The 72,089-nt window shown below is 35.8% G+C and overlaps 1 protein-coding gene across 1 annotated transcript; it reads right to left on the bottom strand.

Annotated features, from left to right (window-relative positions):
* Positions 1–13,235: 13,235 nt before the first annotated feature.
* On the bottom strand, positions 13,236–69,767 carry LOC308495067 (fibronectin type III domain containing protein 3C1-like; the record flags this gene model as incomplete). Its single annotated transcript, XM_081043031.1, has 26 exons — positions 13,236–13,574; positions 14,072–14,193; positions 15,444–15,610; positions 16,180–16,392; positions 16,738–17,012; positions 46,627–46,776; positions 47,773–47,886; positions 48,051–48,154; positions 48,498–48,603; positions 48,727–48,845; positions 49,273–49,341; positions 51,007–51,145; positions 51,380–51,466; positions 52,202–52,376; positions 52,457–52,578; positions 52,687–52,740; positions 53,264–53,402; positions 53,766–53,825; positions 55,784–55,926; positions 56,496–56,548; positions 57,060–57,857; positions 58,454–58,775; positions 63,815–63,891; positions 68,492–68,567; positions 68,891–69,013; positions 69,687–69,767. The coding sequence occupies 26 exons, from the start codon at positions 69,765–69,767 to the stop codon at positions 13,236–13,238; spliced, it is 4,227 nt and encodes a 1,408-aa protein (XP_080899157.1).
* Between the last annotated feature and the right edge of the window lie 2,322 nt (positions 69,768–72,089).

The raw sequence follows: 72,089 nt of genomic DNA, 5'->3' as shown, positions 1-72,089 counted from the left end.
TGGCTGTGCCCTGAGAGCCCTGGCTGAGCCCAGGAAGTCTGGCTGTGCCCAGAGAGAGTGGCAGTGCCCTCAGAGCCCTGGCTGAGCCCAGGAAGTCTGGCTGTGCCCAGAGAGAGTGGCAGTGCCCTGAGAGCCCTGGCTGAGTCCAGGAAGTCTGGCTGTGCCCAGAGAGAGTGGCAGTGCCCTGAGAGGCCCTGGCTATGCCTGGGGAGACAGGTAGTACCCTAAGAAGCCCAGGAAGTCTGGCTGTGCCCAGAATTACTGGTGGTGCCCTGAGAAACCCTGGCTGTGCTCAGACAGCCTGGCTGTGTCCAGGATGTTGCATTCACCTCCAGCCTCCTCGCACAGGGACCCTTGTGGAAGTCGCTTGTCACGTAGATTGTGAGGCAAGATCCTGTAGTGGTGGAGTGTGGGGACAAAGCCCCAGACAGCAGTTTCCAGGCTCTCGGCCACACATGGAAAGGTGATGGCTCAGGTAGTAAATGGCCATCAACTGTGATTGGATGGCCATCAGCTGTGGCTAGTTGGCCGTCAGCTGTAACCAGTGAGCCATTGGCCACTAATATAACTGCCATGGCTACGCTAGCAGGAAAAAAAATGGGGTATAGCAAAAGCAGAGAGGCGGATGCCACCGGAGAGAATATAGTGATATGACTCCGGACTTATGGCTCCGTGGGTGTTCCTTTTTGGCCTCACCATGTCCTGCGTTCTTATGTGGGGAGCGGGACAGGAGGCCCTGCAGGCCGTCCCGCATGACAACTAATCATCAGAGAAATGCAAATAAAAACCACTATGAGATATCACCTCACCCCAGTCAGAATGGCTATCATCAACAAGACAAATAGTAACAAGTGTTGGAGAGGCTGTGGAGAAAAAGGAAGCCTCATACACTGTTGGGGGGCATGCAGACTGGTGCAGCCGTTATGGAACGCAGTGTGGAGGTTCCTCAAAAAAATAAGAATAGAATTACCATATGACCCAGCAATCACTCTCCTGGGTATCTACCCAGAAAATCTGAAAACGTTTATCCATAAAGATATATGTGCTCCAATGTTCATTGCAGGTTTATTTATGCTGTCCAAGACATGAAAACAACCATAGTGTCCTTTGATAGATGATGAAATAGATGATGATGAGATAGATGATGAGATAGATGATGATAGATGATAAAGAATTTGTGGTACATATACACAATGGAATACTATTCTACCATAAGGGAAGTTGAAATAGTACTATTTGTGAGAACATGGATGGATCTTGAGATTATTATGCTGAGCAAAATAAGTCTGACAGAAAAAGTTGAGAACCATATGATTTCACTGAAACGTGGTACTTAAAACTGACAACAAGAAAAGAACAAGACAAATAAATGAAGAAACAAAAACTCATTGACATCAACAATACTTTAGTGGTTACCAGAGGGAAAGGCGGGAGTGGGGTTGCAGAAGAGGGTAAATGGGATCTAATATATGGCGATGGAAGGAGAAATGACTGGGTGGTGAACACATAATGTGAGATACAGAGGATGTATTGCAGAATTGTACACCTGAAGTCCATGTAACTTTACTTACAATTGTCACCCGAATAAAATTTGATTAAAAAAAAAAGAAGATGATGGTCCAGGTTTATTTATTTTTTTTTGCATTCATTTGTCCTTTTTCCCCAGTATCATTTATTGAATAAGACCGTCTTTATCTCACTGTATGTTCTTGCCTCATTTGTCATAGATTAAATGACCATATATGCATGGATTTATTTTTGGGCTCTCTATTCTGTTCCAGTAATCTGTGTTTTTTTTTTAATGCTAATATTGTGCTGTTTTGATTAGTATGGCGTTGTAGTATAGTTTGATATCAGGTAATATGATACCAGTAACTTTTTTTTTTCAAGATTGCCATTACTATTTGGGGTCTTTTATGGTTCCACACATATTTTAGAATTATTTGTTCTAGTTCTGTGAAAAATGCCATTGATATTTTGATAAGGATTGCATTGATTCTATAGATTACTTTGGGTAGTATGTACATTTTAACAATGTTAATTCTTCCTATTAATGAGCATGGTATGTGTTTTCATTTATTTTTGGCTTCTTCAATTTCTTTCTTCAGTGTCATATCCTTTTTGAGTACTGGTCTTTTACCTTTTTGGATAAATTTATTACTATGTATTTTATTATTTTTGATGCAATTTTCAATGGGATTGGTTTCTTAACTTACTTTTCTGATGGTTCTTTATTGGTGTATAAAAATGCACTTATTTCTGAATGTTATACTTTGAATCCTGCTACTTTATTGAATTCATTTTTTAGTTCTAATAGTTTTTTGTTGGAATTTTAGGGTTCTTTTTATAGTGGTATGTCATTTGCAAATAATAACAGTTTTCTTCTTCCTTTCCAATTGGGTGCCTTTTTTTGTTTTTCCTGTCTGATTGCTGTAGGTAGGACTTCCAATACTATGTTGAATAGAAGTAGTGAAAGTGGACTTCTTTTTTTTGTTCCTGTTCTTAAAGTAAAAGTTTTCAGCTTTTCCCTGTTGAGCATAATATTAGCTGTGGTTTTGTCACATGTGGCCTTTATTATGTTAAGTATGCTCTCTCTGTCCACACTTGGGTGAATGTTTTTATCATAGTTGGATGTTGGTTTTGTCAAATGCTTTCTCACATCTGTTGATACGATCATATGATTTGATCCCTTCATTTTGTTTATGTGGTCTATCATATTAACAATTTGCATACATTGAACCAGCCTTGTATCCTAGTGATAAATCCCACTTGTTCATGGTGTATGATCTTTTGAACATATTGCTGAATTTAGTTTGGTAATACTTTGTTGAGAATTTTTGATTCTGTGTTCATCAGGGATATTGTCTTATATTTTTCTTTTTTGCACTGTCTTAGCTTTTGGTATCAGCACAAACTTGTAAAGTGGGTTTGGGAGCCTTCTCTCCTTTTCATTTAAAAAAAATTGTTTGAGAAGGGTAGGTATTTATTTTTCTTTGAATGTTTGGTAAAATTCACCTGTGAAGTCATCTTGTCCTGGATTTTTGTTTTTTGGGAGTTTTTCCATTGCTGATTCAATTTTGTTAGTAGCTATTGGTCTGTTCAGATTTTCTGTTTCTTCCTGACTCAGTCTTGGAAGATTGTATGTCTCTAGGAATTTATCCATTTCTTCCAGGTTGTCCAATATGTTGGCATATAATTGTTCATAGTATTTTCTCATAATCCTTTGTATTTCTGTGGTGTTGATAGTTACTTCTGCCTTTCATTTCTGATTTTATGTATTTGGGCCCTTTCTCTTCTTTTTTTTTTTAATTAATTTTATTGGGGTGACAATTGTTAGTAAATTTACATAGATTTCAGGTGTACAATTCTGTATTACATCGTCTATAAATCCCATTGTGTGATCACCACCCAGAGTCAGTTCTCCTTCCATCACCATGTATTTGATCCCCTTTACCCTCATCACCCACCCCCCACCCCCTTACCCTCTGGTAACCACTAAATTGTCTGTGTCTATGAGTTTTTGTTTCTCATTTGTTTGTCTTGTTCTTTTTGGTTTATATACCACATATCAGTGAAATCATAGGGTTCTCTGCTTTTTCTGTCTGACTTATTTCACTTAGCATTATTCTCTCGAGATCCATCCATGCTGTCACAAATGCTCCTATATCATCTTTCCTTAACGCTGAATAGTATTCCATTGTGTATATGTACCACAACTTCTTTATCCATTCATCTATCGAAGGACATTTTGGTTGTTTCCATGTCTTGGCCAACGTAAACAAAGCTGCAATGAACATTGGCGTACACGTGTCTCTATAGAGAAATGCTTTTATATTTTTGGGGTAGATACCCAGGAGAGCGATTGCTGGGTCATATGGTAATTCTATTCGTAATTTCTTGAGGAACCTCCACACTGCCTTCCATAGCGGCTGCACCAGTCTGCATTCCCACCAACAGTGTATGAGGGTTCCTTTTTCTCCACAGCCTCTCCAACACTTGTTACTATTTGTTTTGTTGATGAAAGCCATTCTGACTGGGGTGAGGTGATATCTCATTGTGGTTTTCATTTGCATTTCTCTGATGATTAGCGATGTTGAGCATTTTTTCATATGTCTATTTGCCATTTGTATATCCTCTTTGGAGAAATGTCTCTTCAGGTCCTCTGTCCATTTTACAATTGGGTTGTTTGTTTTTTTGTTGTTGAGTTTCATGAGTTCCTTGTATATTTTGGATATTAGCCCCTTATCAGAGGAACTGTTTGCGAAAATCTTCTCCCATTCAGTTGGTTGCCTCATTATTTTGTCAATAGTTTCTTTTGCTGTGCAGAAGCTTTTCAGTTTCATATAATCCCATTTGTTTATTTTAGTTTTAACTTCCATTGCCTTTGGAGTCAAATTCATAAAATGCTCTTTGAACCCAAGGTCCATAAGTTTAGTACCTATGTTTTCTTCAATGCAGTTTATTGTGTCAGGTCTTATGCTTAAGTCTTTGATCCATTTTGAATTAATTTTGGTACATGGTGACAGATAGCAGTCCAGTTTTATTCTTTTGCACGTAGCTATCCAATTCTGCCAGCACCATTTATTGAAGAGGCTGTCTTTCCTCCATTGTATGTTTTTAGCTTCTTTGTCAAAAATTATCTGTCCATATTTATGTGGTTTTATTTCTGGGTTCTCAATTCTATTCCATTGGTCTATGTGTCTGTTTTTCCGCCAATACCAAGCTGTTTTGATTATTGTAGCCCTGTAGTACAAGGAAGAATCAGGGAGTGTGATACCTCCAGTATTGTTCTTTTTTTTTAATATTGCTTTGGCTATTCGGGGTCTTTTGTGGTTCCAAACAAATCTGATGATTTTTTGTTCTATTTCTTTAAAAAATGCCATTGGGATTTTAATGGGGATTGCATTAAATCTGTATATGGCTTTGGGTAATATAGCCATTTTAACTATGTTGATTCTTCCAATCCATGAGCACGGAATGTCTTTCCATTTCTTTGTGTCTTCTTCGATTTTTTTCAAAAATGTCTTATAGTTTTCAGCATATAAATTCTTCACATCCTTGGTTAAGTTTATTCCTAGGTATTTTATTCTTTTTGCTGCAATTGCAAAAGGAATTGTTTTTTCTATCTCTTTTTCTGAGATTTCATTGTTGGTATATAGGAAAGCAATGGACTTTTGTACGTTGATTTTGTAGCCAGCAACTTTACTGTATTCATTGATTGTTTCTAATAGCTTTTTGGTGGAGTCTTTAGGGTTTTCTATATATAGCATCATGTCATCTGCAAAGAGTGACAATTTAACTTCTTCATTCCCAATTTGGATGCCTTTTATTTCTTTCTCTTGCCTGATAGCTCTGGCGAGGACTTCCAACACTATGTTGAAAAGCAGAGGTGATAGGGGACAACCTTGTCGTGTTCCTGAACGTAGAGCAAAGGGCTTCAGCTTTTCACCATTAATTATGAGATTAGCTGAGGGCTTGTCGTATATGGCCTTTATTATGTTGAGGTATTTTCCTTCTATACCAATTTTAGTAAGTGTTTTAATCATAAATGGATGTTGTATCTTATCAAATGCTTTTTCTGCATCAATTGATAGAATCATATGATTTTTGTCCTTTATTTTGTTTATGTGATGTATCACATTGATGGATTTGCGAATGTTGAACCATCCTTGTGCCCCGGGGATGAACCCCACTTGGTCGTGATGAATAATCTTTTTAATGCATTGTTGTATTCGATTTGCTAGAATTTTGTTTAGGATTTTAGCATCTGTATTCATCAGAGATATAGGTCTGTAGTTTTCTTTTTTTGTGTTGTCCTTACCAGGTTTTGGTATCAGGGTAATGTTGGCCTCATAAAATGAGTTAGGGCCCTTTCTCTTCTTTTCGTGATGAATTTGACAAAATATTTATCAATTTTGTTTATCTTTTCAAAGCAACAATGCTTGGTTTCATTCATATTTCCTATTGCCTTGCAAGTCTCTATTTCATTTATTTCCACTCTGACCTTCATTATTTTCTTCCTTTTACTTGTTTTGGGCTTTGTTTGTTTTTCTTTTTGTACAACCTTTAAGTGTAAAGTTAGATTGTTTATTTGAGATTTTTCTTGTTTCTTGAGATCTGCCTGTATTGCTATGAATTTCCTTCTTAAAACTGCTTTGGCTGTGTCACATAGATTTTGGGTTGTTGTGTTTTACTTTTCATTGGTCTCATGTTATGCTTTGACCTCCTCGTTAACCCATTCATTGTTTAATAGAATCTTATGTAGCCTCCATGTGTTTCTGTGTTTTTCAGTTTTCTTATTTGTAATTGATTTCTAGTTCATATCATTGTGATTAGAGTAGATGCTTGATATGATATGATTTCAATCTTTTAAAATTTATTGAGGCTTGTTTTGTCACCTAACATGTGGTCTATCCTGGAAAATATTCCATATGCACTTGAAAAGAATTTATGTTCTGCTGCTTTTTAGTGAAATGTTTTAAAATTATCTATTAAATCTATCTGCTCTAATGTGTCATTTAAGGCTGCTATTTCTTTGTTGATTTTCTGCCTGAGTTATCTATCCATTGATATCAGTGGGTTGTTAAATTTCCCTACTAATATTGTATTGCCATCAATCTTTCCCTTCATGTCTGTCAATATTTGCTTTATATATTTATGTGCTCCTATGTTAGATGCATAGATGTTTATAAGACTCATATCTTCTTGTTGGATTGATCTCTTTATCATTATAAACTTCCCTTCTTTGTCTCTTTTTACAGTCTTTGTTTTAAAGTTTCTTTAGTCTAAGTATTGCTACCCCAGATTTTTTTTAAATTTCCATTTGCATGAAATGTCTTTTGTTTTCATCCCTTTACTTTCAGTCTGTGTGTTTCTTTTATAAGCAGCACATGTATAGGTTTTGTATTTTTATTCATTCCACCATCCTATGTCTTTTGATTGGAGAATTTAGTGTATTTACATTTAATTATGATAGGTGTGTAGTTATTCCCATTTTATTTATTGTTTTTCTGGATGTTTTTGTACTTCTTCTTTGTTCCTTTCTTCTTTTATTCTTTACTCTTGTACATTGATAACTTTCTATAGTAATTTGTTTCAATTACTTTCTCTCTCTATCTCTCTCTGTGTGTATCTATTATAGGTTTTTGTTTGGTGGTTAGCATGAGATTCATGTAGGACAAGCTATGTTTATAGCAGTCTATTTTAGTTGATGGTCACTTAAATTTGAATGCATTCTAAAAGGATTATATTTTTTACACACCTCTCCATGTTTTTTTGTGATTATATTTTACATCTTTTGTGTGTGTATCCCTTAATTCATTATTGTATTTACACATAGTCTCATTATGTTTGTCTTTTAATCTTCATACTAGCTTTAAAATTGTCTGATCTACTACTTTTACTAAATGTTTGCCTTTATCAGTGAGATATTTTCCTATATTTTATCATATTTAGTTTTGGCTTTTTGTTTTCCACTTAAAGAAGTCTCTGACATTTCTTGTAGTGCCAGGTAGTGGTGATGAACTCCTTTAGCTTTTGCTTATTTGAGAAACTCTTCATCTTTCCTTCAATTCTGAATAATCTTTCTGGGTAGAGTAATTTTGGCTATAGGTTTTCTCCTTTCATCACTTGTTTGCTGGCAATTTGACTTATAGTTTAATGGGCTAATCCCTTGTACATGACAAGCTGCCTTTTTCTTGGTGCTTTTAAGGTTCTTTTTAACTTTTGTCACTTGGTGTGGGCCTCTTTGAGTTTGTTTTGTTTGGGACTGTCTGTTCTTCCTGGATTTGGATGTCTATTTCCTTCACCAGGTTAGGGATGTTTTCAGTCATTACTTCTTCAAGAGGTTTTTTTGTCCCTTTGTCTATCTCTTCTCCTTGTGGAACCCCTATGTTGTGAATGTTGGTATGCTTGATGTTGTCCCAGAGACCCCTTAAACTATCCTCATTTTAAAAAATTCTTCTGTTGTTTTTCTCATTGGGTGGTTTCCAGTACCTTGTTTTCCAGATCACTGAATTGTTCCTCTGCATCATGTCCTCTGCTGTTAATTTCCTCTAGTTTTTTTTTTTTAATTTCAATTATTGTATTCTATTCTTGTTGGTTTATTTTATATTTTCTGTCCTTTTGTTAAAGTTCTCACTGAGTTCATTGATTCTTCTTCCAAGTTCATTGAACATTTTTGTAAAACCATTGTTTTGAACTTTTCATCTGCTACGTTGCTTGTCTCCATTTTGTTTTTTTCCCCTGTAGTATTGTCTTGTTCTTTTGTTTAGAACATATTCCTCTGTCCCCTCATGTTGGCTGTCTCTCTTGCTTGTTTCTATGTATTAGGTAGATTCAGTATGTCTCTTGGTCTTTAAAGAGTGGCCTTATGTATAAGGTATCCTATGGGGCCCAGTAGCACCAATCCTTCCTAGTCATTAGAACCAGGTGCTGCAGGTGTGGCTCCTGTGTGGTTGTGTGTGCCCTCCTGTTGTAGTTGGGCTGTGATTGCTGTGGGCACATCAGTGGGTTGTTTGACCCTCAGGATGGCTGTGTGGACTGACCATGACTACTGCTGACAAGCTGATCTGAGTGATGGACCCAGAGAGTGAGAGTAGATTTGGGAGGGCCCCAGTGCCACCTGAGGCCACCTATTGCGTGTGTTGTTTGTGGAGCTTCTTGGGTGGGGCTCTGGTATAGGCCAAGGCTGGCTTCTAGAAGTCTTGGGTCCGGAGTCTTTTAGGGGTGTTGGGGATCCAGTGTGGGCCACGGATGGCTGCTGCTTATGCAAGGCTTGGGACCACTTGGTTTGAACTATGATACAAACTGAGGCCAGTCATCGCTGGGCTAGACTTGTCCGTTTGGTAGGACCCCTGATTTGAGCTGAGATAGCCACCACTTGTGTCAGGCTTGGGGCTGTTTCGGAAAGGCTGCAACATGAGCCAAGGGCAGTGGCCACTTGTGCCAAGATTGAGGATTCTTGGAAAAGACTGCGATGTAAACCAAAGCTAGCTGCTGCCTGTGTGGATGGTCTAGAGCTGTTTGGAGGAGGCTCTGACTTGGACAAGCAGGTTCGGTGGAGTAGGATCTCAGGCCAGTGAAGTGTTAACCAGATTAATGGAGAACGACAAATTTGGCACACCCCTGCATGGGCCAGCCAGGTGGAAGGAGAGCAAAACAAAAGAAATATAATGGCACCTGCCAACACTTCCATTTCCATATTTCCCACTGATCTCTGCCCCTCTGGCCCTTGTCCTGAAGTTAGTTATTGTAATTCCTCCCTATATGACCCAGGTGCTTCTTGAACTACTGCCTCTGTGCTGGAGCTTGGAGCTAGTGAGTTTGTGTATGAGCCCTTTAAGAACAGCATCTCGTTTTCCACTGCCAGTCTCCCACATAATCCCCACTGCTTTTGAAAGCCAGATATTTTAGGGGCTCCTCTTTCTGGCACAGGTCCCCTGGGCTGGGGCACCCTGTGTAGGGCTTGAACCCCTAGCTTATTAAGGAGACCTCTGTGGCTGAAATACACCTCTCATTTGTGAATCATACTGGATGTGGGACCTGACCAGACCATGTCTCAACCCCCCTCCCCATCTCACATGGTTTCTTCTTTATATCCTTAGTTATAGGAATTCTGTTTAGCTGGTCTTCAGGCGGTTCTCAGTGATCGTTGTTCTCTATTTAGTTGTAATTTTGATGTGTTCCTGGGAGGAGTTGAGTTCAGTATCTACCTACTCCACCATTTGACCCCATCTCCTCTTTTTTTTAATAGTTTCTATTTCTTTGTTGAAGTTCTCATTTTGTTCACTCATTAATTTCCTAATTCCGTTCATTTATCTTTTTGTGTTTTCTTGTAATTCACTGAATTTCTTTAAGATTATTCTGAATTCTATGTCAGGAATTTCTTCGATCTCCATTTCCTTAGGGTCAGTTAGTAGAGCTTTATTAGTTTATGTTGGTGGTGTCATGTTTTCTTAATTGTTCATGATCCTTGTGGCTTTGTGTTGGTGCCTGTGCATTTGAAGAAGTAGGGACCTCTTCCATCTTTGTATGTTTTCTTTGGTAGGTAAATCCCTTCACTAGTCACTCCATCTAGATTCTGTATGGGCCTTCTGATGGTTTCCATGTGAGCTTGCTGCTGGGATTCTTAGGCAGGTAGATCTTGTGCCTCGGTCAGCAGTTGGGCAGACCTGGTGCTTGGGTTCACAGGGTCCTTCCTCGTGCCTGAGACTGTGGTGGTGGGTTGTAGTCCTGGATCCACATGAGCAGGCTGGATTCCTGGGTTTATAGGGATTGTTCATGCACTGGGGCCACTAGAGTTGGGCTGGTAACTTAGTGTGGGCAGTCCTGACATCCAAGGACAAACTTGCAGCTTCAGAATGTGGGACTTGACTTGGTACTGTGATAGACCAGGAGCCTGGGTCCATGGAAGCAGCTTGGTGCTAGAGGAAACTTTGGTCCACAGGAATTGGCCAGTATCTTGGAGCCACGGGAGATGGTCTGAAGGTTGGGTTTGTGGGCACCCTCCTGCATTGGCATGGGCTAGGAGCTTGGACCTGTGGGAACTCCCCTGGATCCTGGGGCTGTGAGGGCCAGCCTGGTGTTATAGAAATGTTTTTATAAACATTTTTTGAGGTATAATTTACATACTATAAAATTTACTCATTTATATGTGCAGTTCAATGATTTTAAATAAACTTACTAAGTTATGCAACTGTCACCTCAATCCCATTTTAGAACATTTCCATCACCCCACTAAGATCTCTTGTGCCTATTTACACTTAATTCAGAAAGGGGGTTTTAATCTCAACTAGGCACATATATTAAAGGGGAAGCAGTGTACATCTGTGGGACAAATGTGTGTCAAAATGGGAACTCTCCTCAAGGCGCATGAAACTGCATATTGGTCATTGACATCATCTCATGTCCACAAAGAGTTCCTTTTTATGAGCTTCTCTCTGCTCAAATCTTGTGCGAGTATGTTTTAAGAAGAGAGGCCATTCTCTGATAGGTCCTTTTCACCTCCATAGTTGCTCATGTAGATAGCAGTAAATAATTCTTAGACAATCACAAAGCAGTTATGGGTTTGCTATATGGATAAGACAGTAGCTGAGATGTTATGGAGATTTTTGTTTTCCAATGTTCTAGAGAAAAAAGCCACCGGTGGTAGCATTGGAGAAGGAAAAAGGCAAGGTAAATCTGGGTCCAAGCATAGGAACTCCAGTGAATTGGACCCAAGGTGGTACCTAGTGTGAAATGGGTGAAAAAGGTGAAGGGATTAAGAAGTACAAATTTGTTATTTACAAAAAAGTCATGGGGATGTAGGGTATATCATAAGGGATCTAGTAAATAATATTGTAATAACTATGTGTTGTGCCAGGTGTGTACTAGATTTATTGGGGTGATCACTTTTTAAGTTATATAAATGTTTAATTACTGTGTTGTATACCTGAAACTAATATAAAATTGTATGTCAACTGTAATTGAAAAAAAATTTAAATTAGGTAAAAAAAACAGGGACAAAAAGCGAGCTATAATATATGTGCTGGTAGAGGGCTTGCCTTCAATTGGTAAGAAATGCAACATCTGTTAAGCATAATATAGCAAAATGTAAAAGATTAAAAAAAAATAAAAACACCATGAACTGGTTTTTATTTTTCAAGTTTCTTTGGGAAGAGATAAACATGCAATATTAAAAAGATAATTATTCCAAAAAAATAAGCTTGCACAAATCCCATTTCAAAAATAGTAGGTGAATAATTTTAATTTTTATTGGTATTTAAAAATATTTCCTATGATAGTTATACTTAATATATGTAAATAGTAGTCTTTACATTTGATGAATGTAGGTATGTGAAATATACAAGCTGCAAAAGATTACCTTTAGCAGATTAAAATGTATTCAGTTTAATTACCAATCTCAAAAGATATTTTAAATCAAGAGAATTTCCCATTTTCCTTTAAAAGCAAATTACTGTAGAGGTGGTATTTTCAACAAACCTTTAAACTGTTTGCTGCTAAGTAATATGTTAATTAGATACTTGATGCAGGCAAAGAAAAAGTGACAAGACATAATTCTTTAGCAGGTTTTAAAATATTATTTGTGTGGTAGAAATGTCTTGACAGATAACAATTTATTACATTAAAACTTCCATAATCAGTAATCTCTAATTAAAATAAAAGTATGAAGGAGATATAATTTGTAGACTGTGGATTAATATTACATCACAATTTACTTTTGAAGAAAACTAATTTGTTTTCCATATTTTAAACCATACCTCAATCTCTAAATTGAACAACAACCACCTTACTAAATATTCTTTAACATGCCACATAGTACAATATCCAATGAAAGATAATGTCATTGGATATACCAGAATTATTAGCACACATAAAAATCGACACTTTTATGTTGAATTGGATTTTTAGTTTTGAAACAGAAAGAGTAAACTCTGAAAAAGGAGATAATATTTAAACATTTTCAATGAAGATAAGAAATAGTGTTTTGGAATGAGTCATGTCTCCCTTGCAATATTGCTAAAACAGCTCCTGGAGGATGGGTTGTGGGAATAAAGAAGAGATACTTCATTTGTAACTAGAAATGGATGTGAACCCATCAATTTTGATAAGAAATCATTTTAATATGCCATGTAAAAATGAGTCATCATATGTGTAACATTTAATCATTCTGACTAGAGGGTAACCAACACTGGGTATATTTTAAAGAGTTTAGAATGGTATAAAATGGCTCCCCCCATCCCTATTTCTACTTCCAAAATGCCATAAATTACTATTTCCTCACTATCAAAGTAATCAGGGCACAAGCCAAACAGCTGAATATGTTACTTTGAAAACAATTACAGTACAGAAGGTTGGTAGGTACTTTTTTATTATTTCACATAAGTTGACATATAGAATTGATTTTTCCCACTTCGTTCTAAATAAAATTCCAAAGTACTGTTATTCTCTGAAAATTCTAAAAAGTTTAAAAAGTAATCATTTGAAAAATTAAGGCAGGGAATAGTTATCACGAGAGGTTTTAGATAGTTTTACGTAACAGTAGAAGTGTTCTGTTGCTAAAATTCTCAAATTTAAAATAGACCTATTTTCTAAAAAAAATCTTTTCTAAATGTAAGGATTTCTACAAAATGATATTTGCTTTTAAGTAAGAACTGAGATGTATCTAGCAATTTCTATATTTGATGTAATTTGTTTTAGAACTTCCTAAAAACATGAAAATGCATAAAAATAGATTAGTTGATTAGGAAGTATTGAATTGTGACAGCACACAGAATGGCAATTAGTACAAATCCTATCATAAGGATTAGAATAAATGTATCAACGCTCATTTCTATCCTGGGCTTCTCATTTTTACCTTCACTAGCGCGGCTTACCCCTTTTATTCCACTGCTTTTGCTAGTCCCTGGCTGTTGCCTATGAGTTGAGAAAAGAGCCTTGGGACTATATTGTCCCCAGACCTCTTGTAACCCAGCAGAATTCTGATATTGGCGTCCAGCGCAGACCTTGAAGTGATAATGTGCATTTGTGAGAAAGTTGGAAAAGGAGAACGAAGTGTCTGGTCCTTTGTAAATCTAAAGGAAAAGGAATCAAAATAAAAATTATATTTTCTTGCCAAATAAAATAACATGGTATGGTTTTCAATAATAGGAAAAATATGAAATAATCCCTTCATTTCATGAATATCTTCATACAAAAAACAAAAGTTTACTCTTATAGTCTCTAATGTCTTGAGAGGACCCAGCACTGCTTAGGTAATTTTGTTCAATGTAGGAAATGATAAAGACTTATGATTGTTAAATTTTAATTGTGTTTGGAATGAGTTGTGCATGTGATCAGTGGAACCTAAGAATACCAAGTCAATCAATAGCAATAAGTTAATTAAATGAATAAGCTAACTGTCTCAAAATAAGTATTACATACATAAAATTCTAAGGACCAGATAGGACTTTTGGATAAGATTTAGTTACTTTAAACATCCTAAAAGAATATTTTAATCCTTGACAAGACCTCAATCCCAAGCAGGATATGAAACTATAAAATTTTAAAGACCAAATTTGCAAAAATTTACCAGGTCAGTTCGTTTTTGACTGATGAGCTGAAGATTATAAACAATGGGATCTCCTTTTATTGGCTCCAAAGACTCCCATTTGACCTCACAAATATTGTTATTCGCCTGATGTAATTTAGGTGCTAGAAAAAGAAAAAGAGAATTTCAGTTTAGAGGGTTCTATTTTTCCTAGATCATCTTGAATACATTGAAATCTCTCATAATTTTCCATGGTCATTAAAAGGCCGCCCATGTATACTTAATTTAAGAAATGTACAGTTATAGTTCTTATTGTAAAGCATTTTGCCATACCATCTTAATGATTGTAATAAAGACTTTAAGTACTTAAAACTATCAATTAATAATGCATTTTTTTCTTTTTCCAGTAAGACTTTATTACAATTTTTATTATTGTTCTTTAATCCCTGCTGGTATAATCTCTTGCATTATATTTATATGGTGCATCATATATTTGGAAGCATTTTTACACTCATTAATAATTTTATTTTGGGATGAAAGCAACTGTGCAAGTAAAGTAGGCCAGGATCTTTATTTCATGTTATTAATCTCTCTACATTTCAGGAAAATGGGCCTTAAATCTATAAAAAAAGAGAAAGACATTATTGTGGTCTATGCCATGTTTAATTCCAATATGTTCCACTTAGCTTTATACTAAACACAAATGATTTCAAAATAGTGATTGGATTCATGTGGATGGACTGGAACAACTGAATTTGATAACTGGAAAAAAATTCTCAAAAATCAAGCTTTCATGACCGTAAATAGGCCTTGTTGTGTATTACATACAGCACTTTATTTCATTATTGAAATGAGAGAAATTCAGAGTTTCAGAAATTACCAATTAGGTACTAATTACCAAATATGAAACTACAAGTTTGTACTAAATATGTACCAAATACTAAGTTTACATAGTCTTATTTTTCAGCTTTAATCAGTATAATCACACCTATCAGTTGGTGAATTTTTTGTACTAATCTATTTGAGAAAATATAAGACATAGCAAGGAATGAATATCATGGCAAAGTGGAAGAATTACAATGGGAATAAGAAGCCTACAGTTCTAATCTTGGCTCTGCACTGGCTCATGGTGTCCTTAGCTAAGTTTCTTACCATTTTGGAGACTTCTTCCTCTTAAAAAAATGGTGATAGAGTGATTGGCTGAATTAGTTAATCTCAAAGATATGTTTTAAAATATTATGGTTCTGGAAGTCTCATTAATTCTACACTGCCCTTTGAATCCATAATTAAGTACTAGTTTCTTTTGGTATCATATTGTTGACTATTGAAAATAAACTTTATTGTGGAGTTTTATATATGAGCTATTGGAACACAAATTAATGCAACCTTTATTGTAATGGCTTATAACACTTACCTTTAAGTGTGGCTGGTGGGGTTTTTGTTGTAGTGAAAGTATAGATAACAGACAGTGGTCCCTTACCAGCTTCATTACATGCCTGGATTTTAAATTCATACTGAGTATATTCACTCAATCTTTGCACTTTGTGAGTCTGACAAGGTCCATGGTAAATGACAGAAAATCTGGGAGTTGGAATCAAGATGGGAGAAGCATTATTATTATTATTATTGTTATTATTATTTAAGGAAGGTGCAGCTCACAGTGGCCCATGCAGGGATTGAACCGGCAACCTTGGTGCTGCCAGCACCACACTCTAACCAACAGAGCTAACCAGCCACCCTGAGAAGCAATATTAATCAACAGTCATACAGATAAAAATAACTATATAACTGACTTAAAACTGGTTTTAAAACCTCAATAAGGCCTAAGTAAATCAACTTGAAGCCACATAGGTAAAATCAAAAGAAAAATTTTGTGTAAATATCATAACGGCAAGGTGCTGGCTTTCATATTTCTTTGGTAACTTCTATCCTCTGGTATTAATAATATGTTGCATAAAGGAGGAAGTGTTTTGGAAGAGGCAGAACAGACAGTTAAATTATCAGTAGGAACTGAAGAAAGTATATCTAACACAATAATGAGCTGCTTTCATATCTATTAGTTCATTGAAACCACTGGGATTGAAGGAGTAAGGTAGGAAATTTTAAAACATTTGTATTATAATATATGTTAAATAGTAAAAATAATTTACCTGCCAGATTGATCTCCCATTAGCAAATTATAGCTTCTAATGTTGGAAAGCGACCCTTTTCTTGAAGAGTTACCCCACTTCAGTTTGAGGCTCTGGTGTCCATAGACCACACAGTCAAGATATGGAGGCTCAGGTGGTGGTGGCTTGGTTTTGATTCTTATTGATTGGCTAAAAGGGCTTAGTCCATAATGATTGATAGCTTGAATTCTGATTCTAGTGGTGAGAAAAAAAATTAAACTATATTAATTTAGATTTAGGAAAGAAAATAAATTTCTACATTTAAGCTACCCCTTAGTAAGCCTATGTAGGATATTGACCATCATATTATACCAATTATTAGAGACACCTTTTTGAAACAAAAATCTTGAATTTTCATAATTACTATTGATAATTCTTGATGAGGAGAAACTGGCTCTTAGTAATGCAAAATTTTTCTAAAACAGTAAAACTATCTTCCAAAAGAAATATTATATGGGCTATATAAAACATACAAATGTCAATTTGCTCAAATTCTCAAAAAGCTTTCCGTCTACTCAAAGGAAGATATAAGTGACTTACTTGTATGTGGTATCAGGGTGTAGATTTTTCAGAAGACACTCTGTTACTCTATCAACAGTCAAAATTTTTCTGTCTCCATATTCAATGCGATATCCAGTGATTGGAGAGCCATGGCAGTTTGGCTCCTTCCATTGAACAGCAATGCAAGATGATGCCAATTTGGCAGGAACTTTGTTTTCAACTTCATGTAGTATTGGTACTACTGCTGGTACAGTTCCTGGTGTGGTTACTGTGCCAGTTCCTCCAAACATTCCAACTCCAACTATATTTACAGCCTGGAAAAGTATACTGTGTTAGAGATTCATTACTTTGTTTTTGTGCATAAACAATTTTGCTGCAAAAAAACAAACACATTTTCTTAAACTCAAATTCTAACATTATCCTTTAAAAATATTGAGACATGGCTAGCCTGGTGGCTCAGGCGGTTGGAGCTCCGTGCTCCTAACGCCAAAGGCTGCCGGTTCGATTCCCACATGGGTCAGTGGGCTCTCAACTATAAGGTTATCAGTTCGATTCCTGGACTCCCACAAGGGATGATGGGCTCTGCACCCTGTAATTAAGATTGAACACAGCACCTTGAGCTGAGCTGCCGCTGAGCTCCCAGATGGCTCAGTTAGTTGGAGCACGTCCTCTCAACCACAAGGTTGTCGGTTCAACTCCCGCAGGGGATGGTGCAACTAACAACAGCAACTGGACCTGGAGCTGAGCTGCACCCTCCACAACTAAGATTGTAAAGGACAACAACTTGACTTGGAAAAAGTCCTGGAAGTACACACTGTTCCCCAATAAAGTCTGTTCTCCTTCCCCAATAAAATCTTTAAAAAAAAAGAATGCTTAAAAAAATGTTGAGATATAATCAACACATAGCATTATATAAATTTAAGGTGTAAAACAGGTTGAATGGCTACATGTATACTTTGCTATGTGAAACAATATGGTTCTAAGATGCTGACATACACACTGAATCTTTAGGTTGCATATTTAGGAAGATGAAGAGTCCAAATATGGGAAAGTAAGTGAAGAGTGCTAGTATGGACATTTAAACTAGTTCATTATTGACCCCACCAAATTTTCTGCCTTTTCTTCATGTTGTAGTTTCTATCTCTGTTGGTGGTAGCCCAAAGATCACATCCACTCACCAAGTTTCACTGTTTTATAAAAAAACTTTTTCTTTTGAGATCAGTCATGTCACATGTACTCTTCACCCACTTTCCCCCAAAGGTAGCATTTTGCATAACTACGTTAAAATATTGCAATTGGGAAATTGACATTGATAAAAATCTGTTGACATTCATGTTTCACCAGTTTTACATGCATTCACTTGTGTATTAAGTTCTACACAGTTTTATAACATGTGTAGTAGCTTCATGTGACCAACATAGTTAAGATACAGAAGTTCCATTAAAACAATTCCTTGTGCTACCATTTTATAGTCATAGCACCTTCTCCCTCCCCCCCTTTTCTAATTCCTGGCAATCAGTAATTTGTTTTTCATCACTATAATTTTTTCATATCAAGAATGTTATATAAATGGAATAATGCAGTATGTAAATTTTCCAGTTAGGGTGTTTTTAGTCAGCCTATATATCCTTAATTCTCCTGAGACCCATCAAAGTTGTGCCTTTGGATAGTTTGTTTCTTTTTATTGCTGTATAGTGTGCCATGGTATGGATATACATTTTTTTTTTTAACCATTGCACTGTTGAAGGATATCTGAACTGTTTCTAGTTTTTGGCTCTTACAAATAAAGGTGATATGAACATCCACATACAGGTTTTTATTGTGGACATAAATTTTCATTTCTTTGGGATAAGTGCCCAAGAGTGCTGGGCTTATATTAAGTACATGTTTAATTTTGTAAGAAAATGCCACTCTTTTCCAGAGTGAATGTAATTCTCACCAGAAATGTATGCGTAATAGTTTCTGCCCATCTTTGCCAGCATTTACTGTTATCACTGTCTTTTATTTTAGCCATTCTGATCGGTGTGTAATGGTATCTTATCACTTGTTTCCTTAATGGCTAATGATGCTGAAGATCTTTTTCATGTGCTTATTTGCCATCTGTATGCCCTCTTTTGTGAATTGTCTGTTCATGTATTTTGCCTATCTTCTTAACTGGGTTGTTTGGATTTTTAACTGTTGAGATTTGAGAGTCCTTTATACATTCTAAATATTAGTCCTTTGTCAGATATGTGTTTTGTAAAGATTCTTTCCCAGTCTGTAGCTTGTCTTTTCATCTTCTCCACAGGGTCTTATGCATAGTGAAAGTTTCTAAATTTGAGGTCCAATTTATTAATTTTTCATTTCATGGCTTGTGTTTTGGTATCAAGTTTAAGAACTCTGCCTAGTCTTGATCCTGAAGAATTTCTACAGTAATTTTTTCCTAAAAGCTTTATAGTTTTGTTTTACTTTTCAGTTTTCTATAGTCCATTTTTAGTTAATTTTTATATGAAGTGTAAAGCTTTTCGATTTTAAATTCGTTGCCTATAGATATCCAGTTTCTCCATCATAATTTGCATGTTGTCAAAAATTAGTTGAACATATTTGTGTGGGTTGATTTCTGGGTTCTTTATTCTGTTCCATTGACTTACGTGCTTGTCCCTCCATTAATACTGCACTGTCTTGATTTCTCTAGTTACTATAGTAAGATCTAACATTAGATAGAGTGATTTCCTCCACTTTACTTTTCTCTTTCGAGATTGATTTATCTATTCTAGAACCTGTGACTTTTCACTATAAATTTTAGAACGAGATAGCATGTATCTGTGGTCAACTGATATGATCATATGATTTTTCTTCTCCAGCCTGTTTATATAGATTACATTGGTTGATTTTCCAATTTTGAACCAGGATTGCATACCTGGAATAAATTCCACTTGGTCATTTTGGTCATGGTGTATAATTCTTTTTATATACAATGCTGGAATGGGTATACCAACATTTTGCTGATTTTTTTTTTTTTTTGCATCTAAATCAATCAGTTACTGCACTGCAGTTTTCTTTTTCTTTCTTCTGTTATCTTATTTTTTTGTTCTGTTTTTTTACTGTCTTTGATTTTGGTTTTAGGGTAATATTGGTCTCATAAAATGAATTGGGAGCTCTCTCATCTATTTTCTGGAAGAGATTATTTCAAATTGGTGTTAATTTTCTTTACATGCCTTGTGGAACACTCCAGTGAAATCATTCTGAGGCTGGAGACTTTTTTTTAAAATTTATTAATTCAATTTATTTGATGACTATAGGACTATTCAGATGGTCCATTTCATCTTGGCTGAGTCTTAGTAGTTTGTGGTTTCCAAGGAATTGGTCCATTTCTTTTATCTTATTGCATTTATGAGTACAAAGTTGTTCATTATATTCTTTTTTTTCGTGTATTTTATTTTATTTTGTTTTTTTAATTTATTTATTGGGGTGACAATTGTTAATGAAATTACATAATTTCAGGTGTACAACTCTGTATTACATCATCTGTAAATCTGATTGTGTGTTCACCACCCAGAGTCAGTTCTCCTTCCATCACCATATATTTGATCCCCCTTACCCTCATCTCCCTCCCCCCACCCCCCTTACCCTCTGGTAACCACTGAACTATTGTCTGTGTCTATGAGTTTTTGTTTCTCATTTGTTTGTCTTGTTTTTGGTTTATATACCACATATCAGTGAAATCATAGGGTTCTCTGCTTTTTCTGTCTGACTTATTTCACTTAGCATTATAGTCTCAAGATCCATAAATGTTGTCACAAATGTTCCTATATCATCTTTTCTTAACGCCGAATAGTATTCCATTATATATATATACCACAACTTCTTTATCCATTCGTCTGTCGAACGAGATTTTAGTTGTTTCCATGTCTTGGCCACGATAAACAAAGCTGCAATGAACATTGGAGCACACGTGTCTTTAAGTATAAATGATTTAAAATTCTTTGGGTAGATACCCAGGAGAGGGATTGCTGGGTCATATGGTAATTCTATTTGTAATTTTTTGAGGAACCTCCAAACTGCCTTCCATAGCGGTTGCACCAGTCTGCATTCCCACCAACAGTGTATCAGGGTTCCTTTTTCTCCACAGCCTCTCCAACACTTGTTGCTATTTGTATTGTTGATGATAGTCATTCTGACTGGGGTGAGGTGATATCTCATTGTTTTTTATTTGCATTTCTCTGATGATTAGTGATGTTGAGCATTTTTTCATATGTCTATTTGCCATTTGTAAGTTCTCTTTGGAGAAATGTCTCTTCAGGTCCTCTGCCCATTTTTCAATTGGGTTGTTTGTTTTTTTGTTGTTGAGTTTCATGAGTTCCTTGTATATTTTGGATATTAGACCCTTATAGGAGGAACTGTTTGCAAAAAACTTCTCCCATTCAGTCGGTTGCCTCTTTATTTTGTCGATGGTTTCTTTTGCTGTGCAGAAACTTTTAAGTTTCATATACTCCCATTTGTTTATTTTAGCTTTTACTTCCATTGCTTTTGGAGTCAAATTCATAAAATGCTCTTTGAACCCAAGGTCCATAAGTTTAGTACCTATGTTTTCTTCGATGCAGTTTATCGTGTCACGCCTTATGCTTAAGTCTTTGATCCATTTTGAATTAATTTTGGTACATGGTGACAGATAGCATTCCAGTTTAATTCTTTTGCACGTGGCTATCCAATTCTGCCAGCACCATTTATTGAAGAGGCTGTCTTTCCTCCATTGTATGTTTTTAGCTTCTTTGTCAAAAATTATCTGTCCATATTTATGTGGTTTTATTTCTGGGTTCTCAATTCTATTCCATTGGTCTATGTGTCTGTTTTTCTGCCAATACCATGCTGTTTTGATTATTGTAGCCCTGTAGTACAAGCTAAAGTCAGGCAGTGTGATACCTCCAGCATTGTTCTTTTTTAAGATTGCTTTGGTTATTCGTGGTCTTTTGTGGTTCCTAACAAATCTGATGATTTTTTCTTCTATTTCTTAAAAAAATACCATTGGGATTTTGATGGGGATTGCATTAAATCTGTATATGGCTTTGGGTAATATGGCCATTTTAACTATGTTGATTCTTCCAATCCATGAGCACGAAAGGTCTTTCCATTTCTTTGTGTCTTCTTCAATTTCTTTCTAAAATGTCTTATAGTTTTCAGCATATAGGTCCTTCACATCCTTGGTTAAGTTTATTCCTAGGTATTTTATTCTTTTTGCTGCAATTGCAAAAGGAATTGTTTTTTCTATCTCTTTTTGTGAGATTTCATTGTTGGTATATAGGAAAGCAATGGATTTTTGTACGTTGATTTTGTAGCCAGCAACTTTACTGTATTCATTGATTGTTTCTAATAGCTTTTTGGTGGAGTCTTTAGGGTTTACTATATATAGCATCATGTCATCTGCAAAGAGTGACAATTTAACTTCTTCATTCCCAATTTGGATGCCTTTTATTTCTTTCTCTGGCCTGATGGCTCTGGCAAGGACTTCCAACACTATGTTGAAAAGCAGAGGTGATAGGGGACAGCCCTGTCGTGTTCCTTAACGTAGAGCAAAGGGCTTCAGTTTTTCACCATTAATTATGAGATTAGCTGAGGGCTTGTCACAGATGGCCTTTATTATGTTAACGTATTTTCCTTCTATACCTATTTTATTAAGTGTCTTAATCATAAATGGATGTTGTATCTTGTCAAATGCTTTTTCTGCATCAATTGACAGAATCATATGATTTTTGTCCTTCATTTTGTTTATGTGATGTATCACATTGATGGATTTGCGGATGTTGAACCATCCTTGTGCCCCAGGGATGAACCCGACTTGGACATGATGAATAATCTTTTTAATGCATTGTTGTATTCGATTTGCTAAAATTTTGTTTAGGATTTTTGCATCAGTATTCATCAGAGATAGAGATCTGTAGTTTTCTTTTTTTGTGTTGTCCTTACCAGGTTTTGGTTATCAGGGTAATGTTGGCCTCATGAAATGAGTTAGGGTAATGTTGGCCTCATGAAATGAGTTAGGGAGTACTGACCCTTCTTCAATTTTTTGGAAGAGTTTGAGCAGGATTGGTATTAGATCCTGTTTGAAGGTTTGGTAGAATTCACTAGTGAAGCCATCTGGTCCTGGACTTTTGCTTTTGGGAAGGTTTCGGGTGACAGATTCAATTTTTTACTGGTGATCGGTCTGTTTAGATTTTTCAGTTCTTCATGGTTCAGCCTCGGAAGGCAATATGTTTCTAAGAATTTGTCCATTTCTTCTAGGTTATTGAATTTGGTGGCATATAGTCCTTCATAGTATTCTTGAATAATCCTTTGTATTTCTGTGGTGTCCGTGATAACTTCTTCTTTCTCATTTCTGATTTTGTTAATTAGTGTCTTCTCTCTTTTTATCTTAGTGAGTTTAGCCAAGGGTTTGTCGATTTTATTAATTTTATCAAAGAACCAGCTCTTTGTCACATTAATTTTTCTATTGTCTTTCTGTTCTCTATTTCATTAAGCTCTGCTCTGATTTTTGTTATTTCCTTTCTTCTGCTGACCTTAGGTTTCACTTGTTCTTCTTTTTCTAGTTCTTTGAGGTGTAACATGAGGTTATTTATTTGGGATTTTTCTTGTTTCTTGAGGTAGGCCTGTAATGATATAAATTTCCTTCTTCAAACTGCTTTTGCTGCATCCCAAAAATTTCGGTAGGATGTATTTTCATTGTCATTTGTTTCTATATACCTTTTGAGCTCTCCTCTAATTTCTTCCTTGACCCAGTCGTTCTTAAAAAGTATGTTGTTTAATCTCCATGTATTTGTGTTTTTTCCTGCTTTTTTTTTGAGTTGATATCCAATTTCAACGCTTTGTGATCAGAGAATATGCTTGGTATTATTTCAATCTTCTTAAATTTGCTAAGGCTGATTTTGTGTCCCAATATATGGTCTATCCTTGAGAATGTTCCATGTACACTAGAAAAGAATGTATAGTCTGATGTTTTAGGATGAAGTGCTCTATGTATGTCAATGATGTCCATTTCATCTAATGTATCATTTAGGGCTGCTATTTCGTTATTTATCTTCTGTTTGGATGATCTATCCATAGCTGTCAATGATGTATTTAAGTCTTCTAATATAATTGTGTTTTGGTGAATTTCTACCTTTAGTTCTGTTAGTAGTTGCTTGGTATATTTCGGTGCTCCCTGATTGGGGGCATAAATATTGATGACTGTTATGTCTTCTTGTTGTATAGTCCCCTTTACCATTATGAAACGTCCATCTTTGTCTCTTGTTATCTTTTTCACCCTGAAGTCTGTTTCATCGGAAATCATTATGGCTACACCTGATTTTCTCTGGGTACCATTTGCTTGGAGTGCCAATTTCCACCCTTCCACTTTGAGTCTATGCTTGTCCTTGTAGCTGAGATGTGTCTCTTGTAGACAGCATATGGTTGGGTTTAGTTTTTTGATCCAATCTGCTACTCTATGTCTCTTTATTGGTGAGTTTAGTCCATTTACATTTAGGGTGATTATTGATATTTGAGGATTTCCTGTCATTCTGTCTTTAGTTTTCTGGTAATGTGGTGTCTCCATTGTTTCTTTGCCTTTTTGGTGTTGTCTATTATTTCTGTGTGGTGGTATTCTATGATGTTTCCCTCTGTTTCTTCTTTTATTGCAGTGTGTATTTCAGTTCTGGATTTTTTTTTGAGTGGTTACCCTTAAGATTATGTAAAAGAAAGTTTGAAATATAGAGTATTCCATTTTCTTCAGCACGCTTACTTTCTCAATTCCCATATTCCGGTTCAGGCCTTTACTCTCCCCCTTTTTATGTTTCGGTTGCCACAAATTGTCCGTTGATGGTGGTCGAATAGCCTCCTTTAGTATTTCTTGTAGTGCAGGTCATGTATTAGAAAATTCCCTCAGCTTCACTATGTCTGGAAAGCTCTTTATTCCTCCTTCATATCTAAAGTATATCTTTGCTGGATATATTATTCCTGGCTCATGATTTCTCTCTTTCAATAGTTTGAATATTTGGTTCCACTCCCTCCTGGCTTGTAGAGTTTTTGGTGAAAAATCTGATGATAATCTAATGGGCTTTCCTTTGTAGGTTACCGTCTTCTTTTCCCTGGCTGCCTTGAGGATTCTTTCTTTGGTGTTAATTTTAGACAGCTTCAATACAATGTGCCTTGGAGAAGGCCTGTTGGGATTGAGGTCATTAGGTGTTCTATTTGCTTCTTATTTCGAGGATCCAGTTCTGTCCACAAATTTGGGGAGTTCTCGTTAACAATTTCTTTGAGTATATTCTCTGTTCCCTTCTCTCTTTCTTCTCCTTCTGGTATGCCCATTATTCTTATATTGCTCTTTCTGATAGAGTCAGAAAGTTCTTCTAGAGTTCTTTCATTTCTTTTAAGTCTCAAGTCTCTTTCTTCTTCCATCTGTGTAATTTCCAGGTTTCTATCTTGGATGTCACTGATTCTTTCCTCCATCTGGTCAACTCTACTACCTAAGCTGGTTATTTCATTCTTAATTTCTTCTATTGAGTACTTAATCTCCAGAAATTCCATTTGGTTCTTTTTCAAAATTTCAATCTTTTTCGTAAAATGCTCATGTTGTTCTTTGACTGCATTTCTGAGTTCATTAAATTGCCTTTCTGTGTTTTCTTGCATCTCTTTGAGGTTTTTCAGAACTGAAATCTTGAATTCTCTATCACTTAAGTCACATATTTCCATATCTTTAAGTTCCTTTTCTGTAAACTTTTCACTTTCTTTCTGAGCTTTCTTGTTGTCTTGGTTATTCATGGCAATTACTGATTTATTATTTCTCTTCCTAGACATCTACAGGAGTGGCTTCTGCAACAGCTTGCTAGGAAGAGGTCTTTCTTTTGTTTTCCAATACTTGTTGGAAGAATGTTTTATTTTCTCTCTTACTGCAGCCTTTTTTTTTCCTCTCTGACACAATAGTACTATATTTTCTCTGCACATTAACAGCTTCTCACACAATGTGGGGATTCCCAGGGCGACGGGCCTCTCCTCTGTTAACAGTTCACCTGGGTCATAGGGCGCCACGTCACTGTGAGGGTGCGGAGAGCTTTTGAAGTTCCAAAGCTTTTTCTGCACCCGATTCAGAGCCCGTATGTTTCAGCAGTTCTGTTTACTCCTACAGGGATCCGCCCAGATAGGTGGGGCCAGGGGCAGGGTGAGTTGTGAGAGGTGGCCCAGAGCAATGGCGGCGACCACCACCACAGCGGGTCCTGCTTCCACAGCTCCCTCCCCTTTGCCGGAACTAGTTGGGCTGCGAATCTGTTTTTGCGGGCCACAGTTCTCAGAACAGCAAAAATCCTGTCCTTTTGTTCTGACACTGCTACTTTATCACTCCTAGCACCGGGCAGGTGGGGGCGGGGCGAGCTCTGGGAGGGTAGGGAGGGGCGGCTAGTCTCAGTGCCTAAGGCTTCCGTTCTCCGCTCGGCAGTGAGGGCTTAAACCACAGTTTTCAGCCTTCTTCCCTCAGTCTTTGCTCTGAGGTCTCTGCTGGGAGCGTTGGGTTCAGCCGTGTTATATGCTGCCCCCTCAGCCCTGTGGGCCGTAAGCGGAGCCCTAGCAGTCCGAGTTCTTCCCTCTCCCGCAGCTGCGGTACTTCCTGGATGCAGCGAGCTTGGAGCAATGAGGTAGGTCTGTGTCCTGCGCCCGAGCGGCTCCGTCCCCGCACTTCTCCCTTCTCTCCTCCCACGCTCGCACGATTCACCCACCTGGAGGTGAATTCAGTAGTAGACCTCTTCGTCTTGCCTGTCTGCTGTGCAGGGAGTCCTTTGTGGAGTTATTGTTGTCCGATTAGTTGTAAATTCCAGGAGCGCTTTACAGAGGCTCACCTCACGCGGCCATTTTGATCCAGCCATTACATTCTTTAATTAGCCTTTTAATGATGAAGAGTCTATAGTGATATCCCACGTTTTATTCCTGATGTTAGTAATTTGTATGTACTCTCTTTTTATCTTTGTCAGTCTTGCAAGTGGATTATCAATTTTATTGATTGTTTTCAAAGACTAGCTTTTTGTTTCATTGATTTTCTTTATTGTTCTATTTTCAATTTGATTGATTTCTGCTTGTGCCATTTTATTAACTCCCTTATGCTTGCTTTGGGTTCTTTTTGCTCTTCTATCTACTAATTGAGGTAAGGGCTTAGGTTATTGATTTTAGTCTTTTTCTTTTTCAATATAAGCATATAGTGCTGTAACTTTATCACACAGAACTGTTTTAGGTGCATCCCACGTATTTTGCTATGTTGTATTTTCATTTTCCTTCAGTTCTGTGTATTTAAATTTTTTTCTTTGATATTTCCTTTGACCCATGGATTATTTAGAAGTGCATTGTTTAATATCTGTCTGTTTTCAGAGATACTCCTGTTGTCTTTTAGTTTGGTTTTATTATGGTCAGAGAACAAACTCTGTATGATTTCAATTATTTTACATTTTTTCAGGTTTGTGTTATGGCCCAGGATATGGCCTATTTCAAGCATCTATGGATGCTTGAAAAGAACATGTAATCTGCTATTGTTAGGTGGTGTGTTACAATGTCTCTTAGATCCCATTGGTTGATTGTATTCTTCATCTGTTCAATATCCTTGATCATTTTCTATTTAGTAGTTTTATCAGGTGCTGAGAAGGATGTTGAAGTCCCCAACTATAAATGTGGATTTGCCTTTTCCTCCTTTCTGCTTTATCAACTATACTTCGTATATTTAAAGGCTCTGTTGCCTGAAGCGTACACATTTAAGGTGCTTATGTGTCTTGGTATATTGATCCTTTTATCATTATGTAATGTCCTCCTTTGTCTCTAGAAATTCCTTTGGTTTGAAGTATTCATATATGTAGCCACTCCTGTTTTTTGGTTTTATTAATGTTTGCATGGTATATCTTTTTCCCATCCTTTCACTTTCAACTTTCCTTTAATTGTATTTGAAGTAAGTTTCTTGTAGACAGAATATTGTTCTACCATGTTTTTTTATCCATTTTTCCATCTGTGTCTTTTAATTAGTATATTTAGGCTCTTTTACATTGAAGGTAATCATTGATATGCTAGGGATTAAGCCTGACCTTTTTGATTTTATTTTTCCCCTATATTCTGTTTCTCTTTCTTCTATTCCGTACCTGGAAAGTGACCTCATCCAGCAAGGAGAATCTCCCCTTGTTTGAATGTAATTTATTTCACTGTGTCTCTGGCCTCAACACCTTGCTTCCTGGCAAGGAGTGGGCGGAAGGACCTGAGAAGCTGAGGCCTGGGTAATAAAGGCCACCTCCCTTTTCCCTGAACACTGCTGAAGTCTCCCATCACAAGTTTCCTGTTTCATTTCTTACCTTCCTATGTGATACTTAAATACTTTTTGGAAAACTAATTTGATTGGATTTATTTATATTATTTTAACTGTATTGTCTCATATGTGTTTTCTTAGTGGCTTCCCAGGTATTATAATATACATATAGAACTGATTACAGTCTATTGGTATTGATGTTTTACCACTTTGAGGGAAGTCTAGAAACTTTACTTCAATTTAGGTACCTTTAACCTCCCCATTTAAAAAATGTGATTGTTTTAAGTATTTCCTCTCTGTATATTGAGCAACACATCAGGTGGTCTTAGAATTTTTACATCAAACATCAACTACATTTTAAAAACCTACAAGAAATATACTAAAATTATATATACATATAATTTAATTTATTGGGGTGACATTGGTTAGTAAAATTATAGTTTTCAATTGTAAATTTCTATAATACATCATCAATATATTATATTGTGTGTTCACCACCCAGTGTCAGTTCTCCTTCCATCACCATATATTTGACCCCGTTTCCCCTCTTCTGTAACCTTTGCCCCCTTACCATCTGGTAACCAATAAACTGTAACTAAGTTTTTGTTTCTTTGTTACCTTCAGTTTTATATCCCACGAGTGAAGTCAGATGGTTCTTGACTTTTTGTGTGACTTATTTTGCTTAGCATAATTAACACAAAATCCATCCATGTTGTCACAAATAGCCATATTTCATCTTTTCCTATGGCCTAGTAAAATTCCATTGTGTATATGTACCACACCTTGTTTATACAGTCATCTGTTGAAGGCACTATGGTTTTTTCCATATCTTGGCCACCATGAATTATGCTGCAATGAACATAGGTGTACATATATCTTTATGGATAAATGTTTTCAGATATTTCTGGTAGATACCCAGGAGAGGGATTGCTGAGTCATATGGTAATTGTATTCTTAACTTTTTCAGGAAACTTCATACTGTTTTTCATAGTGGCTGTACCAATTTTCATTCCCACCAACAGTGTATGGGGGTTCCTTTCTCTCCACAGCCTCTTTAACACTTGTTATTATTTGTCTTGTTGATGACAGCCATTATAACTGGCATGAGGCAATATCTCATTGTGGTTTTTATTTGCATTTCCCTAATAGCTAGTGAAGTTGAGCATTTTTTTAAAATACCTTTTGCCCATTCATATGTCTTCTTGGGAGAAGTGTCTGTTTAGATCCTCTGCCCATTTTTTAATTGGATTTTATGTTGTTGTTGAGTTGTACAAGTTCTTTATATATTTTGGATATTAGCTGCTTATCAGAGGGGTTGTATACAAAAATCTTCTCCTGCTTGGTTGGTTGATTCTTTGTCTTGTTGATGGTTTCTTTTGCTGTGCAGAAGCTTTTCAGTTTGATATAGTCCCATTCATTTATTTTAGCTTTTACTTCCCTTGCCCTTGAGGTCAGTTCATAAAATCTTCTCTGGACACGAGGTCCATAAGTTTAATACCTATGCTTACTTTTATGCAATTTATTGCTTTAGGTCTCATGTTTTGGTCTTTGATCAATTTTGAGTTTATTTTGGTATATGGTGACAGATAGCAGTCTAGTTTCACTCTTTTGCACATGGCTTTCCAATTCTCCCAGCACCATTTATTGAAGAGGCTGTCTTTTCTCCATTGTGTTTTTGAGTACTTTGTGAAAAATTATCTGCTCGTATATATATGGGTTTTCGATTCTATTCCATTGGTCTGTGTGTATTTTTCTGCTGGTAAAATGCTGTTTTGACTATTTTCGCATTGTAGTACAAATTGTAGTCTGAGAGTATGATACCTCCAGCCTTGTTCTTTTTAATTAGGTTAGTTTTGGCTATTCAGGGTCTTTAATTAGGGTAGCTTTGCCTATTCAGGGTCCATACAAATCTGATAATTTTTCGTTATATTTCTTGAAAAAAAACATGCCATTGGGATTTTTATGAGGATTGCATTAAATCTGTACATTTCTTTGGGTAATATGTACATTTTAACTATGTTGATTCTTCCAGTCCATGAAGATAGAATATCTTTCCATTTCTTTGTGTCTTCTTCACTTTCTTTTAAGAATGTCTTATAGTTTCTAGTGTATAGATCTTTCACATCCTTTGTTAAGTTTATTCTTAGGTTTTTATTATTTTTGTTGCAATTGCAAAAATAATTTTTTTCATATATTTTTCTGAAGTTTCATTGCTACCATGGTTCCCAAAAAATAAGACCTAGCTGGACAGTCAGCTCTAATGTGTCTTTTGGAGCAAAAATTAATATAAGACCTGGTCTTATTTTACTCTAACAGAAGACCAGGTCTTATATAATGTAATATAAATAATATAACATAACATAATATAATATAATATATAAGACCAGCTCTTATATTAATTTTTGCTCCAAAAGATGCATTAGAGCTGATTGTCTGGCTAGGTCTTATTTTCGGGGAAACACTGTAGTATGTAGGAATTCAACGGATTTTTGTACATTGATTTCATAGCCAGCAACTTTAGTGTATTCGTCTATACATGTTTTTTCCTAAGAGTTTTTTCATAGAGTCTTTAGGATTTCCTATATTAAGAATCACCTCATCTGCAAAAAATAACAATTTATCTTCTTCATTCCCAATTTTGATGCCTTTCATTTCTTTGTTTTGCCTGATTGCTCTGGCAAGGACTTCCAATATTAATTTGTATAACAGTGCTGACAGGAGGCATCCCTATCTTGTTCCTGACTTTAGAGGAAAAGCTTTAAGTTTTCCTCAAATATGATATTAGGTGAGGTTTGTCATATATTGCCTTTATTATAGGTTGAGGTACTTACCTTCTTAAACACCCATTTTATTAAGTGTTTTAATCATAAATGGATGATGTGTCTCATCAAATGCTTTTTCTGCATCTATTGATATAATCATGTGCTTTTTGTTTTTCTTGATTATGTGGTGTATCACATTGATTAATTTGCCTATATTGAACATCCATGTGCCCCTGGAATGAACACCACTTGATCATGATGTAATCTTTTTGTTGCATTGTTGTATTCCACTTGCCATTATTATTATTATTATTATTATTATTATTATTAATTTTTAAAGGATTTTTGGATCTGTATTCATCAGACATATTGGTCTGTAGTTTTCCTTTTTTGTGTGTTATCCTTATCAGGTTTTGGTATCAGGGTAATGTCAGCCTCACAAAATGAGTTAGCAACTGTATCTCTTAGTTGCTCTAGTAGTTGCTTTATATATTTTGGTGCTACCTTATTGGGAATATATATTTATATATGTAAATTTTTAATTTTTGAAAAGAGCAATTGGCAATATTTCTCAAATCTGTTTTTCCCAATTTTGATAGCACAATCTAAACAATTAAAAACAGACAATAGTTTATACTCTTAAACTCTTAAATATTTCTTTTTAAATTCATTTAAATATACATTTCAAAATATATACGTTCCTGTTTATAATCATGAAAACAGCAAACAACATAAAAATCTAAGAGACTGATTTAGATGTAATCATTTTAGATGTAACTAATGTAAAAGTCAGAGTGTAAGAGATTTGTCAGCAGACACTTTGCACGACAATAGGGAGTGGCATGATATATTCAAATAACTGACAGAAAAGAACTGCCAACCAGGAATACTCTTCTCAGTAAAGTTGTCCTTCAGAATTGAAGGAGACACCAAGAGTTTTCCAGATAAGCAAAAGCTGAAAGAGTTCATCACCACTAGATCGACCTTACAAGAAATGTTAAAGGGACTTTTTAAAGCTAAATGAAATGACACTAATTTGTAACAAAAAAATATATGAAAGTATAAATCTCACTAGAAAATATAAATATATAGTTAAATAGAGAATAATGTAATGATGGTGGGTAAGTCACATAAATCTAGTATGAAGGTTAAAAGACAGTTACTAAAAATAATTATAATCACAACAATTTGTTAATGGTTACACAAGATAAAAATATGCAAATTGTGACATCAAACACATAACATGGGGACAGTAAAAATACAGACCTTAATTATGCATTCAAGCTTAAGTTACTATCACCTTTAAATAGACAGTTGTACATATAAAATGTTTTACATAAATTTCAAGGTAATCACAAAGCAAAAACCTATAGTAAATACACTGAAGATAAAGAGAAAGGGATCTAAGCATACTAGGATAAAAAAATCATCAAATCACAAAGGAAGAGAGCAAGAGCAGAAAGGAACAAAATAATTGCAAAGCAGCCAGGAAACAATGAACAGAACGGCAAGAGTAAGTCTAAATCTATCAATAATTACTTTAAATGTAAATGGACTAAATTCTCCCATCAAAAGTCATAGAGTGGCCGAATGGATGAAATAGTAACACCCACCTATATGATGCCTACAAGAGACTTCAGCATAAAGGACACACACAAACTGAACATGAGGAGATGGAAAAAGATATTCTACAAATGTGGAATCCAAAAGAAGTCAGGGATAGCTATACTTATATTACACAAAATAGATTTTCAACCAAAGACTGTAATAAGAGACAAAAAAGGTAATTATATACCAAAAAGGGGGTAAATACAAGAAGAAATAACATTTATACCTCTTGATGAACCAAACATAAGAGTATCTAAATATATAAGGCAAATACTAACAGACCTGAAGGAATAAATAAACAGCACTACAAGAATAGTAGGTAACTAAGGAGTGATGTCAGAAACATGGCACTGTGAGGAGTGCTCCTTGATATCTTCCCTGGAAGTTACAATAAATTGAACAGCTATAATTCAACAAAGGAGTCCCTATAGTATACACAAACACGTCTGAGAGATCTATGCACTGAAACATCTGAAGGTGGGTAAATCAGGACAAACGGGAGAAGGGAAGGGAGAAGTGCAAAGGTGGGGACTGTAGGATGAAGCCCAGAGCTCACTGCAGTCCTGGGAAAGGGGAGGATTGAGACTGCTGGAGCACTTCCTGTAGCCCCAGCATCCTGCCTGAGGGAATCAGCATGTAATATGCCTGAACCCTGCAATCAGGGCTGAGATTTCAGGGCAAAGACCAGAATATAGAAGGGCCCGAACAATTGCGGGGTAACAGCACTCACCACCAGACAGAAAACAAAGCCCCTGAGCCTGGCCTGCTCCCCGTACATTCCCAGAGCTCCCTCCCTCGCATCCTCCCATTGTTAGCAGTGGTCCAATAGGAAAAAAAATGGTAGCAGTGTCGGATTAAAGAGCAGAATATCTACACCCCTAAGAACTAGAGACAGTTCCTCAGCGGCAGATGTACAATGCGGCTAATTCCGGTGACAGGGAAGGAGTTGTGGGGGAGAAGCAGTGATGGTCTGGTGATCTCCAGTGTGTGGAAGAGAGCAGGACCACAGGTATGCCTGCACCTCTGCAGCCAAACCCGCCCCCATCTTTCCCAGTTGATGGCAGTGAGGGTACCCAGGGCTGCTGAGAAGCACAGCTCTACATCTGGCTGTTGTGGCAGCACTGAGATTTCGCAGGCTCGGAATCCCATTGCCCACTACATCCTCCCATTGGGGTGGTGCACAGAGACTGAGGCAACCTGGTGACAGAGTAGACTCCCACCTCTCCAAGAAATCTCCCACCAAGGGAGAAGCCAGAGCAGCAAAAGAGAGAAAAATAAAATGCTCTGGCGCCACCTACTGGAAAGCAAAACAAAGACATCTTCATATTAACCTGCTGTAGAATCCACTCCTGTAGATGCCCAGGGAAAATTCATTAATTGCCATGAATAATCAAGGTAACAAAGCAGCTCAGAAAGAAAATAAAAGAGCTCCATAAAATGAGCCTAAATACATGGAAATATGATACTTAAATGACAGAGAGTTCAAGATTTCAGTTCTGGAAAAACTTAACAAGATGCAAGAAAACTCAGATAGGCAGTGTAATGAACTCAGAAACAAAAATCAATGAATATTTTACCAGAGGTTGAAAATGTAAAAAAAGAACTAAATAGAAATTCTGGAGATGAACTGTTCCACCGAACAGAATTAAAAAGAAAAACGAAGACGTGATGTCCAGTAATAGGGCACCTAACACAGGAGAAAGGTGAAGACAAGCTCCAGGGTGCCTGCTGCTTAGTAAGCAATCGTCTAGAGTGGAGCAGAACTAGCAGAGGAATGTTTAAAAGGAGGAAAATGGAACTGACATATTGCATCATGTGTTTGACCACAAAAGAGTGTCAAAGAGCTGGTGCTGAATTAGGAATAAACATTTTTAAAAGTAAGCAAAAACGTAGGAGGCAATTACTTTGGAAAATGGCAGTATCTAAAAAACTAAACATATACCTATCCTGTGATCCATCAATTCTACTCCAAGTACTGAGTGCATTTGTCCATCTATGGACATGGAGAAGAATGTTCAGATCAGCTTTATTCATAATAGACAAGAACTGAAGGCAACTCAATATTCAAAATGGCAAAATTATTAAATTATTTTCAATATTCAAAATGGCAAAATTATTAAAGTTTTATATTTATACAGTGAATCACACTAAAAAAAGAGGGAGGTAGTAAAGATCGGTTATTATAGTTTTGTGGTATGCATGATTTTCCCATTTCCAATTTTTATGTTATATGTATCGGTTATGGATTCTTTTTTTGGTGGTTACCATTAAGTTGATGTAAAAGAAAGTTTCATACATACAGCAGTCCTTTTTCTTCAGCATGCTTCTTATCTAACTTCCTCTTTGCAATTTCAGACCTTTAAGTTTATATAAAACATATTTATAACAGTCTATTTAAAGCTGATAGTAACTTAAGCTTGAATGCATACTCAAAGTCTGTGTTTTTACTGTCTCCATTTGGTCTTTGATGTCACAATTTGCGTATTTTTGTCTTCCGTATCCATTAACAAATTATTGTAATTAGTTATTTTTAGTAACTGTCTTTTAACTTTAACACTAGATTTCTAAGTGACTTACCCACCACCATTAAATCACTCTCTATTTAACTATATGTGTACATTTTCTAGTGAGATTTATACTTTCATATATTTTTTTGTTACAAATTAGTGTCCTTTCATTCAGCTTAAAGAATTCCTTTTAACATTTCTTGTTAGGTCAATCTAGCGGTGATGAACTCTTTCAGCTTTTGCTTATCTGGAAAACTCTTGGTGTCTCCTTCAATTCTGAAGGACAACTTTACTGAGTAGAGTATTCCTGGTTGGCAGTTCTTTGAATACATCATGCCACTCCCTATTGTCATGCAAAGTGTCTGCTGACAAATCGGCTCATAGTCTTCTGGGGGTACCCTTGTATACAACAGGTTGGTTTTCCTCTTGCTGCTTTTAAGATTCTCTCCTTGTCTTTAACTTTTTACAATTTAATATGTGTGTTGTATAGGTCTTTCTTTTTTGATTATCTTATGTGGAAGTCTCTGGAGTTCCTGGATCTGATGTGCATTTCTTTCCCCAGTTTAGGGAATTTTCAACCACTATTTTTTCAAATAAGCTTTCTGCCTTTTTCTCTTTCTTCTCCTTCTGGGACCCATATAATGCAAATACAGGTTTGCTTCATGGTATTCCTTAAGTCCCCTGTACTATATTCCCTCTTTTCCATCTATTTTTCTTTTTGCTTCTCTGAATGGATGAGTTCCATTGCCCTGTTTCAAGTTTACTGAGCCTTTTTTTCCCACTTGATTTTAAATCTTCCTTTGAACTTTTCAGTTTAGTTGTTATAATCTTCACTTATGTGATTTCTCTTTGCTACTTTATACTTTCTCTTTGTTGAAATTCTCACTTACGATCTGTGGTCACAAAATAGGGTGAATGTTTAAATAAAAAAAAGGATTACCGTAAAAGACACATTGCCATTATCCTCCTCAAAATACTCCCCGTCACTTCAAACACATTTATCCCATCATTCTTGCCACTTTCTGAAGCAGTTCTGTAAGTCCTCTTTCGTGAGTGCCTTTACTTCATCCTCCATCATGACAATGCTCCATGTCACACATTGTTTCTGGTACGGCAATTTTTGTCAAATAAAAACATCACGGTGTGTCCTCATCCACCTCATTCACCAGATCTGGCAGAGTGTGATTTCCTCCTTTCCCAAAGTCAAAATGACCATGACAGGTAAACATTTTAAAAAGATTTAGGACATCGAGGTATCCAAGACAGCACAACCAAAGACACATGAAAGGACTTCCAGAAATGCCTCAGAAAGTGGCAAGAATGATGTGATAAGTGTGTTGGAAGCGAGGGGGGGGGATTTAGAGGAGGATTAATGGCAATTAATCCATTACTGTACTACTGTAATTACATTGCATTACTGTGTCTTACTGTAATTACATTAAATGTAAACATTCACCATCCTTTTTTATAGTTAAAGTTTATTGGGGTGACAATTGTTAGTAAAGTTACATAGATTTCAGGTGTACGATTCTGTATTACATCATCTGTAAAATGCATTTTGTGTTCACCACCCAGAGTTCTCCTTGCATCACAATATATTTAATCCCCTTTACCCTCATTTACCACGCCCCTACACCCCTTACACTCCAGTAACTGCTAAACTATTAGCTGTGTCTATGAGTTTTTGTTTCCCATGTTTGTCTTGTTCTTTTGTTGTTTTTGGTTTATATACCACATTTAAGTGAAATCATAGGGTTCTCTGCTTTCTTTGTCTGACTTACTTCGCATAGCACCATACTCTCAAAATCCATCCATGTTGTCAAAAATGTTCCTATACAACCTTTTCTTACCGCTGAATAGTATTCCATTGTGTATATATACCACATCTTCTTTATACATTCATCTATTAAAGGACATTTTGGTTGTTTCCATGTCTTGGCCACCATAAACAAAGCTGCAATGAACATTGGAGCTCACATGTCTTTATGTATAAATGTTTTCAGATTTTTTTGGTAGATACCCAGGAGAGGGATTGCTGGGTCATGGTAATTCCATTCGTAATTTTTTGAGGAACCTCCACTATGCCTCCCATAATGGCTGCACCAGTCGGCATTCCCACCAACAGTGTATGAGGAGGGTTCCTTTTTCTCCACAGCCTCTCCAGCACTTGTTCCTATTTGTCTTGTTGATGATAGCCATTCTGACTGGGTGAGTGATATCTCATTGTGGTTTTTATTTGCATTTCTCTGATGATTAGTGATGTTGAGCATCTTTTCATGTTTATTTGCCATTTGTATGTCCTCTTTGGAGAAAAGTCTCTTCAGACACTCTGCCCAGTTTTCAATTGGGTTGTTTTTTTGTTGTTGAGTTTCATGAGTTCCTTGTATATTTTGGATATTAGCCCCTTATCGGAGGCACTGTTTGCAAAAACCTCCCATTCAGTCGGTTGCCTCTTTATTTTGTCAATGGTTTCTTTTGCTGTGCAGAACCTTTAAAGTTTCACATAGTCCCATTCCTTTATGTTAGCTTTTACTTCCCTTGCCTTTGGACTCAAATTCATAACATGCTCTTTGAAACGAATGTCCGTAAGTTTAGTACTGATGTTTTCTTCTATGCAGTTTATTGTGGCAGGTCTTATGCTTAAGTCTTTGTTCCATTTTGAATTAATTTTGGTACATGGTGACAGATAGCAGTCCAGTTTCATTCTGTTCACATGGCTTTCCAATTCTGCCAGCACCATTTATTGAAGAGGGTGTCTTTCCTCCATTGCATATTTTTAGCTTCTTTGTCAAAAATTACATGTCCATATTTATGTGGTTTTATTTCTGGGTTCTCAATTCTATTCCATTGGTCTATGTGTCTGTTTTTCTGCTAATACCATGCTGTTTTGATTATTGTAGCCCTGTAGTACAAGCGAAAGTCAGGGAGTGTGATTCCTCCAGCATTGTTCTTTTTTCTTAAGATTGCTTTGGCTATTCGGGGTCTTTTGTGGTTCCAAACAAATCTGACGATTTTTTGTTTTATATCTTTAAAAAATGCCATTGGGATTTTTATGGGGATTGCATTAAATCTGTATATTGCTCTGGGTAATATGGCAATTTTAACTATGCTGATTCTTCCAATCCATGAGCATGGAATGTCTTTCCATTTCTTGTGTCTTCTTCAATTTCTTTCTAAAATGTCTTATAGTTTCAGCAGATAGGTCCTTCACATTCTTGGTTAAGTTTATTCCTAGGTATTTTATTATTTTTGCTGCAATTGCAAATGGATTGTTTTTTGTATTTCTTTTTCTGAGGTTTCATTGTTAGTATATAGGAATGCAATGGACTTTTGTATGTTGATTTTGTGGCCAGCAACTTTACTGTATTAGTTGATTGTTTCTAACAGCTGTTTGGTGGAGTCTTTAGGGTTTTCTATATATAGCATCATGTCATCTGCAAAGATTCACAATTTAACTTCTACATTCCCAATTTGGGTGCCTTTTGTCTTTCTGTTGCCTAAGTGCTCTGGCAAGGACTTCCAACACTATGTTGAAAAGCAGAGGTGATAGGGGACAGCCCTGTCGTGTTCCTTAACGTAGAGCAAAGGACTTCAGGTTTTCACCATTAATTATGACATTAGCTGAGGGCTTGTCATATATGGCCTTTATTATTTTAAGATATTTTCCTTCTATACCTATTTTATCAACTGTTTTAAACATAAATGGATGTTGTATCTTGTCAAATGCTTTTTCTGCATTGATTTATATAATCATATGATTTTTGTCCTTTATTTTGTGTATGTGATGTATCACATTGATGGATTTGCAGATGTTGAACCATCCTTGTGCCCCTGGGATGAACCCCACTTGGTCGTGATGAACAACCTTTTAAATGCATCGTTGCATTAGATTTGCTAGAATTTAGCTTAGGATTTTTGCATCTCTATTCATCAGAAATATTGGTCTATGGTATTCTTTTTTTGTGTTGTCTTTACCAGGTTTTGGTATAAGGGTAATGTAGGCCTCATAAAATGAGTCAGGGAGTACTGTCTCTTCTTCCATTATTTTGGAAGAGTTTGAGCAGGACTGGTATTAGATCCTCCTTGAAGTTTTGGTAGAATTCATTAGTGAAGCTATCTGGTCCAGGACATTTGCTTTTGGGAAGGTTTTGCATGACTCATTCAATTTCGTTACCAGTGATCGGTCTGTTTACATTTTACAATTCTTCATGGTTCAGCCTAGGAAGGCTATATGTTTTTAAGTTGTCCATTTCTTCTAGGTTACTGAATTTGGTGGCATATACTCTTTCATAGTATTCATGGATGATTCTTTGTATTTCTGTGGCATAGGTTATAACTTCCCCTCTTTCTGATTCAGTTTGTTAGTGTCTTCTATCTTTTTGTCTTAGTGAGTCTAGCCAAGGGTTTGTCGATTTTGTTACTTTTTTCGAAGACCAGCTCTTTCTCACATTAATTTTTTTCCACTGTCTTTTTGTACTCTATTTCATTTAGTTCTGCTCTGATTTTTGATATTTCCTTTCTTCTGCTGACCTTGGGTTTCACTTGGTTCTTCTTTTTCTACTTTAAGGTGTAACATGAGGTTGTTTATTTGGGAGTTTTCTTGTTTCTTGAGATAGGCCTGTAATGATATAAATTTCCCTCTTAAAACTGCTTTCGCGGCATCCCAAAAATTTTGGTAGGATGTATTTTCATTGTCATGTGTTTCTATGTATCTTTTGATCTCTCCTCTAATTTCTTCTTTGACCCGGTCGTTCTTTAAAAGTATGTTGTTTAATCTCCATGTATTTGTGTTTTTTCCTGCTTTCTTTTTGCAGTTGATATCCAATTTCAAGGCCTTGTGATCAGAGAATATGCTTGGTATGATTTCAATCTTCTTATATTTGCTGAGGCTGATTTTATGTGCCAATATATGGTCTATCCTTGACAATGTTCCATGTACACTCGAAAAGAATGTATAGTCTGATGTTTTAGGATGAAGTGCTCTATATATGTCAATGATGTCCATTTCATCTAATGTGTCATTTAGGGCTGCTATTTCGTTATTTATTTTCTGTTTGGATCATCTATTGATAGCTGTCAATGATGTATTTAAGTCCCCTAGTATAATTGTGTTTTGGTCAATTTCTCCCTTTAGTTCTGTTAGTAGTTGCTTGGTATATTTTGGTGCTCCCTGATTGGGGACATAAATATTGATGACTGTTACGTCTTCTTGTTGTATAGTCCCCTTTACCATTATGAAATGTCCATCTTTGTCTCTTGTTATCTTTCTCACTATGAAGTCTGTTTCATCTGATATCATTATGGCTACACCTGATTTTCTCTGGGTACCATTTGCTTAGAGTGTCAATTTGCACCCTTTCTCTTTGAGTCTATGCTTGTCCTTGTAGCTGAGATGTGTCTCTTGGAGACAAAACATGGTTGGGTTTAGTTTTTTGATCCAGTCTGCTACTCTGTGCCTTTTTATTGGTGAGTTCAGTCCATTTACATTTAGGGTGATTATTGATATGTGAGGATTTCCTGTCATTCTATCTTTAGTTTTCTGGTAAGCCTGTGACTCCATTGTTTCTTTGCCTTTTTGTTGTTGTCTATTATTTCTGTGTGGTGGTGTTCTATGGTGTTTCCCTCTGTTTCTTCTTTTATTGCAGAATATATTTCAGTTCTGGATTTTTTTTGCGTGGTTACACTTAAGATTATGTGAAAGAAAGTTTGATATTTAGAGTATTTCATTTTCCTCAGCATGCTTATTTTCTCCATTCCCGTGTTCCAGTTCAGGCTTTTACTCTCCCCCATTTCATGTTTTGGTTGCCAAAAATTGTCTCTGTTGATGGTGGTCGAATAGCCTCCTTTACTATTTCTTGTAGTGCAGGTCATGTATTAGAAAATTCCCTCAGCTTCTGTGTGTCTGGAAAGTCTATTCCTCCTTCATATCTAAAGGATATCTTTGCTGGGTATACTATTCTTGGCTCATAATTTCTGTCTTTCAATAGTTTGAATATTTGGTTGCACTCCCACCTGGCATGTAGAGTTTCTGTTGAGAAGTCTGATAATAACATAATGGGCTTTCCTTTGTATTTTACTGTCTTCTTTTCCCTAGCTGTCTTGAGGATTCTTTCTTTGCATTGAGTTTTGACAGCTTCAATACAATGTGCCTTGGAGAAGGCCTGTTGGTGTTGAGGTAATTAGGTGTTCTATTTGCTTCTTGGATTCGAGGATGCAGTTCTCTCCACAAGTTTGGGAAGTTCCAATTGACTATTTGTTTCAGTATACTCTGTTCCCTTCTCCTCCTGGTATTTCCATTATTCTTATATGGCTCTTTCTTATGGAGTCAGAAAGTTATTGTAGAGTCCTCTCATTTCTTTTAAGTCACAAGTCTCTTTCTTCTTCCATCCGTGTCTTTTCCAGGTTTCTATCTTCGATGTCACTGATTCTTTCCTCCATCTGGACAACTCTACTACCTAAGCTGGCTATTTACTTCTTACTTTCTTCTATTGAGTTCTTAATCTCCAGAAATTCTATTTGGTTCTTTTTTAAAATTTCAATCTCTTTGTTAAAGTGTTCATGTTGTTCTTTAATTGTGTTTCTGAGTTCATTAAATTGTCTTTCTGTGTTTTCTTCCATCTCATTGAATTTTTTTCAAAACTGCAATCTTGAATTCTCTGTCACTTAAGTCACATATTTTCATTTATCTTTAAGTTCATTTTCTGGAGCCTTTTCACTTTCTTTCTGAGCTGTCTTGTTGCCTTGGTTATTCATGGCAATTTAGTGATTATTATTTCTCTTCCTAGACATCTACAGTTATGGGGTCTGCAACAGGTTGATAGGAAGTGGTGTTTCTTTTGTTTTGCAGTAAGTGTTACTAGAATGTTTTCTTTTTTCTCAGACGGCAGCCCTTTTCTTTCCCACACTGTAATGTTATGTTTTCTCTGCACTATTCCAGCTTCTCACACAATGGGGGGATTTCCTGGAAGGCGGGTTTCTCCTCTGATAACAGTTCGCCTGGGTCATAAGGTGTAGTGTCCATGTGGGGATGCAGAGAGCTTTTGAAGTTCTAAAGCTTTTTCTGCACCAGATTCAGACCTCGTGTGTTTCAGCAGTTCTATTTACTTCTGCAGGGATCCCCCCAGATAGGTGGGGATAAGGGCAGGGGGGATGTGAGAGGTGGCCCAGAGCAATGGCGGCGCCCACCACCATAGTCGGACCTGCTTCCACAGCTCTCTCCCCTTTGCCGGAACTAGTTGGGCTGCGAATCTGTGTCTGCGGTCCACAGTTCCCAGAACAGCAAATATTCTGTTCTTTTGATCTGAGACTGCTACTGTTCTGCTTCTAGAACTGGGCTGGTGGGGGCAGGGAGAGCTCTGTGAGGGTAGGGAGGGGGCGGCTAGTCTCATTGCCTAAGGCTTCCGTTCTCTGCTCGGCAGTGAGGGCTTAAACCACCATTTTCAGCCTTCTTCCTTCATTATTTTCTCCGATGTCTCTGCCGTGAGCGTTGGGTTCAGCCGTGTTATATGCTGCCCCCTCAGCCCTGTGGGCCATAAGTGGAGCCCTAGCAGTCCGAGTTCTTCCCTGTTCTGCAGCTGCAGTAGTTCCTGGATGCAGAGCACTGTGCCCGCGGGGCTCCGTCTCCGCACTTCTCCCTCCCCTCCTCCCGCGCTCGCATGATTCTCCCATCTTTAGGTGAATTCAGTAGTGGGCCTCTTCCTCTTGCCTGTCTGCTGTGCAGGGAGTCCTTTGTGGCGTTATAGTTGTTCGATTTGTTGTAAATTCAAGGGGAGATTTCCAGAGGCTCACCTCACACTGCCATTTGATAACGTCACTCCACCATCTTTTTTTTCCTCACACTTTGTAGCTCATGCAGCATTCTCCTTACCTTGGGGAGCATCTTTATAATTATTTTGAGCTCTTTATTTGCATTTATGCAGGGCTATATCTGGAGTGTTGTTTTGTTCTTTTGTTTGAACATATTCCTCTATTCTTCATTTTCCCTGAGTCTCTGTTTTTTTTATGTGCATTAGGTATAACAGCTACCCTTCCCAGTCTTTAAAGAGTGGCCTTATGCAGGAGATGAATCTTATTGTTCAGCCTGGCCCTAGGTCCTTGTTTTTTCTCAAACTTTAGTGATTGTGCAATCCCCTTCCTTATTCTTAGTGATTCCCAGTAGTTCAGGGTGTGCCAAGAGTTGTCATTATCTCAGTGAGCACCTAGACTCAGGTTCAGTAGAAGTTGAACTCTCGGGTTTCAGCTTTTAAGATATGCAAATCACCATCTTTCAGGGAAATATGGGGAAATGGGTGTTTCTGACTGCTGCCTCCGTGCTGATAGAGTTAAAAACTCCTTTGTTTGCTATAATACTCTGTATAGGGACCTACATATGCAAGCTCTTCTGGCCACTAGAGCCATGACATCAAGTGTTTCATTACCTGGGTGGCATCCACAAATGCTGGGGGTCCAGACATGTACATAAGCTGTTTCCAGGGAGATACTGGTGACGTGGTATGGGACAGAGGATGATTGCAGTTGGCCCTTAGATATGTGCTAAATTTGGATGTTGACCCTCAGGTATAGGTTTAAATATATGCAAATAGGCCTTTCTCAGGGTAAAACTGAGAGGTGGGCATTTTTTTTTACTGTCTCTGTGCTGAATCTTGAAGGGATAGCCACTGGAAGTCCTTGCAAGCCCATTAAGAACTGTTGTTTGTTTGCTATAGTCTTCTGGGTCTCCGGGATAAATGTCCCATTGGCTTTCAGAGTTTAATGTTTGGAGGGCTCATCCTTAGGTGGAAATCTTAAAAGTTGGGATGCAATGTTTGATCCAAATTCTTCACTCCTCAGGGAGAAGCTGGGAGTTCTGAGTACCCTTCCAATCGTATGTTGCTGTGCTCGGTCTGGTGTTTATGTTGTGTATCTCAGCCTTTCCTACCCATTTTGATGTGGATATTTGCCCAATGTTTAAGTTTCTCAGCTAGGTTCTAGGTTTCTTTCATAAGGAATTATTTCATGTGTAGCTATAGCTTTAGTGTGTCTGTGAGAGGAGGTTGAGTTCATATCACCATCTGGATTGGAACACAAACCATTGTGTTCACTATTCACCGTTCACCATTGGAACACAAACTCAATGTTATTCCTTTTCTGTAGTTCCAAACCTTCTTGTTTCCTTTCGAAATCCTTTCTGGTATCCCAATTGGATAAATTCTATTAATCTTTCCTTATGTTCACTGATTCTATCTTCTGTGATCTCCACTCTACTCTCGGGCCCATCCAGTAAACTTATTTTGGTTATTGTATTTTTCAGTTCTGTAATTTCCATTTGGTTCTTTTCTATAATTTCTATTTCTTTACCAAGATTTCAAAATATTTTTTCATTTGTTTTAAGGTAACTCACAATTACTTCTTGAAGTATTTTTTAATAGCTGCTTAAATCCTTGTTTGATCATTCAAACCTCTGCTTCATCACGGAAACTATTCATTGTTTTTTGTCATTTGTGATTTTCCTAGTTCTTGTTATGATAAATGATTATTCCAGAATAATCACATTTTCCATATTGTATAATGAGAATGTGGGTCTTATTTAATTATTTTGTTTAGTAGGCACTATTCCTCTGGAGATATAGTACAAAGGTTGGGTAGGGTAGAAGTTTAGCTCCTGTGTAGGCCCCTTTTTGGTATCTTTCCAACAAAAGTAGGGCAATTATTTGTACTGTATCAATATCTCTTGAGTACTAGTGTTAGCCCACCTCCCCACTGGGCTCTACTGATAACATGGAGGGGAGAAGTGGAGGATTAACCAACACTTCTGTTTTCCTGCAGGGTGGGAGTGGTAGCTCAGTTTCCGGGTGGGTCTCGACACCAAGGTAAGGGAGTGGGGATGCTAATTAAGATAGCCTTTCACCACCTAGCTCTTTCTCCATGATGCTGAGCAGAGTTGGAGGCTAAGCTTTCCATTGGACCTTGCTAAGAGCAGGTGAGGCGTGACCTGAGTGCTGACTAGCAATGCTTCCCATATCCTATTTCAGTCTCAGTATTGGTAGATGAAAATGTAGGTTTAGTTTCTCACGGGCCTCACAGACACAGGAATAGGAGAAAAGTAGAGTGCTAAGTAGCATGAATTACATTGTCATGTTCAGTCTGTTGCTAGCGGATTGGAGTGGAGACTCAGCTTGCCAACACTATCTTTGCACTATCCTTGGGAAATAGAGTGCTACTGCCTGCTTCTGTCAGAGAGGCATGGGAGATCATAAGCTCTCATACTGATATCAGTTGGCAGGGGAATGGGAGCAGAGCACTGCCTGCTTCTGCTAGGCAGAGGATAGAAGATTAACTCCCTGCTTGGTCCTGCCCAAACTGAAATCCCCGGGTAGAGAAATTAAAACATGTTACTTGCTTCTGGCATGAAGGGGATGGTCAGCTTCCTATTTGGCCTGTTGAAACTTCAGGGTGGGGAAGGACAGGGGTGTGTGTGGGTTTCCATTGATGTTTGGCTGGAGTAAGGTGGGTAATACCCAAAATATTTTCTCTTGTTAGGCTACCAATTTTGCAGTCATTTTCCTTGGGTATGGGGAGAGGCTTTTCTTGAAGGTTTTTTTCTGTCTGTCCCTGTCGGCAGTTTTGAATGGGAGGCTTCTCCCACACCCTTTTTTTGATATGTGGGAGGTTTTAAGGAGACCCAGAAGGCTCACCACTGTATTGTTCCTCACTTTGTAAGGTCCTTAGGATCTTTTTCTTTCTACATTTTTCTTTCTACCACTCAGAGATTTCTTATGCTTGTTTGTTATGTTCAGGATTTTTTTACTTGTAAGAAGGAGTACCTGGGAGACAAGGGGATACTCTGTCTTGGCAGAAACCCATTCCAGTGATTTTTACTTTTAATATTTTTCAAATCCATTAACATCTCAGTATTCCCACTGTAGAAGCTAACCAACCCTGTGGACTATTTCAGTGGCCTTCTAACTAATAAATATACATTGTGACAGCTTTTATCCAATACAGAAAACAAAGACACCCAAAAAATCTGACAGGATTTAAAAACAAACAAACAACTTCCAGTTATGAAAGGTAGTCTGGGAGGTGCAGCATAGACAGCCAATATTAGGGATCCTATGATTTGATGGTTTAACTTAAGAGTGACAACATATAGGGTTGTTCTAAATTTGGACTATCTCCCCAAACCTTAAAGTTATGAGTCTTATAATTCTAGTAGTTCAGAAAAGGAAGAGATCACTTCCAGCTAAGGTTTTCAGGAAAGCATTCATGCAGAAGCTTGGTTTTATGGGACAAGATAGGCAACAAACTATGAATAAATGTACAAGGAATGTTTGAGGGTGGTGGTAGAATAAACTTTTTGTTTGAAATAGTTTGTGCAGTTTTTCCTAATTGATAATAATAATTATCATATTGGGTGCTTTTTAAATATATCCATTAGCAACTCTTTGAAATAGAAATTTTGATTCAATAGGTCCGAGTGGAGGTGTAAAAATCAGTGTTTTTGAACAAGCACTTTAGGTGATTATTAAGTTCATGGAAATTTGGGAAACACAGAACTATACAGAAAATAATGGCAGATCAAATTAGAATAGAAAGTAGATGCCAGATTATGTGGGGCTCTAAATGCCAGGTGAACAAGCACAGAATGTTATTGCTGAATATGGGGAATATTTAAGATTTTTGAAGTCTGTGATTCCCTTCTGGTCCCTACACTGGAAATGATGCCAGTATCATGAATGTGGATAGCATAGGTTAATAGCTGTTGCCTTAATTACATTGGAAGAACTGTTAGGATTACCTGGACTCTGCAGAAATATGTAGTTGCAGGAATAAGACCTTTGACTTCATAACTCAGACACGGTCCAGTGTAAATCAAGTGCATTGATTCTTCAATCTGTCCCCACTCTAGTCTGTAATCAGTGATTTCAGCACCATTACATACAGGGATCTGAAAGATGCAACAAATAGAAATTGAGTTCTTTCTATAAGTGTTCACTCTACTAGATACCATGGATAGTTACAACATGTTTCTTTCAATGTCATAGCTTATTAAGTGGTATGAGATTTAGACAAGTGTAGAAACAATTAAACTTAAGACAGAAAACTATAATTAACATTAAAAGGCTCAAATACAATTAAGAGAAAGATTGACTAATCCCACATTTTGATGAATTATTCTTTTTAATTTATTAAAATTAGTTTCAAATAGGTTACTTAAAAAAGAGCAAACTTAGATATATTAATGTTGCTTAATATTGCTATTGATAAATGGGATCAAACACAAACACCAGTACTCTCTGGTTTTTGTACAGAGCTGTAATCAGACCCGTCATTTATTATTATCAGATTAAAGCTTTGGTGTCAATGACAAAAACCCTTTGTTAGAGTCTGGGAAAAAAGGAAGAAAAATTCAGAGATACTTAGGTGGCTTAATAATTAGGCCAATTCTTATCTTTTGAGCTTGATTAGTTTGAATGGGAAGATATTCACATGGATGTAAAGTTGTGTTTTTTTTAAACTTCATTACCTCATAGTCACATTTCTTATGTGTCATAGTGTAGAGTTATATACAAACACTACCAGAAATTTCCCAATAAGTTTTTTAAAAAACACTAAGTTCTATAAATTGATTTATTTTGTTTTTATCTCTTGTTTTGGTTTTAAAACTTCAATTTGTGACCTATTGATTATCTTCTTGGTTTTCCAAGTTTATTATCCTCCATAAATATAGGGTCTAGAAAGCAGGATTACGAAAGTCTTACCCTTCCAAGCAGCACTAGTATCAGGTTTAGCACTAGTGTGACCTAGAACCATGGTCAAAATTTGTGGAACCCTAATCTAAACTCTGACTTCTTAGGGAGTTCTAGACTTTAAAAAAAACTTCTAAACCAATTATTATGCTTTTATATCACCAAAATTAATAAAAAATAAATTGATAACATACTTCCCAACTAACAATAACACAGGTTGAACCTTTGCAGGTAAGCACAGGTGTACCACATTTAGAAGGAGGTATTGGGCCTGGCACAGTTTCACAATTTGTTGAATGACATCCAAACTACAAATAAACACAAACAGACAAATAAGCAAACACACAAATTATTGTGTAGGCATGGTCACTCCCCACTATGATAGGAAGTAGAAGCATATATTCATCCAAAGTGAAATGAACTACAAATGGAACAACTGAACAATATAACAACCCCAGTCCTATTTACTCACTATGGATCTCACTTCAGAACCAGAGTTCCCTTCTGTGTCATCTTGGATCTCTTGTGCCTTTTGGACATTTGCAAGTACATCAGAGTTTCCATTAGGGAGCTTGTCTACAAAAATATACAAAATAAAACAATCCTTTTTTTCAAATAATATTACATTTTAAGGGTTTTTTTAAATAATATAAAATAATTTAAGAAGACTGTAAAAATAAGTAACACAAAATTCAAATGATATTAATTTTTTCCAATTCACTTTTTAATTTAATTTCCAGACATTAAAAAAAATTATAATTTTAATTACCAAGCAAGAAACAATTTTCTAAACATTATTTGATTTTGTAGTAAAAGAAAACCATTTGCTCTGCTTTAATAACATTTAATATATAAAAATCAAGAGGTTACAAAATAAGAAATTTAGGTACAGTCATTCAAATCACACAAGTAGCCTCACCACATTGAATGTTGGTTTCTTTGGACTTCGCTTTACCATTCAAAGGTGAAGGACAGCAAGATACAGGAGAAAGAGTGGGTGTTTGAATAGTCAATATATCTGAAGGCTAAGAAAAATACAAAATACCTTATGACTATAATGAATTCAAGTTCAGTTTTGTGAAATATTTAGTAATATGACACAGTTCATTTCAGTTCTCAATTTAACTCTTCCGTCTCTCTTTCCTTACCTGGCTTTGGCCTATAGGCGAAGTACAAAAGACTCTCAGTTTATATGTAGTACTAGGTTGCAGTTGATCATATAGAAATTCCCTTGTGGTTCCATTGTAGATTATGTTCCATGAATTTACTGAAGGGATAAAAGAAATTTTATCCAATTTATTTATAGGTAGCTTATAAATTTCATGAGTTCCCACTGTTATCTCATGTACATACTAAGAAATAACCATTTTGGAAATTAATGTGGTCCAATTACTTATTTACAATAATTAAATATTTATATTCCCTGTGGAATTAATCATAAAAGATCAGTAACTAAACACGATTTGTTACCAAAAACTGGAGAAATCCAGGTAAATTCTGGGCTTCAGTTAATAGTATTGTACCAATGCCAGTTTCCTGGTTTTGATAATTGTACTGGGGTTATATAAGATCTTAATATTAGGAGAAGCTGAGTGAAAATTATACACGAGAACTCTCCATACTATTTTTGCAACTTCTAGGAAAATCCAAAAGTACTTCAAAATGAAAACTTAACAAAAATCACAATGTCTTACCATCCAAATTTTCACTAACTTCTAAACTGTAACTTGAAATATATGTCCCACCATTATCATCGGGTGGTTCTGAAAAAAAGAAAATTATAATTATTCTTGAATAAACTTAGAAGTCTGTCACTGGAATGTTATCTCATAAATTAAAATTTTTTCAGAGAGGAAAAAATACAAACTTGAAACATAATAGGGACTATATCAAACTAAAAAGCTTCTGCACGGCAAAAGAAACCATCAACAAAACAAAGAGGCAACCAATCAAATGGTAGAAGATATTTGCAAACAATGCCTCCAACAAAGGGCTAATATCAAAATACATATAAGTAACTCATACAATTCAACAACAAAAAGACAGATTAAATGGGCAGAAGACATGTACAGAAACTTCTCCCAGTAAGACATACAAACGTCCAACAGATATATGAAAAAATCCTCAATTTCACTAGCTATTAGGGAAATGCAAATCAAAAAAACCACAATGAGATACCACCTCACACCTGTTAGAATGTCTATCATCAAGAAGACAAACACTAACAAGTGTTGGAGAGGCTGTGGAGAAAAAGGAACCCTCACACACTCTTGGTGGGAATGCAGATTGTTGCAGCCACTATGGAAGGCAGTGTGGAGGTTCCTCAAAAAATTAAGAATAGAATTACCATATGACCCAGCAATCTCTCTCTTGGGTATCTGCCAAAAAAATCTGAAAACATTTATCTGTAAAGATACATGTCCTCCGATGCTCAATGCAGCATTATTCCTGGTAGCCAAGATATGGAAACTACCAAAGTGTCCAGTAGATGATTGGATAAAGAAGATGTGGTATATATGCACAGTAGAATACTACTCTGCCATGAGAAAAGATGAAATACTGCCATTTACGACAACATGGATGATCTTGAGATTATTATGCTAAACAAAATAAGTCAGACATAAAAAGTTGAGAACCCCATATGACTTACTTCATTCATGTGTGGGACATAAAACTGAAAGCAACAAAGGAACAAGACAAACAAATAAAGAAATGAAAGCTCATAGACAGGCAACAGTTTTGTGGTTACCAGAGGATAAGGGGGTCAAAATACATGGAGAACTGACTCTGGGTGGGGAACAAATAATGCAACATATACATGATGTACAGTAGTATTGTACACTTGAAACCTATGTAATTTTATTAACCATTGTCACCCCAATAAGTTTTAATTAAAAAAAAAACATAATAGGATGTTAATATTCAGATATTAATAAAGATGATAAAAACATAATCCAAGTTACATGCTTGGAATATTGGACATGAAGCATTTCATTAATATTTTAAAGTTCTTTGGAAGAGACTGAAATGCTAAGTATATGTACCTTAGAGTTAAATTTGCCAGTTTAGAGGCAAACTAATTTTTATAAATATAATTTCTTGTTAAGTTGACATTTGTCATTGATGTGTTCTCCTAATTGTGGCTTCTGTATTAGATATAGTCTTACTTGGAATAACCATAATATTAAGGGCCCATATAAAGTTCAGTAATTTGTTCATGCATGACTTAATGTGATAGCAATGTAGAACTCAATAGAGAACTAGAAAAAACAATACAGTTTACAACTAAACTAATTTACATGGTGAAATATTTCATATACAAATGATTAAGAGAATATTTTATAAAGCTGAGGGCAATTGGATCAAGATTTCTTCTCAATAGTTAATATTAAGACAGGGTAAATTTTAAATACAAAAATATTACTTACCCCATCCAATTTTTACTCTGTGTGCACGGATCTTTCCCTTTGTGTATGGTGTTTTAGGGGACCCAGGCTTATCTGGACAGGTAGTATATTTTACTTCTCCACTGGGTTTACTCCTTCCCTCCATATTGTAGGCAAAGATCTGTTTGAGTAAAAGAGAATACCTTGGTTTACCATAAGTAATAAATGTCTGATTTGAAAATGTGCGTAAGTTGCAAATAATATTATAAAGCAAGTTATTTGACTAAAAATTTCTGAAAGCCAAATGCAAAATAAGGTTTAATTTCAACCAAAATAGACACTCATTTTTATCTCTAGCGAAGAGTATAATTTTATATTACAATATGATACAAATTTATAAATTATAGCCACGTACCCTGAACTTGTATGTAGTACTTCTCCGAAGATTTGTTATAGTGCACGAGAGGTCTTGTCCACTGTATTTAGGTTTAAAACCCAACCCCTGCAAGTGAAAGACAATGTACTTAGGAAACAGACAGGAGTGGGTTCAGGTTCCAAATTCAAATTACTTTCCATCTGGGTCGTTGCGAACAAGTCCCTTAATCTCTCTGAAACTCAGTTTCTCTATATAAAAAATGGATATAATTTTTACCTTAAAGGGCTTCTTTTTAAAGGATGTAATGAGATAATGTGCATGAAAGCACTTAGCATATTACTTACACAGAACAAATCTCTTAGTTGCTTAAAAAAATGTGGTAAAATATATACAACATAAAATTTATAGCTGCTTTTTAAGTTGACTAGGCTATTCAGTATAGACTTGAAAATTCAGAATGAAATGAAACAGTTTGTCCAACCACATCAGAAAATCAAGATGAGGAAAGGGCTTGCCCTGGTACAAGTATGCGAAGGATCTGTGTGACCACCCAGGGTCAGCTGGGATAGGCCCAATGTTGAAGAACTAACACACTTCTCTGAATCTCTTTATTCTGTTGCTATGGCTGCTGCTGCTTCTATAGCTAATTTTCAGGGACTTGGGTACCTTTAGATTTCCCTGTACAGGCCTGCCTAACCTTGACTCTACATTCGTCCCATCTAAAACACAGAAACTAAGGAATCATGCAGTTTGATTGAGTAGAAATGAAATTAATCAAATTTAAAATTTTCATTGTAAAATGCATATAAAATGTACCTGAGACTGAAGTTGAAGATTAAAGCATATGAAAAGAGAACTTACAGATCCTGCTTTCTCCATTTCTAGTACATAAGTAAGGCTGTCATTTAGGTTTGTGTTAGGTGGAGCACACCATTCTAGTGACAAATCACAGATTCCTGCTTCTTTTAGCTTTGGTGGTAAAGGTGTCAGAGGCATCGTTCCTGATGTACAGAAGACTACTATTTCACTGAAATCACTTAAAAATAAAGATGGAAAAATTAGTTTCAGTTTCCTTTTAAAGTTTTGACTTTTAAATATTGCAATAATTCAATGTACCTCAAGCCAAATTCATTTTTTGCAGCTAATCTGAATGAATATTTTGTAGAAGCATTCAGTTTGAAGACCTTATGCTGTTTCATGGTACCCACATAGCAACTTTTGAAGTCTTCACCTTTGCCCTTAATACACACAAAACGTTAGAATATTATAAAATTCTACCAATAGAAATTCATCATAATATTCACAATCATTTATAAACAAGTGCTTTTAAAAATAAAACTGCTTACCTCATCCCATTCCAAAAGGAAGCTGTTTATTTTGGAACCATTATCATTGGAACCCTAGAAATATCAGAAAGATAAGATTACGATGGGCTGTTTTTTCACAGTATATATAAGTATGTGTATATAAATAAAATGATAGAAATTACTGTAAAATTAATTTGCTTAAATTTTGTTTTTGAAGCAATCCAGATTTTAAAATTAAACTGCATTTTTTACAATCTATAAGACATGACCAATTCTGTTTTGTTGTCTTCCAAATTTTATGCAATGAAGAAAGTTAGTACTTAAATAAATTGAGAGGTAGACTTATTGGTAGCTACAATTATAAATAAATTTATGTTGTAGAAACTGACACTTCAACTTTTATTAATTATTGAAATTTTGGTTGACATTTCTCAATTTACTTGATGCTTGATACAGATAGAAAGAAAAGAAAGATGATTATGGGGAAGGAAAAGTGCTGGGGAAATAGGTCAGAAGAGGCATGCATAATTTCATGTTTAATATTCGAGGACAAAGTAGAAAGAATGTTTTTAAATTAAAATAAATGTTGAAAAGGTTTTGGTAGTAAAATCCTTACTTTCCAATGTAAATTCAGGCTGTTCTTGGATCGGTTAATCAGTTTGGGTGCAAGTGGAGGGTCTGGTTCACAGCCTGGAGTTGTGAAGCTAACCACTTCAGACACTGTTTTGTGTGCTGAGTCTCTTATGGTTGTAATTCTAAAAATGTAATGGCAATTGTTGTAAGTTTTCAAACATTTATCCTAACACAAGTATTTAATTGCAGACTTGAGTTTACAGATACATTTCCTAGGAGCTAGTTATATATATAAAAAATCTAATACCACAAAGCTGGATTGTTGCAGATAATGGCCCTCAAATCACCCTTTCACTTGTTCTAAATGAAAAAAAGTGAACTAATGCTGGATTTGGAGGGGGTTGCTTTGAAGTTTGAAGGAAAGGTCACTCTGCTAGCAAGTATAGCTAGGCTGGATGCAGGAATTATAAGTAGAGAACTAGTATAGACTGGGGAATCTGACTGGCTGTAGGGTAGGGCAAGGTTGCGTAGGATGGAGTTCTTACCTTACAAAATAGACCATGGATGGTTGTAGGTCAAGTAGAGTAAATGTAACTTCATCACCACTGTGAAGATAACCTTTGTTTATAACAGATCTTGTGCATATTTAAAAGCTAAGTAACATTGCTAATCTTATGTAGTCAACTAATAAAGAAGCACAATTCTCCTTTAAGTTTAGATAATTTTAAACCATTTTATATGAAAGCAAAAAAGTAATATTAACTCAAAATTCTTCATTTGTATGCCAAATTAATATAGCTTTAAGAAATGCAACTTTATCGTTTTATCACTGAAACTTCTTCACACTATAACAATACAGATTTGTCTTTAAATAGCATTGATATGAAAAGCCTCAAAGACACCATGCATCATGCAATTTATTCATTCAGTCACAGAGCAATCTGTCTGGAGTGAGCACCTATTTGCTACAGTGGATAGAAGCTGTGCTCCCAAACCTACATATTCCTGAACTAACAGTCATAAGTACCTAGTTGTACTCTACCACCTCAAGGACCTCCTTCAGGCTCTATACCCTGAAATAGCCTCCAAAAAGAGCTAAAAAATTGTTACTTCTTTCGCTTAGCATAATAATCTCAAGATCCATCCATGCCAAACAGAAAAAGTCGAGAATCATATGACTTCACTCATATGTGGGATATAAAACTGAAAGCAAAGGAACAAGACAAACAAATGAAACAAAAACTCAATCACACGGCGAACAGTTCCATGCTTACCAGAGGGTAAGGGGGGAGGGGGATGGTATTAGCGGGCAAAGGGGGTCAAATGTATGGTAATGGAAGGAGAACTGATTCTGGGTGGTGAGCACACAATGTGATATATAGATGATGTATCATAGAATAGTACACTTCAAACCTATGTAATTTTACTAACCATTGTCACCCCAATAGATTTAATTTAAAAAATAATAGAAAAAAGATTGTTACTTCTAAGCAAAGGCCACTGAAGGTTGTAGGGTGATCAGAGGTATAGGCCAGTATGTTTTTATAAAAAAACAATGACTTGTAAAATACATAACACCAGAAAAAGGCCACCCTATAAATTAAAGCGAAGCTTAATTTTATAAATGGTTTTTTATAATATTTTAAATTTTCCCAACTCTCTATCCAATATAAAAGATTGTATATTGTAATTTAAAAATTTTTCTAGCTGCTAATTATAAAAGAAGTAAAACTTTACATAATAACTAATTAGATTCAAATTTTCACTTTGAGTCTCTGAATATAGATGACAAATTATGGCAAATAAAGTTTAAAATGTTTTGTGATTTTAAAAGTGCTGTACAGACATATCCAGGTCTCTCTCTGCCTAGTTGTTTGATGAGCAAAGGAATTTCTCTTTCTTCCGCACTTGGAATTTCCTTTCTACTGTGTCTCCTCTCAGCTTGCTCTTTCAGATTGTATTTCCTTCTTCAGTTGAGAAGCTGTTGGAAGTGGTTGGGTATGCTCTTGCTGTGTCCTGCACTGTATCCTCCCTGGTTCTGGTTCTGTCTTCTGAGCACATTCCTAAGCTCATCCTGTTACTATCATAGCTCCACTTTATAACTAGGTCATATAATGAAATTCTCAGGAGATCCCAAATCTGAAATTTCTATTGCAATGTACATATCTTGCTTGTATACCTACCATTGTGTACCAAAGACCTACCATTGTTTGTGACACTTTCTGCTTCCCTAAAATGACCTAAGATCAAAAAAGATAAGGGAGAACTGGAGGTAAACTTTGCCTGAGTCTAAACTTGTCAAGTAGAAAAGCTGTAAACTAAGAGAATGAACTAGTTGATGTTTAAGGGCCCCCTCAGCTTTAATATATTTATGATTCAATGAATTTTGTGGACTGACCTGGCAACTTACCATCATTTATTTGTAAAACTATTTCTGTAGAAAATTGCATTTAAAGCTTGGTAAATATTGCACAAAAATCTTTCAGACTCAGCCTAGAGGTTTATATGTTTAGATAGCATATTTAAATTGAATAAGAAATAAGAGATGATTAAAGAGACTTACATGTACACATTTTTATATTTTCCATTTTTACCACTGTTAGATACTGCCAATTCAAATGTTACAGGAGATTTAGTATGATCACATTTCTCAAAAACATGTGGTTTCCATGAAACAACAGCAGATCTTGTTTGAATATCAGAAACCTAAAATAAATGACAAAAATTCAAGTAGAACTCTTAAATTTATAATCTTTAATTTATGATATAATCTTTCCCTAAGTCTCATTTGATGTTAAGTACCGGGGGTGCCAAAATATATATACAAGTTGACACTTCGGTCAATGTTGCTCAAGCAGTAGCTCGCAGTAATCAGTAGTGTCTGGACGATGATAGTAACCACTTTGAGCACCTTTCAAAATTGCAGAAGTCAAACGTGACTTGTATTCATCTTTTGCTATCAATAAATATTGAGTATTACAATTTTAATACAGTTTTTCTTTCTTAAAATGTATATACATTTTTTGGCACCCTCTGTATATCTTTTCCCTCATATTAGGTGATTAAATACTGTGATTAAACAATGAGCCATTAATACTATCTTTAGCAATGCCACATTGGATCTTTATATATTGAATGGCTAAAGGAGATTATTAAATTTTAACCAGGTAAAGGCTTCAAGTTATAACTGTGCTAGAGAAAAATATCAGTGAATTTGCATGTTTTAGAGTGACAAAGTAAATTAAAAGGAATACTTAAGTATTCACTTTACTTACTATAGGTTTCTCAATGCTGAAACAGCATGACTTTCCATGTTCTGCTCTGCATTCTATAAGTAAAAAAAAAGCACCCCAAACAAATCACATTGGCAAAAACAAGAGAAATAAGTTAGACGTCTATTAAACAATTACAAATACATCATCACCAAGAAATCTACTAAACACCTAGTAGCAATTTACATTAAAAGTTTTAAAAGAAGAGAGTGGTCTAATGTGTATACTATTAAACAAACTCAAACAAAAAAAATTAAAAAGTTCCCAATTTAAGTAAAATCATGAATGTGTTAGGACTGTAATTTCCAATGTTTCACTAACAGGCAACTAAAAAAAATTATGTGGTGTGCATATAAAATACTTGACACATTTTGAATGAAGATGGACATTTGTGCATGATTTAAAAAGGCTTCCTACTTGTGGTCTCATTAAGAATTTAGAGAGAGGGGTACAATGAAGATCAGGAAATGGAAGCAGAAAATGGCACCTAAATATTTTAAATACCCTGAGATTCCTAAACCTTAGGATGCTTATTCATTGGGAACAAAACCAAACTCTTGACCTTACCTTTTTCTGCTTCATTTGATGATGGGCTCTTGCGTCGTTTTCCACCTGGTTTCTGCTTAATATTTCTGTTTCCCATAGAACTCTGTTTCTTTCCATGACTAATATCAACATGAACGCTGGCAGTTTTAGAAGTGCTGGCAGCACTGGAAGTACTGAGAGCACCTTCAGTGGCAAAAGTGCAGGGAGCACTTTCAGAGATTGGAGTATTGGGAGCATTGTCAGCAATGGAAGACTTTGGAGTACTGTCAATAGGTGATGGTACAGGTGTACAGTCAGAGGTGGAAGTCTTGGGGGTATAATTCGTGCTGGAAGGGTTCAGGACACTATCAGTAGTGGAAGGGTGCAGAGCAGTGTCTGTGGTGGAAGCACTAGGAACATGGTCAGGGGAAATATTGCTGGGAGCATTATCAGCAATGCAAGTGTTTACAGGGTTGTCAACAGTGTAAATACTGGGAGTATTGTCAGCAGTGTAAATGTTCAGATCATTGTTCACAGCACAGGTCCTTGAAGTATTGTCAACAGTGTAGGTTTGCAGAGCATTGTCCACAGTGTGAGTACTTGAAGTACTGTCAACAGTATAGCTGCATGGAGCATTGTCCACAGTGTAAGTACTTGGAGCATCAGGAACACTGGAAATATCATTAGTTTTGTTCACCAGCAAAGAGGTGTGATTAAACATATAGTTATTCCTATGTCTACCAACTCGGAGTTCTCTCTTTTTTTTCTTCATATGTTCTTTCATTTTAGCAGCCCTTTCATCAGGTTGGTTGTAATTTGTTCTTCCACGGGAATAGGTTTCTAAAAGAGACAATGGAATACTGTTTAATAATTATAATAATTACATCTCAAGGTTTTTTAAATCTTTTTTCAAACCAACAAAAAGTACTGAAAAGCCATCTTTTATTTTTAAAATTCCCACTTTGTTTTAATACAGATATTAAATATGTGTATTTTTATAATGTATTGATATGTACAGAAAGAAAAACATGAGCAAATACAGATAGTGTTTTCCTAAAGAGTATCTATCTATACTTCGAAATTTTAAGGTCCTAAGATGATTGCAATGTTGGTCCTTCAATTGTCTTTTATATTCCCACTGTTTGGCATTAACAATCAAAACATTCTTTTATTATTTTACAGACCCAGTCAGTAAAAATAAACAGCATAATCACATACTATACCAAAGTACAAAAAAAATTTCTAAAAATTCTGCTTATGAGCATTTTGCTTAAGACACAAATAGTACTTATTGTCATCAATTCTAATATACATGCATGAAATGCAATCATTCATGGAAAATTTACAATCTTTTACTTTTTTAATTATAATAACTGCCCAAAATGTTAATTTTAATAAATCAAAAATATTTCCTGTTTAAGAAAATTATATACTACCATGCTGCTCGGGGTATATAAATGTTGCTGGTGGTGGTGGTGGCGGCAGCGGTGGTGGTGGTGGTGGTGGCGGCAGCGGTGGTGGTGGCGGCAGCAGTAGTGGGGGTGGTGGCAACAGCTGCTCTGGCACAGGCTCTTGGATGTAAGGTGGTGGAAAGTCCCCTTGAGCTGTGGGATAGATCAGTTGAGCCGCTGGTGGATACAGAGGAGAGGCTGGTGTGATGAAGTGTGATATTTGTGGTACAGGAGCAGGCACGATCATCTGACAGTCAACTGTCTGAGGCACAATAATGATTTTGCGAATCCCATTTTCTTCCACTACCTAAAATGGAAGACAGACTCATATAAACATATTAGAATCTGTAAAACCAGTATTTTTCCTACCAAGTTTTACATTTACATCCTGTGCTCTTAATTTAAACACCCAAATGGATGAAAAATCAATAAAGTGAAACTACGTCAAGCAGGAGGCAAGATAAGTCTTCCTTTTCCTCACAAGTATAGCTTTTAAAAAGGTACTTTTTGACCATATACAATATATTAACATGGTTCAAAACCATAAAGTATAGAAAAGTGTACATGAAAAATTTCCCTACCAACCCTTATCTGCTCAATGCCCCCAAGTAGACTATTGTTCTTATTTTCTTATGAATGTTCCAGAATTTCTTTATGCCTATAAAAGCAAATAGTAATAAAATTCTTATTTTTCCTTCTTTTTATTACATAAAGCTAGCATTACTTATACTGTTCTGTACCTTGCTTTTCACACTTAGTAATATATCTTGACGCTCTTTCTACATCAGTACATAGGGCCTCCCCATTTGTTTTGCACAGCTACATAGTGCTTTATTATATGGATTTACTACAGTCGCCCACTGACAAGCATGTAGATTGTTTCCAGCCTTTTGTGGTTACAAACAATATTGTAATGAATAATCTTGTGCATTTATTATTCCAGATTTGTGAAAATACATCTTTAGGATAAATTTCTCCATGTAGAAAAGCTGGGTGAAAGGGTATATGTATATGTGTTTTTGTTAGATTTCTGAAAACAGATAATTCCGTTTAGAATGAAACCATATTATGTTGACCTATTTACTATGTTCTTCATCTTCACAGCTGTGAAATAGAAAAAAAAAACGTATCTCAAACGTCTAAGTATTACCTTGTCTTGTACACCTGAAACTAATAAAAAAACAAACAAACAAACAAAAAAAAAAAGATGCCTTTAGTAATTTCCTTAAAATAAATAAATAAATAAATAAATACGCCTTAAAAAAAACTTCTGAAGTCATGGAATATCTTATTAATGCTTTTAGGAGTCATACCTCACTGTCCATTTTAGGTGTTTGATAAATATTTGAGGAGTTTTTAAAAAGTGCCATTTGCAGTCTTACAACTCATTGCAACATTATTCATGGTGTTCAAGACATGGAAACAAGCAAAGTGTCCTTCGATAGATGATTGGAAAAGTTGTGGATAAAGAAGATGTGGTGTATGCAATGGATTTTTACTCGGCCATAGGAAAAGATGAAATATTGCCATTTGCTTGATATATTCCCATAGTCCCAATACATCATCTATATATCACATTGTGTGTTCACCACCTAGTCAGTTCTTCCATCACCATATGTTTGACCATGTTTAGCCTCTTATACCATCCCCCTCACTCCTTACCTTGTGATAACCACTAAACTATTGTCTGTATCTATCAGTTTTTCTTTCTTTGTTTGCTCATCTTGTTTCTTTGTTGCTTTCAGTTTTATATCTCACATATCACTAAAATCATATGGTTCTTGACTTTTTCTGTCTGACTTATTTTGCTTAGTATAATAATCTCAAAATCCATTCATGTTGCCCCAAATGGCACTATTTCATCTTTTCTTATGCCAGAATAGTATGCCATTGTGTGTGTATGTGTGTATATACATATATGTATATATATGTATATATATATATATATGTATACACATATAGACATTAATAAGATATTCCATGGCTTCAGAAGTTTTTATACTTGAGATACGTTTTTTTTCTATTGCACAGCTGTGAAGATGAAGAACATAGTAAATAGGTCAACATAATATGGTTTCATTCTAAATGGAATTATCTGTTTTCACAATATCTAACAAAAACACATGTACATATACCCTTTCACCCAGCATTTCTACATGGAGGAATTTATCCTAAAGATGCATTTTCACAAATCTGTAATAATAAATATACAAGATTACTCATTACAATATTGTTTATAACCACAAAAGGCTGGAAACAATCTACACGCTTGTCAATGGGGGACTGTAGAAAATCCATATAATCCATGTATATATATACATACACAAATCCATATAATCCATATATATGTACCACATCTTCTTTATACAATCATCTATCGAAGGACACTTTGGTTGTTTCCATGTCTTGGCCACCATAAATAAAGCTGCAATGAACATCAGAGCACATATATCTGTACTGGTAAATGTATTCCATTTGCTGAGTATATACCCAGGAGAGGGGATTGCTGGGTCACATGGTTATTCTATTCTTAATTTTTTGAGGAACCTCCACACTGCCTTCCATAGCGGCTGCACCAGTCTACATTCTCACCAACAATGTAGGAGAGTTCCTTTTTCTCCACTGCTTCTCCAACACTTGTTATTATTTGCCTTGTTGATGATAGCCATTCAAACAGGTGTGAGGTGATATCTCATTGTGGTTTTTATTTGCGTTTTTCTGATGATTAGTGATGTTGAGCCTGTTTTCATATGTCTATTGGCCATCTGTATGTTCTCTTTGGAGAAATGTCTATTCAAATCCTCTGTCCATTTTTTACTTGGATTGTTTGTTTTTTTGTTGTTGAATTGTGAGTTCCTTATATATTTTGGATATTAGCCCTGTATCAGAGGCATTGTTTGCAAATATTTGCTCCCATTTGGTTGGATGACTCTTTGTTTTGTTGATGGTTTCTTTTGCTGTGCAGAAACTTTTTAGTTTGATATAGTCTCATTCATTTATTTGAGCTTTTTCTTCCCTTGCCTTTGAGGTCAAATTCATATAATCCTCTTTGAACCCAAGGTCCGTAAGTCTAGTACCTATGCTTTCTTCTATGCAGTTTATTGTTTCAGGTCTTATGGTAAGGTCTTTGCTCCATTTTGAGTTAATTTTGGTATATGGTGACAGATAGCAGTCTAGTTTCATTCTTTTACACATGGCTTCCAGTTCACCCAGCACCATTTATTGAAGAGGCTTTCTTTTCTCCATGTATGTTTTTGGCGCCATTGTCAAAAATTGTTCATATTTATGTGGGCTTATATCTGGGTTTAAATTCTATTCCATTGGTCTGTGTGTCTGTTTTTCTGCCAATGCTGTTTTGTTGCTTGTAATATAAACTGAAGTCAGGGAGTGGGATACCTGTAGCATTATTCTTTTTTCTTAGGATTGCCTTGGCTATTCGGGGTCTTTTGCAATTCCATACAAATCTGATGATTTTTTGTTCTCTTTCTTTAAAAAAAATGCTATTGGGATTTTGATGGGGATTGCGGCTGCACAGCAAAATAAACCATCAACAAAACAAAGAGGCTACCAACCAAGTGGGAGAAGATATTTGCAAACAATGCTTCCAACAAAGGGCTAATATCCAAAATATGTAAGTGACTCATACAACTCAACAACAAAAAGACAATCCAATTAAATGGGCAGAAGACATGAACAGAACTTCTCCCAACAAGACATACAAACGACCAACAGATATATGAAAAAATCCTCAATTTTGCTAGCTATCAGGGTAATGCAAATCAAAACCACAATGAGATATCACCTCACACCTGTTAGAATGGCTGTCATCAACAAGACAAATAACAAGTGTTGGAGAGGCTGGGGAGAAAAAGGAACCCTCATACAATGCTGGTTATAATGTAAATTGGTACAGCCACTATGGAAAATAGCACAGAGGTTCCTCAAAAAATTAAGAATAGAATTATCATATGACCCAGCAATCCCTGTCCTGAGTATCTACTTCCATAATCTGAAAGCATTTATCTGTAAAGATATATGTGCTCTACAGCATTATTCATAGTGGCCAAGACATGGAAACAATCAGTGTCCTTTGATAGATGACTGGATAAAGAAGATGTGGTATATATGCACAATGGAAGACTACTCTGTCTTAAGATTAAATAGTATCATTTGCAACAACATGGATATATCTTGAGATTATTATGCCATGTGAAATGAGTTAGAGAAAGTTGAGAACCATGACTTCACTCATATGTGTGATATAAAACTGAAAGCAACAAAGGAACAAAACAAACGAATAAAGAAACAAAAACTCATAGACACAGACAACAGTTTAGTGGTTACCAGAGGTAAGGGGGGAAGGAGGATGATAGAAGAGGGTAAAGAGGGTCAAATATATGGTGATGAAAGGAGAACTGACTCTGGGTGGTAAACACACAATGCAATATGCCAATGATGTGTCATAGAATTGTACATTTGAAACCTATGTAATTTTACTAACCATTGTCACCCCAATAAATTTTAATTGAAAAAAAAAGAAATATTGCTATTTGTGACAACATGGATAGACCTTGAGAGTATCATGCTAAGCAAAATAAGTCAGACAGAAAAAGTCAAGTACCCTATGATTTCACTCATATGTGGGATATAAAACTGAAAGCAGCAAAGGAACAAGGCAAACAAGGAAATAAAAACTCATAGACACAGACAACAGTTTCATAGTTACCAGAGGGTAAGGGGAGGAGGAGGTGGTAGAAGATGGAAATGGAGTCAAATATATCGTGATGTAAGAACTGATTCTGGGTTGTGAACATACAGTGCAATATATAGATGATGCATTATAGAATTATACACTTGAAACCTATATAGTTTTATGAGGTTGATGCAAAAGTCATTGTAGTTTTTGCAATTATTTTTTACCTTTTAAACCGCAATTACTTTTGCACCAACCTAATACTAACCAATGTCATCTCAGTAAATTTAAATTAAAAAAAAAAAAAGAAATACTGTTGAACTGAAGATACTAAGTAGTTTTAGGGACTAAATCCCACACACTATCAGAAGCCATTACTGTAGCAATTGTAATAGATGCATAAGATTGGTTAAAGTACTCAGAAACAAAAACAATGGAGGATTAATTAATATGGCAAGATACAAATTCATAAGATGAATAAGGCAACACAAGCGAGGTTTGGTTAACCATCACTGAAATTGCTTTTTAGCAATGATGATAACAATAAAGTAAATAAATAAATAGTATTCTGGAAGTTCTTTATCATATAGTGACATGATAAAAATTAACTGATAACGTAGTGCTAAACACTAAATAAAACCACAGTAGTATACCTGAGACGTGTAACCAGGAGGAAGATATATTAGTGGCAAAGTACCACTTGGTGACATCAAAGGTACATCTGCGGGTCCTAAAAGAGAATTATTAATAAATTCTTTATTAACTTTAAACAGTCCATTTAACTTTGCACAGTGAAAACCAGCTCCAAGCTGTAACAATAACCAGCCATTTTGAAAGTGTATGTTGTTTACTTGCAAAGGAGACTAGGTAAGAATGTAGATGAATCAGTACAAATTCATCATATCTGATGAAAAATAACCAACACACATAATGAGGATTGGGTAAAATTTATATTATAAAAATGTTAGCAAATTTTACTGCTAATAAAAATTAACTATCAACTTTCCACTTTACTGCTAATAAAAATTAACTATCAACTTTCCACTATAATTGTACTGTACTTACCCATTCTTTCCCACCTAAAATGGTTACAAATTAAGTAATAGAAGTTTTACGCTGTACTGTAAAACATATTTCTTAATAAAACTTAAATCAATTTTTGTTTTAAGGCTTTTCACCAACAACACATAGTAAAGTGAAATAATTTTAAAAAAACAGCATTTTATAGAGAGGGACCTAATGTTATTCATGTGATATCCTACTTTTGTAGTGGGCATTCTTACACCTTAAACATACAATTGCATAGAAACTAAAAATACAACACAGAATGGATACTTGTATATGTCATCATTCTTTTGCTTACCTGAAAATTATTATAATTACTTTTTAGTTTTAAAAATATATGTGGCTTTCACATCTTACAATGGTAATTTACTTTTAATAATGGGGGAAAATAAATATAAGTTCATGACAAACTTTGTATAGCAGCCACATGGAATCCATTGCTAAATGATAATGTTTTAAGAAATTTTGAGATATAGCTCAAAATCATTTTAGGATACAAAATAATTGGCATAAAAACAGAAACAATCAAATCACTTTGAAATAATTATTAATAAATCTTATATGAAGTACTTATTAATTTCATATTACTTACTGAAGCAATTCTATATGCTACACATTTACTATATATGTATATGTACATATATAGAGAAAATTATTTATATATAATTTCCCCCGTTCCCGTATATTGTTGTATTTTAAATGTCTAGTATAATGCTGGAACTAAGAAATACTTGTTGAATATATGAATGGATATAAAGAAGCCACACCAAGACTGGTAGGAGGGGCAGAAATGTGGAATGGGCTGGTCCCACACCGACTCGTGGTAGTTAAAAATCAGGAAGGGTATCTTGACTGTGGAGGTCCCCTCTCAGGACCACAGGGTCCCAGCCCCACCCTGGGTTCCCCAGCCCAGAATATCAGTGCCAGGAAGAGGAAGCCCCACAGCATCTGACTATGAAAATCAGCAGGAATTCTGTCCAGGTGAGACAGAAGGCTGCTGGAGACCCAGGCATTACTCTTAAAGGGCCTATGCACAGACGTACTTGCTGATGGACTCCCTTGCTCTGACCTCCAGCACTGAGGCAGCACCTCATAAAGCCTCAGGAATAATATGGGGAGGAACTGAATTATCTGGTTTCAGGGCAAGGGTTGCAGGGACAGCTCTGGCTGGGATATTAAGTGCTGGCAGGGCTTTCCTGAGCCCTGATTCCATTCATCATATTGGCTAACACCACTCACTCCACCCTAGTGATTCCCTGAGAACCACACTACCCAACTCATGCAAAGGCCTGAACCTCTTTCAGCAGCTGTTCCTCACAAGCATCCATCCTTGGCCTGAGGCAGACTTCCCTAAAATCTCTGAATGGTCCACAAACCCCAAACAAGCAGCACCTGGCCTTGGTGTACCTGGTACCTCTTGCTTAAGTGGCCTCCATCTTGGTACGAGTGGCAACCAGCCTTGGCTCACAGCATAGACTCTCACAGGTTCCTTCAAGTCTAGCACAGGCAACTACCAACTACAGATCACTTTGTAGCTCCTACCAAGTGACTCCAGGCTGGAAACAGACAACTTGGGCCTGCACTGGAGCCCCTCCCAAGAGGCCTCAGAAAGAATTCACCTGGTAGCCATATCAGAGCACCATCCAATTAGTTCCACAAACAACACACCCAAAGGGTGTACTCACGAAGCATCAGAGCCCCCTTTATAATGAATCTCACACTGTGGAGTCAGCTGCCACATAACAGTTCATCCACTGTAGTCATGGCCAATCCTCAGTCAGTCAGCTGCAGGGTTAATACCACCCACTGACATGCCAACAGCAATGAAGGTTCAACTACAACAGGAGGGCACTCACACATCCCACACAAGGGACCCTCTTGGAGCACCCATCTTAGGTGACCAGGAAGATTGCACCACTGGGCCTCACAGGACACTGATTACATAAGGCCACCCTGCCAAGACTGGGAGATGTAGCCGATCTACTTATCAAACACAAGAAGGCAGTCAAAATGAGGAGAAAAAGAAATGTCCCAAATGAAAGAACAGGAGAAAACTCCAGAAAATGAACTAAACAAAATGGAGACAAGCAATCTACCAGACACAGAGTTCAAAACACTGGTTATAAAGATACTCAATGATCTCTGGGAGAACTACAACAAAGAGATAGGAAACATAAAAATGGAGATTAAAAAAACATAAAAAAGAACCAGTCAGAAATAAAGAATATAATAACTGAAATGAAAAACACATCCTAGGGAATCAACAGTAGATTAGACAAAGCAAAGGATCGAATCAGTGATTTAGAAGACAAGGTAGAAGAAAACACCCAAAGAGAACGTAAAAAAGAAAAAGAATCCAAAAAAAAATGGATAGTTTAAGGGGTCTCTGGGACAACATCAAGTGTACCAACAGTCACATCATAGGGTACCAGAAAGAAAAGAGAGACAGTAAGAAATTGAAAACCTATTTGAACCAATAATTATGGAAAACTTCCCTAACTTGGCAAAGGAAAAAGACATACAAGCCCAGGAAGTACAGAGTCCAAAACAAGATGAAACCAAACAGGCCCACACTAAGACATATCATAATTAAAATACCAAATGTTAAAGACAAAGAGAGAATCTTAAAAGCAGCAAAAGAAAAGCAGTTAGTTACCTATAAGAGAACTCTCATAAGACTGTCAGCTGATTTCTCAACAGGAACTTTGCAGGCCAAAAGGGATTGGCATGAAATATTCAAAATGATGAAAAGTAAGGACCTTGAAACAAGCTACTCTACCCAGCAAAGCTATCATTTAGAATTGAAGGACAGATAAAGAGATTTTCAGACAAGAAAAAGCTAAAGGAGTCATCACCACCAAACCAGTATTATAAGAAATGTTAAAGTAACTCTTTAAGAAGAAGAAAAAAAAGAAAAAATATGAACAATAAAATGGCAATAACACAGGTATTAACAATTAGTTTAAATGTAAATGGATTAAATGCCCTAATCAAAAGACCAGGGTGGCTAAATGGATAAAAAAAAAAAAAAAAAAAAAAAAAACAAGACTCATACTTATGCTGCCTACAAGAGACCCACTTCAGATCTAAAGACACAGATGGACTGAAAGTGAAAGGATGGAAAAAAATATTTCATGAAAATTGAAACAAACAACAAAAAGCTCTGGTAGTAATACTTAAACCAGGTAAAATAGACTTTAAAACACAGGCTATAATAAGAGATAAAGAAGGACCCAATAATTTCACTTTGGTATTTATCCAGAGTAACCCAAAACACTAATTTGAAGACACATGGGTCTATACGTTGACTACAGCATCACTTACAATAGCCAAGATATGGAAGCAGCCTAACTGTCCATCAATAGATGAACAGATAAAGAATAAGACGTACATATATACAATGGAATATTACTCAGGCATCAAAAAGAATGAAATCTTGTCATCTGCAACAACATGGATGGACCTAGAGGGTATTATGCTAAGTGAAATAAGTCAGATAAAGACAAATACCATATGATTTCACTTATATGTGGAATTAAAAAAGAAAACAAAATAAATGAACAAGCAAAATAGAAACAAACTCATAGATACAGAGAACATTTTGATGGTTGCCAGATGAGAGGGGTTTTGGAAAGTTGGGTAAAAAGGGTGAAGGGATTAAGAAGTACAAATTGGCAGTTATAAAAAGTCATGGGGATGTAAAGTACAGTATAAGTCAATAATATTGTAATAACTAAGTATGGTGTCAGATGAGTATTAGATGTATTGGGGTGATCACTTTGTAAGTTATATAAATGTTTAGCCACTTTGCTGTACACCTGAAACTAATATAATATTTAATGTCAATTGTAATGGACAGATACATATACAAAATAATTTTTTTAAAAAGGAAAAAGAATGTATGAATGAATTAACTGTCTGAAGTCCTCAGCAGTCGCCTCCTATAGGAGAATAGTCTAAAACTATCAGGGCTGTCAATATCTCCAAAATCTGGACTTTTTGAAATGCAATTCTTCAATTAATTTTCAATTTTTAAAAGTACCTTACATGAAATTCTTTAGCGAGACTAGCAAGATGATTCCTGGTTGTTCTACTGATACTATGCTCTGTGAGGAATGTATGAATTTAAAAGCATTTAATCTGGCTCAAACAGGAAAGGATATTAGTGGAATAGATTGCTAATTAAGTCATTTCATACTATAATAATATTTAAATTCACTCTATTTGGTATCAAACAACACATATTTACTTATACTTTTACTGACCTTGAATATTCTGAATGTTCCCATCATGAGACTTGATGGTGAGTGTTTCTCCCGGGTTAACCTGTACCAATATAATCTAGAAATAAACCATTCTTTGATGACATACTTTTCTGTTAATTAACCTGTGAAAAATCATTATTGTCCTTTTGAAAAACATCAGACTAGTTATTGAGGACTTGTGATGCTCAAAGACAAAAGTACAATTGGGTTCATTGTCACTTAAGACAAATTCAATACCCATAAATAAGACCAAGTCCTCTCCCACCCACATATATAGTAAGGTCATAGAAAATAGGTATATTGATGTGGAAAGACCAACTCCTCCCATAAAAAAGAAACCATGCAAAAAAAGGAAAAAAAAGAAAATGAAACTTATCTGAATGTAAAATTCATACATACTTGTTGTATCCAGTATTGAGGACAAGAATTCCACCCGGTATATCTCTTGGGATGAGCCATCACTTGAGAAAAATTAGTGGTATACTGTGTTCCATCAGTGGTGTTCAGATGAAACCTCTCCATCTAATAAAAAATAGTAATTTAAATTTCAATGAAGTCATTATAATCTCAGTTCCTTGACATGATATCAAACAAAATTATAAGCTAGAAGTACAATATTTGCCCATTTTTAAACTCCAAAGAAAAGTTAGGTGATCTTTTCACATTATGTATGTAGATAAAACTTTTCCTTGAATAGCCTATTTTAAATGAGTAAATGCTAAATCTAAACTACACCATCTCTTTGTTTCTTGAGACCAATCCTATATGTAGAGGTCACTGCTAATCAAAATGATACTATTAAATATTAGAAAATTGAACTCACATCTATGAATAAATATGAAGAAACCTTAGTATGCATTAGAGTCATATTTTTAAACCATTCATCAAAATAAACTCTGGGTAGTATAAATTTTAAGACAGAATACCAGGACTTTGAGCTAATCAAAAGAGGCTGAAAAGGAAACTAAATCAACACAAAAGGAGGTTCTATGTGGCCTAAGATAGTGTTAAATGTCTCTCAAGCAAGTTTAAAAAGTCTACAAGGAAGATAAACTGATGTTGGTGAAAAGACTAAAAACATCTAAACTAAGTGACCAATCATAAAAAGTGACACACTCTTTATACATAAAAGCTAATACTTAATTTAAGAAAATTTTGACCAGTTATGATAAAAAAAAAGCAAAACTACCCTTACCTGATACATGGAATTCCTATTGATAATTGGAGCTATAGGAGGTATTTCAGTAAGAGTAAGTGCAAACCCATGGTCAGTCATGTCTGAAAAGATTGGCTTTCACGGTAAATGGTTTCTAAGAAAGTGAAATCTTAGATTAATCAAACGAAGTCAAAGTAATGATTTTAAACGACAAAACCTGATGTAATACTTCTGATAAAAAAGCTACCTTAAATAGTTTTTCTCTCTAGAAATGATTACTTACCTGAAATTGTTTTATGGCAACATTTCAAAATAATTATTGGTTTTCATAATGAAAGACTATAAAATTTGGAGTCAAGACTTTTGACCTATTCACTCCTTACTCATGAAGACAAAGATAGCTTCATTTCACAGTGTGAAGAATGGTTTAATTAAACAAGTCACTGGTCATTTGATCCACTCAGATAAAGTTCAGTTAATTTCCAATTTATGATGTTAATCTGCCAAATAAGACTACGTATTGCTTAGAAGGCTGTAAGAATTAACTAGATCCCTTAAAAATGATAGGCACATATTTACCTTAACTCTTTCAAATACTAAAACCAAATATCTTAAACATAAGCCAAAGATTCAAAGCTTCAAGCCCAAACCCTTAAATTTAAAATACTTTCCAATTTCAAATACTTCATGTGAAGATGGCACCAAAGGACAAAATATAGTCTAATAGTCCAGATCCTTGATTCCATAATTACTTGGAGAAAAATTAGAAAATATGATTTTTTGAACATGGAGAAGGGGATACTCAAGAGGAAACCTCTTGGAATTAGGCAAGCACTCCAAATGAAATTTCCTATTGTGGTTCTACATCGCTGTGGTAACACAGATGCAAAGGAATGTTCACTATGTCATAATTCTAGTCACCAAATTGGATGTAGTCTGAAGAGGCATTTTTACTTGTGAATACAGTTTTTCATAAGTGAAAGACAATTTTTAAATAATTGTTTTATTTTTCAATTACAGTTGATATACATTATATTAGTTCTAACTGTACAACACTGATTAGACATTTATATAAATTATGAAGTGATCACCCCAATAAATCTAGTACCCATCTGAAAGACATTTTTAAAAAAAAACTGTTCGGAGTCATAAAAAAATATGGAGTACATCTAGCAGGAAAATGCATGTGTTCTGTTAAGTTAGGAATATAGAAAGTAGTTGAAAATTTAATTTTTTTTTTACTATTTACTCAACAGTGAAAAAGTCTTTATGCTAATTTAAATGTCTTCTATCTCTACAAAATTTGGTTCATTCATGGCAAAAGTCATTGCTGTCTAGCTCATTCTAATGACTGGATTGATCAAGATTTATTTATTTTTATTTTTTTTAGATTTCTTAATTATTTAATTTAATTTACTGGATTTGATAGAATTTTAAAGTAAAAAGAAAACAGGGCAGATGTGTGGCTCAAATGGTTAGAGCGTGAGCTCTGGGCAATGGGGCTGCCAGTTCAATTCCCACATGGGCCAGTGAGCTGTGCCCTCTGCAAATAGAATGAAGTCAATGAGCTACTGCTCAGCTCACGGGTAGCTAGTGGCCAGATAGTTCAGTCGGTTGGAGCGCGGGGTCTCAACCACAAAGTTGGTGGTTCAACTCCTCGACTCCCACAAGGGATGGTGGGCTCCGTCCTCTGCAACTAAGATTGAACACGGCACCTAGAACTGAGCTGTCGCTGAGCTCCCAGATAGCTCAATTTGTTGGAGCACGTCCTCTCAATCACAAAGTTGTGGGTTTGACTCCCACAAGGGACGGTGGGCTGTGCCCCCCTGCAACTAACAATGGCAACTAGACCTGTAGCTGAGCTGCACTCTCCACTACTAAGATTGAGAGAACAACAATTTGACTTGGAAAAGTCTTGGAAGTACACACTGTTCCCCGATAAAGTCCTGTTCCCCTTCCCCAATAAAATCTTTTTTTTTTTTTAAAAGAAAACATTTTAAAACTGAAGCTTATTCAAGCATGCACTGAGAGGTTATTTATGTGTTTTTTTAAGCAGTAAAATATTTTAAATTTATTAATAACCCTTGAGTATATGTATTTTCCCTTTTATGAATAAACTTTATCATTTAGAATAGTGTCACATTTACAGAAAATTTTCAGAGGTATTGCAGGGAGTTCTCATATACGAGATGTGAACAAACCATACAGTGAATGTTTAAATAAAAAAAATATTACAGTAAAGAACACATTGCCATTAATCCACCTCAAAGTATTTCTCCTCGTTTCAAACACACTTATCCCATCATTCTTGACACTTTCTGAAGCAGTTCTGGAAGTCTTCTTTTGCGAGTGTCTTTAGTTGCGCTGTCCTGGCTGCCTCCATACCCTGAATCAATTCAAAACGTTTTCCTCTCATGGTCATTTTGACATTGGGTAAGAGCA

The sequence above is a fragment of the Rhinolophus hipposideros genome (assembly GCF_964194185.1).
Source record: "Rhinolophus hipposideros genome assembly, chromosome: X".
Taxonomy (NCBI): Eukaryota; Metazoa; Chordata; class Mammalia; order Chiroptera; family Rhinolophidae; genus Rhinolophus; species Rhinolophus hipposideros.
Note: the sequence above shows the minus strand (reverse complement) of the source record. Positions and strands in the feature narration are given on the sequence as shown.